The sequence below is a fragment of the Athene noctua genome, chromosome Z (genome assembly GCF_965140245.1).
Source record: "Athene noctua chromosome Z, bAthNoc1.hap1.1, whole genome shotgun sequence".
NCBI lineage: Eukaryota > Metazoa > Chordata > Aves > Strigiformes > Strigidae > Athene > Athene noctua.
Window position 1 is genome coordinate 26,021,923 of NC_134077.1, and position 54,425 is coordinate 26,076,347.

Sequence of the window (54,425 nt, forward strand, 5' to 3'; positions counted from 1 at the left end):
TATGATTTTTTTCCCTGTACTGAATCTTAACTCTTGTGTATTGTTTTGTTTTTTTTTTTTCTTAGTGTGGACTTTGTTCCATCTCTCTGAACAGGATATTCTTTAGGCGTTTCTTCACCTAGCATAGCTTAATGCAGACAGATTTAGATATTCAAATTAATACTGTTTAGGCTCTTTGAGTGACATTTTCCATTTAAAATAATCTCTCCAGCTTTCACATAAACAGTAAATACACTTTTTGATACTGCCCAATCTAAAAGCTGAACCTTATACAAAAATTAGCAAGAAAACAGAGTCAGGCAGTTTTTCAAAATGAACCAAATATTTCTAAGAATGAAGTGCCTCCAATAAAATCTTTTTGCCAAGCAAAATTTGCAGTAATACCTGGGTAATAATGCATGGCATTGGACAAGGCTTTTGCTTTTCCTGTTAAAACCACTATTTACTAATACGCAGTTGCCTTCGACAAGGCAATTGCTTCTTGCCTTCACTGAAAAAGCCACCCAAATAATTTCATGTCATTTTGCTCTCCTACTCACTGGCTGTCCCCTTGGCAGTACATCACATTGGTGTCCATGAAGCAATTCCACATTTGGGACAACAGTGACCAAGATGAGGAGAACACAGGTAAAATTGCCCCAGCGCTGGGATTTTTCAGATTTAGTTCAAAGCACCACATTAAGCTCTGGAGATAGAAAAACGTCCAGCAACCTTACTGGCTGCAGGAGCCTGAGGAATGCATCCTACTGACACCACTGATCTGCCTCTTAGTTTATCACCATCTGCTCTGTGTGAGATTCTAGCCTGCCCTCTGCCTCCTCATCCTCAGCTTTCATGATAATGGCACCCTTGATGCCCTTTCTGTCTTTCTTTCCCAGTTAATCTTGGGCCTTTTTCTCAACACCCTCCACACCTCTACAAAACGCTTGCTTGAGCCAACAGGGCACTACCTTTTCCATTCCCCTCTCTCCCTGGCAAGGACTCAGAACTGGCACTCTAACTGAAATGCCGAAAAGAACTCTGGTTTAAAATAAATGGTCACAGGATCTTGTTTTTCTTGCCTCAGCCACACTGCCTGAGCCTGCTATGGCAGTGTGGAGTGTGGCTCCTCTGTGACATCAAGCATACAGCAGGTTAAAGCAGCGAGCACGTGCCTTGGCGGTGTTAAACAAAACAGCAGCAGCAGGCATCTCCTCTGAGCAGAAGCCTCCCTGTAACTCATTTAAGTCCTCTCTGCAGAAGCAAACCCTCTCCATCAGACTCCTGAAATCTGCTTTACTTCAGGCAGTACAGTTCTTCAGCTGAGCTTAGAAAGGAGTCTGGCAGTATAGTCCCTTGTGGCAGAAATCTCCAGAGCAGGTGCAGCATGAAAAGCATTGCCCACCTTCTTTAGGATTAATTCCACCCCCCACCACCCCCCATGTCCCCTCAGCATTCACTGGAGCAGTCACTGGAGTTGGGCACCACTGGCACTCCTGCATTCAGCCCTTAGGGCAGGCAAGAAGACAGCTGTACCACTGATGTGCAGAGTGCTTGGAAAAAAATTGAAAAAGCCAAGGGGGAAAATCAGCATCCTATTCCTTTGCTGGTACCAGCCATTTTTATACTGCCTATTCTGATGGCCCTGAAACACTGTGCCTATGTGGTGTGATGCTGGTGCTAGAGTAGATAACAGGAGGGAGCAGGGGAGATGCAGGAAAATGTCCACAAGACTGCAATTAGGTGCATCAAATTGGTAAGTGCAAAGGTAAAAAGCACTGACAGAAAAGGGGTGATCTGCAAGGTTACTGGCAATCTGACTCTTCTCAAAGGTCCCAGATGGCAACATCCCCTTCACCACTTAAACCGTCTAGCCAACAAATTGAGGATGAAAAACATAGGGAAGACTTTTACCACTACTATCAAGTTTTCTCATACATGTGTTTCCTGAGTACCTATTTGCAGGCACAGTTATTTACTGACACAGTCAGGTAGCTGTCTGTTAGGATGCTGTGAGCAGGGTAGGCAAGTGTTGCATAATCAAACCTTACATGACTGTTGTGAAGACTAGTCTGGGACTCACTCATTTTGGAAATGTGATGATTTCTAAGTTCCCAAGTTTTCTTAATCTGTGCATTTCAATAAAAGAGTTGGGAAACAACACAAGATACATTAACCTGCAGAATGGTTCAGTTGTTGAAATGTTTCCACATTTTTCAAACATACCATCTTGGATTCACCTCCAACTGTCCTGGCAAATGATGAAATGATGGCTTTCATGTATTGCAGTGAGAGATGCATTTATTTTATACACAGGCTTATCATCAGCTTTAAAAAGACAGCTAGCACTGTCATTACTTTCACCGGGAAAGTACATTTCCCCCCTCTTAATGTTCATATCTAACAAAACTTTTTTTTCCCCTCAAAAGTACTTCTGTGTATATCACTAGGTGCATGCTCTATCTGAAGGAGTTGATTTTCTCTCCAGGCTCAAGGTGATTATGTGGCTGAGCACTAACTACAGTTACTGATGATGTGGGGGAGAGCTGTGTGCATGGCATTCATTGGTGAAAAGTAGACATCTCCCTCTGACATCCCCCTTCTCCTCCCTATCCCCTGACACTGTAATTGTAAGTCTTCCTGAGGATGTGAAGCAAGGGATTAGCTGTGCTTCACGAACTCTGGCAGCTCCATGCCGGTGTGCAGGGTGAGTGCTCCTGCCTTCTCCAGGGCAAAGGCTGGGTGAGCAGCATCCGTAAATTTGTGTCTGATGGTGAACAGCACAAGTCCTCTCTCTGCATTGAAGAATAACAGTCTGCCGCCACTGTAATCCAACAGGATGCCAATCCTGGCTGGGTGTTCTGTCACATGGACATCGCTCATCACACCGGTGTGAAGAAATCTGTAAAGAAAGCTGCAGGAAAATGGAAACCACAGTGTGTCTCCTCATGGTGATTTACCAGAAATAACCTATGGCTTAATTCCTACCTATGAACAGGTGGCTGCATACAGCAGAGTATCATGTGGCAATAGCATTTTGCTTAGTACGTAAGCAAAATGAATGTGACATCACTTCAAATCCCTGCTTAGCATGCTGATGAGCCCTTTTCTTTGGAGTCTCAGCATAAAAGCAGACTTGCTGTAATCATATTCACAGAATCATAGAATCGTTTAGACTGAAAAAACCCTTTATCATCATTGAGCCCAACTGTTTACCCAGCACTGCCAAGTCTACCACTAAACCATGTCCGTAAGCACCACATCTACACATCTTTTAAATACCTCCAGGGATGGTGACTCAACCACTTTCCTGGTCAGCCTGTTCCAATGCTTGACAACCCTTTTGGTGAAGAAATTTTTCTTAATATCCAATCTAAACTACCCCTAGCACAACTCGAGGCCATTTGCTCTCATCCTATCACTTGTTACTTGGGAGAAGAGACTCACATCCACCTCGCTACAACCCCAGGTTGTTGTAGCGAGTGATAAGGTCTCCCCTCAGCCTCCTTTTTGCAGGCTCTATATCTTTCTTAATACATGTCTTTGTGGGGATTTAGACATGAGCTCTGCTTTGGCAAAACCCTTTGCATCTCAGATGTTTCATTTAGCTAGTTGTGTTCATGCTCTGTATGACTTAATACAAAAAAAAGCACACTTGTTTAGATCAAGAACATTTCTTCAGATAGAGTGTGCACCATTAACAGAGTTATGCCTTACAAACCTCCAAGCAGCCTGGCACTGGCCTGCTGAAGACTACCGCAGCACCCTCCAGTTCTGCTGCAGGTGGGTGGCTATCATTGTGAAGGACAAGGCAAAAGGCATTCCCTATGGAGGCTTGACATCTGCAGATGGAAGTAGATTCTAAAAAGACTGCATTTATGGAAATAAATACACCTGCTGGGATTTTGTGAAGCAGTTTGGGATATGAGCCTGGAATGACAAAGCAGTAGCAAATTAGATTGTTCACTGGCTGGGTGAAGGGTGGTAAACTGGTCTGTTTGAGATTAATTTTATTTTTTAAGGTGCTTTACAATATTTTTTTTTATTAAGAGGAGGTCTACAGCCCCTTTATAGTTGTCCTTTTCTTATTATGCAAATTTGCAGAAAGAAAGCAGATGGATCCTTTCTGCTCTTGTGATTCTTGAAGCTGGCCAGCTTTATTTTCATGAAGTACAAGTAACTTGCCAAGCAATGAGACTGACTCATTGTTACCTGGTTTGTGTAAGACAGCACCACATGCACCAGGAGGTATCACTTAGCCCCAGGATGCTGCTCTGTGATATTGCCTCATAGCAAATCCCAATCCTGTAGCTTCTGCAAGCAGAGACAACGATTTCCCAGTAATGACATCCCCGAGCAGGCAGCAGTTCACCCAACACTGAAGGAAACCTGTTTGTGGAAGAAGCATACAGTAAAGTGAGTGTGGTGGCAGACCAAACATATTGTGATATTTCTTACAGTTATGTCATGCAGCAGCATTTAGAATTACTAATGGATTGCACTCTGTTCTTCTACCTGCAGGGTTTTATTAGACTTGAATGTTGTCACAGAGTCATTTCATCTTTGCACTGAGATAGACTCATCTTAAGGAGTGAAAACAATACAACTTTACACAAAATTATATGAAACTAGCAAAAGGTGGGAAGCTGACTTTGGAGACAAAAAATGGACCTCAAATTTAGAAGGCTTGTTCAAACTAGAAACTATGGCTCTTTTAAGTAGACACCGTGACAAACAGCTTGTGTGTGTTAAGCACAAAGTGCTTAAACCAGTAATATCTCATTACCTTTTAAGAAGTAATATCAGTATGGCACAAGTTATACAAGTGAATCTGTGCTTGTGATGGGACTGATACCAAGACGTCAAAAAAAAAAAAATCTTGTTTGCAATGGATGGATCTATCCTGGTACAACCAGGACCAATTCCTAATTCTCCAAAGCCACAGATGCTTTGGAAGATGTTACAAATAATACCCTCAGTAAAGAATCAAACCATGGAAGACGTATCACTGCTAGTCACAATATATTAAAAAACAAGCCCATAAATCTGGCCTTCTCGGGGCAGCAACAAATTGCTTTGAGACTGAAGTGCTCTGAAGGATTAAGCAGTGACCACAGACAGAGGCAAAACCAGCAGTTTCAGTAGGTACCACTGCCTTTGGCTTTCTGGCAATTCTTCAGTGTGTCACTGAACTCTTTCTAGCATCTACATCAATGCTGCTACTGGCTTTATTGAGACATTGCAGTGCTTGAAAGGGAGGTCAATCACACGAAGTACAGGGGATGCATGACTGAAATGATTCAGTTCTTCTACAAAATTAGTTAGTGTCATATGAAACCTACCTATAGGCAAAATAAGAGTGAGGGACCCATCCTGAACCCCTCAGAGTGGTCATGCTTGTCATGCTGCTACTCACCCAGTGAATTTGGTTTTCTCGGGAAGGCAGATCACCATTGCATTGGAGGAGATTTGCAAAGCAGGATGGGCTGTGTTGCTCAGCAAGTGAAATTGAGTTCCTGATACAATTCGTAAAGAAACACCAGTTCTGAGAGGCTGGCAACGTTAACATGAGATGAATCATAATATATTAAGCAACAATTATTGCCATGTTAGCTGGATAGGGTTGTATCTGCTGGCAGGTAGGAGGGACAGAAATTGGATGCAAATGCAAGGCATTTTCCAAGTTATGTCCATTTGGGATGGCAGTCCAATATTCAGAAATGTAGCCAGGTGATAAAAAAAGACTTCAGTATTTAAGAACATTGAATAATTTTCAATCAATAGATTTTTCAAAATAACAAATTTGAATTTTGAGACTGGTTTGGAAGAACCATACATTATTTAACACTATTTATCTGGAAAGCTTGAAGTTTAAATCATCCATTTTATTTTAAAACTGCTCTGCATGTTTCCTCATTCCTCAAACCCAAAGTCCATAAGACTTTAACTGTAAGGGTTTTTTTTAAAGTCATGGCATATTTTATCAGAATGTGCTCTCAAACTCAAGCAAATTGAGAACCTCGAAGAGTATTTAATCATTTAATCTCTCTGACAGAATTAAATGGCTTTGTTTCTGAGGTCACATTAGTTTTACATTGACATAACTATACAAACTTCAAGTGAAGTGGTCCCTGATTGTGCTAATTTTAAACAGATAAAATACTGTCCTTTTATCTCAATAACTTGCGCACTCCTGTATTGGAAAGTTCAAGTATGATTTCCTCAGGAAAATGACCTTTGGCTGCTTTGCCCCTCCACCCCATTGTTGACATTAGAAAATGGCTATCTACCTTTAGTTGAGATGAGAGCTGCTTCACTTTGTTCACTTGTCCCAAACGGGTTGACAGCCCTCAAGTAGAAGAAATAGTTCACATTGGGCTCCAGGGATACTTTCAGTTCAGGTCTCTTTATACCAGCAAAAGTTCTGCAAATTTTGAAGATTTTCATAGATGAAAATGCATGCAAATATCTAAACCAGGAAAGAGTAATTTATGCAAACAGCTAAGCCACCTAACAGTATTGTTGACTACTGAAACAACAGGCATCACAGAGAAACTTCAAGTTGGAAAGACAAACAGTTTTCACAAATAACTGGGTTATGAGGGAGCTTCAACATATTACTTGAAGGATCCTCCTTTACTTTGCCTGACAAATTTTCAGGTCTTTGTTCCTGTACCACCTTCTCACTCAGTGCAGCCATTTAGCATAATGCTCGCTTTATGTTCATTTTGCAGCACAAGTCATCACATAAAATTCAAGCAGCATAGAATCACAGAATCATCTAGGTTGGAAAAGACCTTGAAGACCATCTAGTCTAACCATTGACCTAACACTGACAGTTCCCAACTACACCATATCCCTCAGCACTATGTTGGCCCGACTCTTAAACCCCTCCAGGGATGGGGACTCCACCACCTCCCTGGGCAGCCCATTCCAACACCTAACAACCCCTTCTGGAAAGAAATGCTTCCTGATATCCAGTCTGAACCTTCCCTGGCGCAACTTGAGGCCATTCCCTCTTGTCCTATCGCTTGTTACCTGGTTAAAGAGACTCATCCCCAGCTCTCTGCACCCTCCTCTCAGGTAGCTGTAGAGGGCGATGAGGTCTCCCCTCAGCCTCCTCTTCTCCAGACTAAACACCCCCAGTTCCCTCAGCCGCTCCCCGTACGACCTGTGCTCCAGACCCTGCACCAGCTTCGTTTTGCCCTTCTCTGGACACGCTCGAGTCATTCAATGTCCTTTGTGTAGTGAGGGGCCCAAAACTGAACACAGGAATCGAGGTGCGGCCTCAGCAGTGCCGAGTACAGGGGTCAGATCCCTTCCCTGTCCCTGCTGGCCACGCTATTGCTGACACAAGCCAGGATGCCATTGGCCTTCTTGGCCCCCTGGGCACACTGCTGGCTCCTGTTCAGCCAGCTGTCAATCAACACCCCCAGGTCCCTCTCTGACTGGCAGCTCTCCAGCCACTCCTCCCCAAGCCTGTAGCGCTGCTGGGGGTTGTTGTGGCCCAAGGGATTTGGCCTTATTGAAACTCCTCCAGTTGGCCTCAGCCCATGGCTCCAGCCTGTCCAGGTCTCTCTGCAGAGCCTCCCTACCCTCAAGCAGATCAACACTCCCACCCAACTGGGTGTCATCTGCAAACTGACTGAGGGTGCACTCGATCCCCTCGCCTAGATCATCAATGAAGATGTTAAACAGGAGTGGCCCCAAAACCGAGCCCTGGGGGACACCACTCGTGACCGGCCGCCAACTGGATTTAACTCCGTTCACCACAACTCTCTGGGCCCGGCCATCCAGAGAGTTTTTTACCCAGCAAAGCGTGTGCCCATCCAAGGCACGAGCAGCCAGTTTCACCAGGAGAATTCTGTGGGAAATGGTGTCAAAAGCCTTACTAAAGTCAAGGTAGACAACATCCACAGCCTTTCCCTCATCCAATAAGCAGGTCACCCTGTCGTAGGAGATGAGGTTTGTCAAGCAGGACCTGCCTTTCATAAACCCATGCTGACTGGGCCTGATCATCTGGTTGTCCCCCATGTGTTGTATGATGGTACTTAGGATGAGCTGCTACATCAGCTTCCTGGGCACCGAACTCAAGCTGACAGGCAGAATCAAACTCTGATCTGCCTTCTGTGAGAAGTCTGCTTTACAAAATGAACAAGCTTCTGAAGAAAAGAACACCTTTTAGTTAATTCAGTTGCATGACAGTGAATACACTTGTGTTTGCACTGTCTGGGCACATGCTCCAAAGCCAAAAGAATGGATACCTTTACCTGAGATGCACAGAAACTATGCACTACTTATTACTCACAAATTGTTCATCAACAAAGTATTAGTATTGTCTCTGGCATGGCGCTGTGCACTCTAACAGACTGGTTTTGCAAGAGGCAGCAGCAGGGGAACTGCCTTTGCACAGGGCCCTGCTTTGACTCAATCTCCCCTCTGTGGTGCCTGAAAAGCTCCAGCCCTCACATCTTCAGCTTGTGATGTCTTGACACACTTCTGGAAAGCAAGAGTCAGCACCCACTGAATCTGCTTCACAGGCACTTTGAAGTGCCAGTGAAAATACTTTAGATGGCTAGAAAGATGTCAATTTTATTTTCTGTATTGTCAGGAGTATGAAAGTTTGGCTTAACAAATTCTCATACATGGGATCCTGATTTTCTTCATTTTTGACTTGTATGATAACAGCAAAGCCAGACAGTATATATCCCCTACATTGTATGCCTGCAGATAAGGACTGTTTATCTGTATAAAGTATAAAATGTCCTTCCAGAAATGCTTATAGGAATCTGCAAGGCAAGTATCTGAATTCACGAACAGGAGACATATGCCTTTGGAGAGTGTGCAAGGCACTTTCCCTTCTACCTCAGGTTTGAGAGTGAAGCCCAGGGTGGTCGCCCTCCTGCAAGATATGTCTCTATGGGAAGCCAGATTAAACAAATCACTTCTTTCAGCATTATTACTGTGACTCCAGAGGAGGTAAGGCAGGCAAGCCGGCAGTCAGGTCAGATCGTTATTCATTTCTATTGACTGTTTTTCCACATATGTCCCACCAGAGAGCAGTAGAATCTGAAGAATAATCAGTGCTCATCCATCAGGATTTTTCACATGCCTGCCTCTGCTGCATTTATCACATAAAGTTAAAATCCCACAGCCCTATACACACCAAATTCCTGCTAACACCACATAGAGCTCTGTGTCTAGGAGGATGGCGTCCTGGGGAAAGACTGGTGCATCTGGTTTTTTATTACTCTGTAACAGGTATTTTAAACTGACAGCCGTCATTAAAAGTGATTGAAAGCACTGAGAAAAAGCACTGGGTGTTCCTGTGATCCATTTTTTCAGTTTGAAAAAATTTCAGAGAGTTTGGGGCTCTTGTGTGATCATGCCACCGTTGGGGAATGTCTTACATTAATCCTGGAACTAATGCAGTAAACAGAAGTGAGCTGCCCAAACATGGTAGCAATGGCATGGTTTGCTTCACGCCCATGAGTAACCAAAGCCTCAATCACAAGAGCACTTCAGCAAGGCACTGGGAGTTTGGCAGGCTGGTTGGTTCTTACTGAAAGGTTCAGGGGAGAGGTGCAAGCTGATGAGTTGCCTGATGAGAACCTGAGATCTTTAGACTTGAAAGAGGAAAAAGGTCATCTGAGTACAGGGGATAAGAGAAAAGGGCAAGATGAGTCAAAATAAAATACAAGGTGGGAACTGGGCAAGGAGGCAATTAAGAAAGTAACAGAAAGGAAAACTAGGATGGAAGCAGAGGCAGAGGAAAAGAAGTGGGCACCTAAGCTCTGAAGAAATTGGTTCTTCCTAAACAAGTCTCATCCAACCCCTTCCTTAAAAGCACCATCCTGACATCTTTGATGTGAATCTGAAGCACAGATCACCAGAAAGTTTTGAGCAAATAGTTACAAGTGACATGAAGGGAGGATATGGCAAGCTATTTGTTGGAAGCTGTTTGTGGCAACATGTAGATCAACATATCTTAAGCATAGTGATGCCTTCTACACGGCTCCTCCTACTGTCTTCTGGAAAATGCCATGTAAGTCAGTAGCGTTCCAAAGAAATTAGGGGATCTTTTTCACTAAGTGCCATTTAAGCAATTAATAAAACACAAAATTATTTCTAAATCCAAGTACACAGATACATTCTGGTGCAATGAGTAGACCTGGAGTATTTGTATTCTGGGGTCTGGAATCCAATTGGGTTCCAGCCAATTGCAGAATAGGGTGAGCCATCAAAGTTCAGACTTGAGTCTCTTTCAGACTTGAAATTCTCCAGATCAGAATTTGGTTACATGCTTAAATCTGAAAGCAATAGTATGCCTCTTTTCAGTTGTTAATAGTGAGACAGAAAATTCTGGACTTTAAGAAGATCTGGTCACTAAAACAGTGATCAGATTTTTACATAGCATTTTTTGCTTGGTAATCTATTTTAGCTAGCTTTAAGCTTCCTAGGAATAAGAGCCCATCAATTTTAGCTATGATTAAGGCTTAAAAACCAGCCCTGCTGCTGTCAACTAATGAAACAGAATATGCCAACAAGAAGGAATTTCATTTGCAAGACTGAGCCAGGTCCAAGCTCACAAGAGGCTGAGTGCAAAGAAGAAATAGGTCTTGCTATTTGCTCTCCTTCTGTCTGGAGTGAAGGGGGAAAGTGAATACTGAGGGCTCCCCAGCAGTCACTGCAGTTTGTTGTACTTCAGGTTGACCCTGCAATCAGTGATAAAAAAGCAAGGATGAGGAGAAGGTCTGATTACTGTTTGGCTTACAGCATACAGGTCATGCACAGGAGAAGGGAAGGGAAAATGCGTCCTGACTGTTTTGAGGGAAGCCAGTTTAATTTCTGAGTTCCTATAACAATCATTGCAGCTAGAACTTCCTTAAGCTCACCCGAAGTATTGAACTGTATAATTTTGGTCATGAAAGAAAGAGAAATCCACCTACAACTTTTCTAATGTCAGCTGTTTTCTACTTTAAATACACATGCTCTCTTTATAGATGATTGGAAATGTAATAACGTTATTATCAAAGTATGAGGCATCCTGTCCTTCATGTTATCTATATTTGCACTGTCCCACAATGTCTTGGTATCATGATACAAAATTCAGTGCATAGAAATTCAAGAAACATTTGAAGTTAAATATTTTAAGTATCGCCTCTTAATCCCTTTCTTTATAAGAAGAATCTTTAAGTCTCAAAATCTAGTCTCCAGATTCCAGGTACATGCTATTCAAAGCAGTACAGAAAGGATTTACATGTTTCTTCACCTTTAAATTGCCAAGGAATATTATAGTAGCAGTTGTCTGTTAAATTTGTGATTCCCCTGGTTTTAGGGAAATCTGATGTTGTGTTTTGATGCATGTTTCTCTCATCAACATCCTCATTTATTCCAAGGAGACAACGTCTAGAAGGTATTTTTTAATATTGCATGAACCCAGCAAATGATATGCCTTGCAGTGATTCAGAACGCCCTCTGTGCTGTAACTGTCATTTCCACCCCCAAGATCTCACTGAAACAGCACCTCCAGACCTGTGCTGGTACCACTGATGTGGAGTTAGAGCTGAAAATACACAAGCTTCTCAAGATAAGTGTAGAAGCACACAGAAGGTGTGCACCATGAGCAGAAAAAAGCTAAAATAAAGAACAAATAGCTCTGGGTTTGCTCCCAGCTGTGCTGCATGCTTCCTTTCCTCCTTTCTGTCTGAGCTCTGGCTGTTTTGGGGTTTGACCACCAAAGCACCACCTACAATGGTCCTCACTTACCTCTGAGATGGCAAGTCCAGCACAGCTAGAGAGGAGGAAGGACAGTCATGCAGGCAATACAACAGGAGGGCCGCTTGCTCTCCTTTTTCTGGCATTAGACCTGCTCTATAAGTAGATGGAAAATTTCAGTTGCTAGCAGTGATGGTCTCACATTGGTGGAAAGGATGACAGTCATTTCCACTTTTACGAATGCACCACATACTGTACTAATTTCTGCCTCCCTAAGTCTTACAGATTTCTCATGATATGATACATGGTTTCCATCTGAACAGCCCACACACCTAATCCCTGGACTACATTTCTCACAGTTTTCAATCTTCCACCCACAGCTCCATTGACTTCTCAACACAAAGAGACTGAACAGCAAGAAAATAGCAGAGCTCTGGAAACTCAAAGAAACATTTCAAAGCTGCATAAAGGTTCTGGAAAAAGAATCAACCTGGGAAGGAGCTTTAAAACCACAGCATCAGGCTGGGGAGTCATTGTTGCAGAAGATTTAAGATGGTTTTATATGAAACCACATCCCACAGGTAGCAAGCTGGCAAGAAGAGAGAATCCAGATTCTTTTTACGATATTTAGAAGGAAAATTTTAATGAGGATTTTGTTCCAGGTGTACTTCAAATGCTCTCCCTGGGGAGCTGGGATTGCTCCAGGACTGCTCCAAGGACTTCTCTGGAGATATTAAAAAGCCACCCGGGCAACTGGCATGAGGTGGTCCTGCTGGAGCAGGGGTGTTGGACCAGGTGATCTCCAAAGGTTCCTTCCAACTTCAACCATCATGTGAAATTCTGTAACACTCCGAAAGCTACAGAGGGATGGCCTAGACCAGGAGCTCCATGCTCATCTCTAGCTGTTCAGTGGGGGTATTTCTCCCTGCCTGCTCCCTTGGTGGTGTCCTTTGCCTTGGGTGAACTCCCAGAATGACATCTGTGAAAGCAGCCTTGTGGGATGGGACCATGCCGCTTTCTCCTGGACTTCCCTTGGATGTTTTTCCCCAACCTCTGCTTTCATGCTGTGCCCCCAGCAGCAGCTGTACTAACTGCCCAGGGTTACTGAGCAATGTGTTTGAACTCCCACCCAGGCACTGGGAGATCACTCAGCTACAGGCCTGCTGCAAGCATGAGAGGCACAGGCTGTCTGTTAAAGGGCTCCATGTTTGGCCTATCCCCAAGATGAGTGATGCTCAGAAAACCTGCAGAGGACAAAATCCAAGCTTTTGAGGAAAGCAACCAGAAGAAACTACAGCATTTCTAGGCCCAAATGCCAGGTTTGCATAAAGACACAGTTTTATTCCACCTGATATAGGTGCTTGACATAGGAACTCTAAGCTCCCTACAGGTACTTCCAGAAGGCAGCTTCTCACAATAACAGCTACAAAAGAAATTGATTTCTAGTCCTAACTTGCATCTTGGGGTGCAAGCCCATCTATCAGAGGGCTCTGCTTTCCTTGGATTTATGCAAAAAAATGAAATAGAAATCTTAAAAAAAAAATATTCATCACTGAAATATATTGTGCCATTACAGAAGCTTTCCAGGTTAATCTCAGGGGCTTGCTATTGGAAAAAGAAAGAGAAGCATTGCTTTGAGGGAAAATAAGTGGTAAAAGATGGTGTTTGACACTGTAAAAAGAGGTCAGAATCCTTCTACAAATACAGAAATTTAAACTACAGCAATTCTGAGAACATTCATGGTTTTGTCCTGTTGGAATTTTTCACAGTCGTCGCAGTAAAAGGCCAGCTTTTACCCACATGGAGGCCAAAAAGTCAAATGTGACTCAGTATAATTATAAACCTTAGTTTTCTCTCCCACGAGAAAGGGAATGGGTCAGTTCTTGCAGCTCTTTGCCACAGCTACCACCACACAAGCAAACTGCTTGCTGTTATTGACACCTTGCTCACGGATTGCAGAAACAGGCATACTTTCTTGTTCGGTTTTCAGAAAAAGAGGCAATTCCAGTTAACAGCAAAGAAACTTGAGGTCAAACACACAACACAGGTTTTGGGAGTAGCAACATCATCCCTGACTAACAGCAACTTTGGCAGGTTGACAGGGACCTGATGGCTGCATGAAGTATGTGTGGAACAGAGCAGGTCATGGCTGTCCTCTGAGAGGCAGGAGAACTGGGCAAGACCTCTCCCTGATTGCATTAATGCAGCATGCTGTTACTGCATGAAGAAAAGGTCTCCCAACGCTGCCAAAGATTTTTATTGCAGTTTTTAGCCTACTTTTGTAAGGAGCAAGGCATGTCATACTTGTCTACTAGAAACCTGTGAACATTTTAGTCCACTTAACTAATATTGACTGCAGGGGGTGGAGCTCTTCCCTCTCTGCCACATCTCCATGAAGTCCATGTGAACTAGCCCCCCGGGCAAAGACCCTAATCAGGCTCCCCAGGAAGTGAAAAAGATAAACTCAGCTTCGTTGAAGATCTTCCACAGGTTCGTGTATGGCAAGTCACCCCCCCCATCTCCCAAAGTTTCTCAGACTTTTGCTTGAATATTGTTCTCATTGTTTTTGAAAAACAAACAAAAAAAATGTCCAAGCTCCAAGGACATACAGAGCACCACATAATTTTCTCCGCATTTCAACACAGTGCATTGTTCCACGGCTCAGTGGTGCCTATGTCCCTCCTTGCCCTCTCCTCTACACAACACAGAATTAGGGTAAGGGACACCAGAGAGGGTCTGGCATAAGCAGACACCACCCCCAATTTCAAAGCTTCTCTTTGTGTTGTTCTTTGATGCCTGTGGTATGCCTGCACAGCTGGGCAGTGCTGAGCTCAGCTGTGCTTTGGGAGGCATCTGCCCACACATCCAGACAGTGCAGATGGGTCACCAGTATTACTGCAACGCCCATGTCACCCTCACTATGCCTCAAGCTGACTCCTATCTTGTACACCATAAACTGGGTCAGGCTTCTCCATCCCACTCCTTCCCATGGAGCTCAGTTTCCCTCCCCTGCCCCAAATGAAAGGGAGTGCCTGGTTAAGCAGAATAAAAAGGATGTACTTTTATGCCTTAGCCTAATCTCATAGATTGGTTTCTATCCTGTAAATTCCTCAGCACGCAGAAGCAGATTTCTTCCTTGCATGGTTGAAAGCAGAATAATCTCCTGCATAATGACCCGCGGTCTGGAGGATGCTCATTAGCAGCTGCCCTAATCCAATCGAGCAGTGCTTGCAACTGTGGCACTGACCTGAGACCCTCTCCTTCTGGCGAGTGCTGTCGGCAGTACTCCAGGGTGAAGGACTCTGCTGACGCTGAGCCGGCGTGCCAGCGAACAATGGCCGTGTCCCAACACACTGTGCAGTCCTCAGCCTTGATGGTGGGTATAGCAGGTGCTGGGGACACAGGGACACGTTAGCCATACGAGGACGACACCAGAGGCTGGAGGGGAATGCTTGCGAGGGGAAGGAAAAGTCATTCCCCCTAAAACCCACAGGATAGATAGTTTCACCCATTCAGCAGTGATCTTTTGCTTCTTTGTGTTTCACTGGCGGAGGGCTACCTTACGGGGAAAAAAATCCACACTGGGAAAGTCACTGTGAATATTTATGCATTTCTGCACATCCTTAGAACACCCGTTACAAGATTTTTACACCCTTCCTCAAGCACATTTTCCTAATTTCTGCCAATCTTCAAGGAACAGAGCATGAAGGAAGTACTGTCTACAGCTCTCCCTGCATCACCTCAATCCTGTCCTCAGAAGTCCCTGCATGAACTGCGTTGGAAACAAATGTGCTGCTGCAAAACTGACAGAGAGATGCTGACTTTCTGATTAATTATGTCCTGTTTATTTTTGCAATGCTAGAATTTGGACCTGTAATTTCTCTTATTTAGAGCCTCAGTTCAAGAACTAGAGGCCCAACTGCAAGGCAGAAAATGGAATGTAAAATAGGGCACTGAATGCAAGTAATCAAAAGCTATTGTGTGAAATTGCATATCCACATTGTAGGCTGAAAATGGGTTAGTTGTATTCACTTGCACTTTTCCTTTTCAGGGAACAGCAACATAAATGAACTTTACAACCTCTTGTAAACAGTCTTAATACCAGTGCTCAAGAGAAAGGTTATTAATTACAAAAAGGTCATAGAAAGTTATTTTGCTTTTAAAGAGATCAGGTTCCAAACAGGAGGCCTAAGGCAAAAGTACAAATTAGACAATTTTATTACAAGATAATCTTATGGAACTACAACTACAGCATTCCAGATGCATTCTATTTTGTAAGAAAAATAATTTGTTATCAGTAGAAAAGGAAAAACACTCAGAAGCACATATTGATGTCCTGGTTTAGTGAAAATCAGGAGGTTAGCAGTTTAGGTTAAGATGTACTTGATGTTTTACTATAGGAACAGTTAATCTAGGAATTCAGCAGAACAATGAATCTGTGGGATAGATTCTCATGTGGTAATCTATCTGTGTAGCTTCTTTAGCAATAATCCCTTAATTATTTTCTCACATATTTGATTATTGTCTGGTTTAAGAATGAAAAATTAATAGCTAAATCCCCTAATATCTGCATTCAGCAACTGACACACATACCCACATTTACGTATGTGTAAACAATATGTCACAAGACATCAAGCCTTTTTTAACTATCTGTCTAAAGAGTAGATGAAGTGAGCATAGCAGAAAAAGTTGTTACTCTGCTTCTGATATTTTTTTAACAAATTAACTGCAGTTAGAATATAAATCTGATTTCCTTGCCATATTCCAGCACTCATATAAGTCATCTTATAAGAGGCAAAGAGCTAAAAAGGGTAAGCTCTTACTCTGTCCCTGAGATACACAGTGAGAATCACATAGGTTTTGAACAACAGAAGAAGGTGCATTCATTCCTATGTCCTTAGGATTGCAAAGAGCCTTCATCCAGAGAACAATCTGAGACAGACAAAGAGGAGGTGGGGTAGAGGGATATTTGCTGCCTTCAGCATCAGTCCCTCACAGAAAATATGCCTGGAAACAGCGTGTTCCCCAGGGAAAGGGGAGGACATGCTGTGAGTCTGGGAGGTGGAGGAGCTGGAGGGATGCTGCAGCAGCATCTGCCTGCATTCCCCAAAACTCCCCCGGACCTCCATCAGTGCAATCCCAACAGAGAAACCTTGTGGGGAATTCCAACACCCGGAAGAGGCACATCTTTGATCCACTATTAATGTGTATGTTCCCATAACCGCATATACCAACAAATTATTTTCTTGTATGTGCCAGTTTTTAATCTAAATTACCAAAAATAAACTCTGAATTATTGCTTCTGAGTTCATTGGGCTACTCAAAAAATCAAAGTAACTCTATATCAGGGTAGCCAGACTCACACTGAAGAACGGGTTTTCATTACTGGTACTCATCTTTCTGTCTTTGGTGTTAAGGAGATGCAGAGGTTTTGCATCGGTTGGTGCTCAGCAGTGCCCCCACAAGTCCTTGTGGGGCTCAATGCACTCCAGAGGGAGCTCACCTCAGCTTCAGGAGGGTGTTTAATGAGCTCTTATTTGATCTAGTTGATTTGTTTTCTTAAAGAAACGGGCCAAAGGAAGGCATCAAAGACTCAAGGAATTAACTTACTGAGAAGGCTTCAGTTTTGGGAAAAAGAATAGTGAGCCTGATGTGAAAAGGCAAAGACAGCTCTTAAAAATGACAGCTTCAGAGGGGTGAGAACCCCTTTTAAAAATTTTATTTATTATCTTTTAGACTTATTACCTAGTAATAATTCATTATTGTTATTTTATAATTTCACAGGAATTGTGCACCAAGTTCACAATTACATTGTTGAGGCCATAAAATTTGAATTTCTACTTTGAATTCTCTGGAAAATAATCTTTGATAAAAATATTAATAGCAAATTGAATATCAAGGAGAATTATTAACAAATTTGAAGTCTAGTGGATTAAACAAAAAGCTTGAAGCTGCGGTTGCTGCCAAGTAATTTCAACAATACGCTCAGTGCTGTACAAAGTTATTCCACTACAAAACTGTTAAATACCCTTATCTGTATTTTGTGACTGCAAGAACAAAATTATTGTTTTTATCCTGTAGTGCTGAAAAAATTGTCTGGCAAGAAGGCCTCAAACACGTGATGCTTCACCTTGCCTGTAAATCAAGAAGCAATAGTTTTGTCAATACAAATTATTAAAGAAATTAACACTCAGAAATATTAATCAGTCAAATGAAGCTCATAAACAATACTCATCTAATTTCTCATTTTAATTTATACCACTTAAACAGCAGCAGAGCCTCTCAGTCACACCTGAGATTTGTGTCCCACTGAGCTAGGTGCAGCATGCCACCTTGGTAAAGCGTGCCTTTCTTTGAAAAGTTAATAATTTAAATCAATGCAACATAGGTGTATTTGGGATGATGGCAGAGAGGCAAAAAATGCAGCAGTTGTCTCCATTTTCCACAGTAGAAGCAGCAGCAGCAGCAGAAAGCAACCAGGTGACTTTCCCAGAGCTTCCCTGGAACACTGCAGTACAATCAGAAGAGAAATTCTTAATGTGCTGTCCCAGTGTTATGAGGCCTGAGACTGGAAACAGCTTCAAATCTGAATGATTTCAGTTTCTTCACAGAAGCAATTATGCTGCTATCTCTTAGCAAAAAGGGACATGACCATGAGTTGCCTCCTATTTGCCAGGTGGGCTAAATGAAGCAGTTTCTTCTGTTTCAGTAATACTGTGGACTAAAATTGGTCTAAGGACCTGAAGCTTATAGTAGTCAAATGCCAAAATAATAATCAAAGGCCAAAATATGTACGTACCCGTTTTAAAAATGGCTTTTTCACTGGGTAAGCTACAGCCTGTGCCATTCACAGCCATGACCCATACACTGTAGCAGCGATCTGGCTCCAGGTCCTCCAAAATGCAGTGGCTCTCCTTCACCGTCACTCTGTACTCTTCCACCAAAGCTAGGAGGAACACACACACGCATGGGACATCACACTCAAGTGTTGCACTGGTAGGGCCTACTTTTGCATCTCTCAGTTAACACCTAAAAACCAGTCAATTAAAAAAAAAAATCCAGAAAGTGTTACGAGCCAAGATCTCCGTATTTTACTCCAACTCAGTTGACAGGTTTCCGATGTGCCCTTGAGTTGAGTACACTCAAATCCCATTGATGGCAAGGGAACATTATGGCCCTCAGTCCTACTGAGAACTAAACTGAAAGTTTGGGACATAGAAACAGCAGTTATCAACCCTGATTTATAACATAACAATTTCTCATAATGGACTTTATAGCCCTTAGCTATAAATTAGCTATTATAAAAAGCCCTTAGCATCCTTGAGCATCCACAAACGTAGACACACTCATGCACATACACACATGCACACATGGATTTGTGGAGAGTCCAGTCACTTAAGAGTGACTTTATGATCAGCCTGAGCTTTTTAATGAATGAGCATTTCAGTACCCTTTTCTCAATTTCACATTTAACATTTGAAATATCTTAATGTCATTCTGAAAAAAATCTTTGTCTACATGTGGAAATACTGATTATCTTTTCCTGTATTTTTTTTTTTTTATTAAGACACAATTCCAAAGTACACGCAGGTCCCTAATAGCCTATTAATGAAGCCTGTACCTTTGGGAGCTCCATCTGCACTCTCCATGAGTACCCATGGGGCAGCATGGACGCATCCTCTCTTGAAGGTCAGGCCATTTCATAAAAGGGCACCTCAGCAGGGATGTTGCTGCTTCTCAGCAAACAACTGCTCTGCACTTTACAGACCATGGTATTTATCTTGCATTTTGGGGGACTAAGGGGAGGAGAAGGAACGGCATCTACCTCATGCTCTCTTCCACCAATAACCATTCTTAGTCATACACATGATGTCTTCACAGCCCCTCTTCTCTCTGCATCCTGGGCCTTCCCCTGCAGCTTGGCCTCCCCTCCCCCCAGACCAAAGCAGAAAGGACTCCCGCTGTCATGAAGGCAAGACCTCACGCACCTCCTGCATCTTTGCTAGCTTGTGGGTCCTCCATACAGTAGACCTGGAAGCAGTCTATGGCATCCCCATCATTCACAGCCCAGTAGACAGCAATGGAGGTGCTGGTGGCTGAGTCTGGTTCCTGAGGTATGACAGTTGGTGTCTGTGGGACTGAAAGGAAAGTCTCCTGTTGTTATTCACACTCCTGTATTTTCAGCCAAAGTATCTACAGGTTCAGGATGCAACCTGGTTTCTTACTTTCACTCAGGTTGCTTATTTCCACAGAACAAGTACAGCAAGTGAAATATGGAGTACTGGTGTAGTTTTAGAGCAGTAAGTCCTCCTAAACTAGGAACAGAAAATAGTAATTGCTTGATGTTGGAATCTGTCCATTTCCCTCACAGTCTGGTCCTAGTACTGGGACAACTTGAACCCAGAGCAACACATGTGCCTACGCCCATGCTCTTGGGATACTTCCCCATGGGGCGGGAACATCATGCAGGTGAGTCATGGCACAGCTGTTTCTGAACTCCAGCAGGCAGGCTCCCAGGGCTAAGGCAACGTTGGACACGCAGAGCTGTCATACAGCTCCAGCAATCTCTCTCCTTTCCCCAAGAGACCTGCTACCTTCAGTCACAGGGAGAGGTCTCCATCTCTGTGCTCCACTTTGAGGCACATGTGCTGATGAAAACCCAGGAGACCCCTGATAACTTCAGCACACCTCCTTAGAAAGGACAGAAAATACTGGAGCCTGAAGTAGGCTCCTTTGTGTGACAGACCCTGACTTGCAGCACAGGCACCAGAGGAGAGGACACACTATGAAGAGGATGCCTACAAAAGTGGAGACTGAAAGCATTTGTTTGTAGCAAAGAGCATGGGATAGCTCACTGTTGGGGAGAATGAGCTTGCAGAAAAAGAAAGCCTTCTCCAAAGACAGATGTATCTAGCCAATCCCAAAAAGGTGGGCAGAGGAAAGGACCAGTCACACCAGGAAGGGATTAACGCAGTGTGTCAGATCCACTGACAATGACAGAAGCAGGGACGTGCTTTAGGCAAAGGAAGGCTCTAACAACACTGGGGAGCAGGAGGCTCCCCAGAGCCTTGGGTCGACCTCCATCCAGAGGTGGATTCCTTCTGCAGCTGCACAACTAGGTGCTCCTGCCTGGCATGGTCATTTCTTCACAGACCCAGGGGACAGAGAATCCTTGGTGCGCAGGTGAACCTGAGCTCTGCCAAAGCACATGAACCTCATGGGACAACCAGAAGCACCCCTCACACAGAATGTTTTAAAGACCTCCAAAGGTCCCCACATTTCATTTAAACTTTGTCTCCTGATGGGCACAGATCCATCCCTCATGAGACATTGTTCCATCCTATGATTAAGGCTTAAAAGAAAAGGAGGGGAAAAAAGAAGCAAAAAGCCCCAAAAGATGTTAATTGTTAAAGTGATTAGAGGGAATGAAAATACATGGTTTTATTTCTTCACCCAGTAAATTTCCATATTGCATGAATTCTCTTAGAATCTCAGCAGAAAGCTTTCGCTTTTTTTCAGTTATCTTCACAGTAATGATGATGATCCCCTGTGGCATGAACAAGGCAAATGCAGATGTGGGCTGTTTCCTCATGATTTGTACAGACAGCTACCAGTACAGTAGGATTACATCTGCTTCCCATTGAAAAAAAACCACATCCTTCTCACTGCTAAAAACAACTGCATTTTGTCTTTTGACTGTATATGGAGCTGGTCAGTTTAAAAATTGATTGTCTTTAGGAAAACACTTCCTCTCAGTGGACCTGGTGGGGAAACCAGCTTTTTTTTCCCTCTGATGTTGCCTAGAAACTGTTATTTATGATCACAGAAACCCCACAACTGCAAGATTTATTATTATGCCAAATCTGAACAGACGATAGCTTAAAGAATTAAACTTCTGGAAAAAAAAAGTTATAGATCAAAATTCAGTTTAGTAACATTGAGAAACATTGGATTTCTAACTTCCTTTTGCACAATCTGAATCAAACTTTTGAAAGGAAGTAATTTCAAAGCAAAAAGTTGAACTATTTTTTTCAAAACCACAACATTCATGTGTTATCAAAGTACTGGTCCCTTTAAAAAAGGATTTTAAAAATAAGTGAGATATTTGCACCATAGGTTTGACAAAATCATATTTTTTAACAGAAAATGTGACATTTTCTCATCAGTTCAGTTTTCATGGAAGTGCTGTGAAGAAAATTTTTCCTTCATAATACTTAATCTCTACAGCCCTCAGGAGAAAAAAATTGTTTTATAGATATTTATCCCTTTCCAATGTAATGAAAGATAACATTTCCTTGGCTTTGTGGACTTGAAGGAGAGCAGTTACATTCTTCTGTGACTCTAATGGAAGATTGTTACAATCAGCAAAGGTCCTCACCTTCTGGTATAAAAGTGCAGGACTCATGGTAGGCTTTGGAAAGAATATATTTTTTTAAATTTTTAAGTTATTCCACTCTTTTTGTGACAGAGCCTAGGTTCCAATATGTTCAATGGCATGCTGCAAGTGGTTTTTATGCTTATGGATTTGTTAATGGGTGTGGCTTACATGAAAGAAGGAAGAATTTGAGGGAAAAGGGTTTTTCATTAGTGGATATGAAAAATTTGGAAATGGAGGGAGTTTTGAAGGAAAGATGTTTCTGAAGTGGTGAGAATGAAGTTCTGTCAAACTGTTTAGGTGAGATGTTGGGGGATGTGGTGTAGGGGAGAACTTTGTAGAGTCGGGCTGATGGTTGGACTCAGTGATCCCAAGGGTCTTTTCCAACCTGAATGATTCTGTGATTCTATGTTCAGTAAAATACTATACTTTCTGAAGAAAAAAAAAATGTGAATAGGAAAAATATGGCAAATTCACATGGATTTCATCAAATGGCTTCAGTTTTAAAAAATCTGAGAGTGTCTGACATTTGCTTCCAGTATGTGATAACTGATGTACTCAAGGCATTCAATTCCAAATAAAGTTTCAGGTAGGCATTTACACCTATTTTTCTTCAGGAAGGGTGTAATCTTGAAAAAAAAAAAAAAAGTTTTGTCTACTGCTCACCAAAGAAAAAATCACAATAGCAACTGAAATACTTGGTAGTGGAAGTGAAGAGTGAAAACAAGATATTTTAGAAAGAGAAAGTGAAGAAGGTATAAAGGATGAGGAGCTCTGAAGGTTGCTTGCTAGTGAACAGTCATTCATTTCCAGTTTGTCAAAGCAAACTGGTCTGGAGCCATTTGGTGTTCAGCAAACACAGTAGCTAATGCAAATCAAATCAAAAAGCAGATTTCAGAAGTTCAGGGAAAAATGTGTTGGAGTGACTTGTGGGAAAAGGAAACACCACATGTCAAAATGGGTCTATTCTCCTGGATGACCTTGCCATTAGGTAGCAGCCCAGAAGGAAAGAATGGCTGCACTCATGGACCTGCAAGAGTAAGTTTAGGAACTAAACCAAGATACATAGCACACCTGCACCACTAAGTTAACTCTGACTGAGAGTGGGTTACAAAAATACCTTTTTATCTGACTTCCTAAAAAAATGACACAGAGATAACGCTACATGAACAAGTGCCTGTCCAACTTCACCTGAGAAGCTTTGAATGCCACAGGCAAATTCATACAAATCTGACAAGGATGTTAAGTCTCAGAGATATTCAGTTCCTCTAGGTCTAATAAAAGTAGTGGTGTGGAAGAGAGACAATCTCCCCATAGTGACACTGCTGAGTGTGCTGAGTTCTTACTAGACACCAGAAAGTCTGTGCAAGGCAGCATTTCTCCAATGTCCCATTAGGCACCTGAAAATCCAGCCAGGAAACAAAGCACCTTAGGGAAATTAATGCTCTGGCTCCAGGGCTTAGGGACCAAACATGTGAGGAAGAGGCTTTGCTTGAAAAGCCAGAGAGACTATGATGGTGGTGGTACGTGTGACGGTGAATGGGAGGTCACAAAGAATGACAGTGAGATAGATGCAAAATCCCTAAACAATCCTCTTGAGAAAGAAACACGAGTGAGACCACATAATCAGGAAAATGAATCCACAGATTGGTGCTGACAAACTCTTTACTGACAGCTGTCCAGATCCAGATAATTTCTATAGGTGTATGAACAGGCAGAGCAGAAAGCCCATGCAGACAGACTTTTTACAGGACATGAACTATCAGACAGAGATATATAAACCCCTTTATCACGTGCAATTTTCATTGCTGCCCTCTGAAGCAGAGGCTGTTTCCAGCAACAGTTAACTACTTTCCTTCCATGTCCCTTGTGGGTTTCAGGTGCCTCCATTCACTTGGCACAAGCCCAGGGACCTCAGCTATCAGTCAGGAGCTGCTCTCCTCCCCACACCAGCGATGCTGAGGCTGCCCCCTAGAGGAAGAGAGCTCAGGAGACCCTGTGATTACCTTTTCTGCAAGGGAACAGTAACTTCTTTAGCCCTGGGACATTTACAGACCTTCTGTTAGTCTGAGGCACAGATACCTGAAATGATGCAAGAATCCCCCACTTTAGTACCTTTCCCTCTGTTGCTCATCTTAGTGTCCTACTATAAGCCAAATGCCTGTGCACAATTAGACTTCATTTTACATTCAACTCTGATTACTAATTACATGGTTTGCAAATTTATACTTCTCAGATTCTGTTTTTAGCTTCCTAAAATTTCCAAAGCATTGCCAAAATGTTAGCTTTTGTAAAGAAAATATTCAGAGATTCTTACCAGCCACATGTTTTAAGGAGTGCTGGTTACTTTGTCCTGGACTGTCCGCATAGCGCTCAAATAGTGAAAAAGCACTGGGCACCTTTTCTAAAGAGAGGGTAGTATCCATTGCAGAAAGTAACCTATTTGTGGAAGAAAACACTTAGTTGTCTATATAAATCCCTTGTAGCATCACACAGTTTTCCAAAGGCCAGAAGCAAAGACCATGCAATGTACATTTCTCAACGTATTTCCCATGAACTTGAGGAAAACATGCAAGAAGAAGTCGTTCCCCTATTTAGAACATTTAGACCTACTGAGATTTTGGATCAGGAGCATGGTGAGAGTGCATATGGTCTGCATACACTTAACCATGAGAACGTGAGGATTTGAAGTTCACAGCAAGACTCCCAAAAGCACAAGGGTTTGGACTTACTAACACAGTGTCTTTAAAGATTACAAACCTTAGAGCTAAACTATAGCAGCTGACTTCAGAGACGTAATGTAAAGCAGCTGCTTGTGGTAAGCAAAAAAACCATGAGAAGGAAGATAGATTCCACTTAATTAGCCCATATTTGCTGAGTTTATTACAGGAAAAAAAACCCCAACATATTTTTAACTCTGATGCAGAAGCAGCTTCAAGGAAATTAAAGATTTTTTTTTCCCAAGGCAACTGAATTTTACCTTTCTCCCCTTCTTTTTTCTCAGTCACTGAAGGAGTTTATGCATAATCTTAACAAAGCACAACAAATATATAATATACTTTCTTTAGAAAAACATGTACTGTTATACAGACTTGTTCTTAACCTTTTTTAGTAAGTCAGGTATTATCAAATAAAGTAATAATAAAACCCATGCACAAAACTTTAAGTTTAGTGTGTAAGTAAACAAGTAAGACCAAGTATGCAGAAAGCCTTGGAAAACTATTTTGTTGCATTATACCTGCTCTATTCTTATGCAATAAACAACATGCAGATATGTGGCCAAACTCTCACAGTTTGACAAGTGAGTCCAAATTTACAGTCCTAATTCTGCAGATTAATAGGAACCATGAGGGGGTGTTTGGCACACTCTCTTCAGACCACTCTTCTGGGGTTGTAATTTGACCACAAACTGGAACCCTTGTATCATTGTTATACCCCAGTCTATGTCAACATGTATATTGCTGTGATGGCTGAAGCAGCACTGACAAGGGTATGTTTGATATACACACAGCTCAATGCCCAGGCCCTCTGGACAAAGTCAGCAGTGGTGGTGTGGGCAAAGCATGTTTGGGGCTTGCACAGGAGGAGGTGCAGCCAGCCTGCCAGAATATTTCTAGTTCACATTGAAAAATTTATTGGGGAAATATGGGCTTATAATCAAACACTTCTCTCATAAAGGATGGGTCTCATCAAAATTACTCCCTTGAGGAAATCACACATGGCAGATAACTGTTTGCAATTGTATGTATTGCCTGGTATGTACAGGTGGGCCAGGATGCAGCTGTGATGAGGTACCAGCCCTCTGATATATCCTGAATCAGGCAGTGCGGATGAAGAGGCATGGGAAAACATCAGTCTATAGTCTCCTGGTAAGCCTTTGGAAGCTACTTAATCTCTTTTTTTTCCAGAATGCATTCAGAAATATAGTCCAACAACCCCATCCATGCGAGTGACACTTTGCATTATAACCTTTCTGAGACCAGGTAATTCAGAACCAGACAAGTGAAAAAAAAAGGACATATCTGTGATGTCTAAGAGATGGAAGCATAGTCAAAATGCTTTTTAGTTTATGTGTGTATAATAATAACTGCAAGGAACATCTGTTTAAAAATGTCTATGTAGAGACATTTCAAAACCAGTCCATTACAGCAATAAGTATAAAACCGCTTCTCTTAATTTCATTATTTGAAAAGTTTATAAAAGTAGCTATGAATATTAGCAGTGTGTTTTCAAAACTTGCAAATACTAAATGAAGCATCCAGCATGCTAGGCCTAGTACTCACTACAGTGCACTTAACACATACTTCATATACCTTTTATTCAATTCTTTAGATGACTAGAGGAGGAAAAAAAGAAATGTATTAACAGTTTTCAAAACCCTGAAAATGTTGAAGAGACACTCATCTAACAGTCTTGCTACTCTCCAGAGACATAAAATACACATGGCTTGATTGACTTGATATTATCTGGGATGATGCTTATTCACAACAGCAGAGAATTTGGTTCCTTAAGAATATTCCACTTCAAAGTTCTGTCTCAGCAGGCTATTAGAGTCTAAATCTGGTTTTAAGATCCCAAGGGGTCAGTATTAAATGTCCAGGTTTAAAGACCAGAGCACAGTCAAATACTTTCTTAAACCAAAGCTTTTACAGAAAGAAATCACCTGCACATTAAGGACACTTAAATCCAAATTCTGTCTTTCATAACTCCTTATTACTAGAAGCTGGGTGAGATTTGTATTCATGGAGTGAGAGTTTCTCCCATGCTCCATGAATCTTCAGCTAACGTTTCCTGGCTCTTGGAAAGAGAAGTTCCTGTCCTATCACTAACAGAAATGAGGCATGGAATCTAATAATTTTCACACCCCATGAAAGAATTTCAGATTACCAAGTTATATTTTTGCCAAAGCACTGATCCAGTACCTCACAAAGTTCAGGAAACTTTTCATCCATCACAAAATGCCACAGCATTCACTTGGTTATAGGATACTAAGACATTGTGTAGCTTGGATCATGGGAGCAAGCCAAATATTGCTCCACCATTTCTATAATTGCTGGTATATGGGCTGTGGGCTTGTATTTGGAAAGCTGTTTTATTTTGCATAAATGATCAGTCTTTAGACAGTAATTTGATCTTTTCATTTCTTACATCCCAGGATAGTTTCTCTGCAGCTTCCAGACTACGTGCTACTTCAGTAACAGGAGAAGATTATTGTCCCAGAAAACCCATCCCCTTCAAGACTGCTGACACACTTCTATAGAGTAGAAAGTGCCACGGCTTACTTCCAGACAAGTCTTGCAGCACAAGAACAGTCTTGGAGGACCCGGGCATTAATTATTAAGCTGCAAGACTCTCTGAAACCAGTTTATGACTGATCAGTGTGCGAGCTAGGTAACTCCAGTCATGCAGATTGACAAGGGATGTTTTTTACCTCCAGGAAGGACATTACAAACATGCACACCACATGCACATTCCTAAACCTAGCCCTTGTCATGGTTTAACCCCGGCCAGCAACTAAGCACCACACAACCACGCACTGTTTTTCAGCAGTAAAGATTTATCACAGCCTCAATAATTTGAGTGCATAACAACTGTCTGTGTCAGCTCATTGAAAAAAAAAAATCAAATATGAAAACCCCGCAATCCAACAAGTCTGCTTTGAATAGTTTTCAATTACACTTTCTTGTTTCACTTTCATCATTCATAAAGTAAAGTACCTTTCACTCTAACATTTCTTACTCCTCAGTGGATAATTAATTCTAGATAAATTATCTAACTGCCTCTTAGCCTTCTCTTCACAAAACAAAACAGAACTATTTTTAATGGCATAAATCATGTTTTCATACTGTGCGTCATCTTTTCAATTCTCTCTGAGCATTCACATGAAAAAAGCAAGGGATCTAGCAGTTCCAGAGTGGAAGAGCTGATCTTGCAGAATTTAACTATCTTAAAAAAAAAAACAAACCCAAAAGGAAAGTAAATAACTCATTCTCAGACTAGGTATAGTATAAGTGCTTTCATAACTAGTATCACAAAAGCTACAGTATGAATGCCATTTTCACTTACATTTAGGAAAACAAACCCATCGAGTTCTTCCATTTCTTTTACTGTTGTTTCCAAAGTTTCCTTCGCTGAATCAACAGTTTGCTGGAAGTTAATCATCTGCTCATACAGGTACTCCATTTTCATGTTTTTCACTTCCTCAAAGTTCTCTGATTTCTCATCATATTGTGCTACCACTTTTGTAAGCATCTCTTCATTCTGCTTTTCCAATAACTCTGCATTTTTCTTACAGTTTTCCTGCAAAATATAAACAGATGTAAATTGATTTGCAGAATAAAATTACAACATTTAATGAATACACAGGACTTCTCAATTACCCATACATGAGACATCCACCAGACTCCTTCTGAAATCCTGACAAGAGAACTTTATTTCTGTAAGCAAGATCATCTGGGAGAAATAACACTAGAGAAATACATTAAAAACAATGGCAGTATTTCTTTTTTACTGTTTAAAATTAAACTTCTATATTTAAGCACTGAGACAGGAAGTCTGACTACAAAACAGGTAAAAATCCATACCTTCAACTGAAATTAATACAGCCCTCAAGGCTTAAGAGCTTGGACATTAAGAACTTAAGACAATGGTCAACTCATTTATATGCTTCACACAGGTTTCTAAATAAGGACACAAACAGTGCGAGGTTTTTATAAGCATAAAAAAAAATACGGGAACTTTTTTCCTCCAGTGCTTGACAGTCACACATATTGGCAATAATGTGCAAAAAAAAAAAAAAAAGCAGCATTTGGCAATAATGTGCAAAAAAAAAAGCAGCATTTTTCTTCCCCTAAAGTTAACACCTTCCAGTGGGGGAAGTAAATTTGAGGACTGGAGAAACAGCCCATTTTAGTGGAAGCAGTGACACTACAAAACAAGGCAAGCATATCTTAGAAGTAATTTTGTAGAAAGAAAGTAAACTAATGTGATAAAACACTGGACTTACCTCAACAGAGTTAAACAGTGATTCAATATCACTCACAAACTCTTCAATCTTCATTGACTTTTCTTCCAGTGCTATTAGCAATTCACTTAACTGATCCTGAAATTTAAAATATTTCAGTAACAAGCATCTTCTTCTATAAAGTTTTTACATGCAACTTACATTAGGTGAATTATTTTTTTGTTTTGCCATGATCCACCACTGGAACGATTGCTAAATTAAGTTCAAGTATCACCCTGGCTACAAAGACAACTGCAGAAATAGCAACTGCAACAGACACAAAACTGGTTTTGAACCAGAAAAAGTGAGCTCAGTTCAACAAGGTGCTGAGTGTCTCTACAAGTTGTTAAACGTTATGAATTCCAGTGCAGCTTTGCTAAAGACAGAGGGTACTCAAAACCTCATGAGGGTTCTCAAGAGATCACAGAAACAAACCCATAAAAAGGAATATAATGCAGCTAATTATGAGGCTAATACATTATGCAGTGTCATGATTTTTTAAAATAGAATTTTAAAGATATTTCCTATAAACAAGAATTCATCAAAACCACTGATTGAACTAGATGTAGAAACAAAAGCAGTCCAAGGGACAACAGGCATCAGAGATGACTCAGAACTTTTTCTTAGTCCTTCTTGACCTTTTGTGAAAGCAAGCTGGACATCTGCTCTGGTGCAATCTTAGTTCTAATTAGCTAGCATAAATCTAAAAGGAAGGTTAACTTTTTGGTAACAGCTTCCTATTATGGTAAACTTTTACAGCTAGATCTGTTGAAATCTTGCGTATGACTTTCCATTAATTATAAATGTCACATTGGACTGTACCATTGAAAGCTCACTTTATAAATATTCAGGGTAAATAATCAAGATTTGGAGGCAAATTGCCGTTTCTCAAGATAACCTATAAAATCTGATGGATGTCATCCATCGCTCATTTCATTTACTGTGAAGCTATGTTTCTGTAGTTAAAGTTCAGGCAATAAGCATTTTGCTGTCTTAATGTTTTCTCAGTGATTATACAGAAGTAACAAGGAACGTACAAATGCCATCTCAGGGTAACCTGAGCCCTGAGTGCTACAAATCATGTGACGCCAAACCTGTGTTGTGGCCAGATTTAATACTGGCTTCATGACCATGTTCCTCAGCCAGGGAGTGATATCACAGGATCTTTATTTGCTGCTTAACTCGGCTTGCTGCAATGTAGGTACATGCAAGGATGTCTGGGGTCTGTGACTTTATTACTGGCTAATTGTCACTTCTAAGCCAAGCAGGAATGGCCCTATGTAAAAAGCAACTCTGCTGTCATACACCTGCACATCATGGAAAGAGTTTGTGAATAGATATCAGAAATTGCCACATTGACTCCTACTTTTAATTTATCTCTTTTGCTTATGAGTTAACATAAAGATAACATAAATACCATCAAAACAAGGCCTTCTGGAATTTCAGTGAAATTACACAAAATCTGAATTACCATCAACCAAATACGTGCCAGGAAAGAGAGCTCACCTTTCAGATACTGGGGTGAGACTAAATAGCTGGTAACCCAGAAAAGAGCATCTGTATACTTGTACATGAACAAATCTGATACGGGAAAAGTGAGACATCACTAACAGAACTGTACATTTTAATGAAGAACAGCTTCCACAGAAATGAAAGCATTTTCACTAGTATCAATAGCAAAGGACTAGGCTACTGAAATGGAGGGCATTTTTATCTATCTTTTACAGTGGCACAGCTTAGAGATAGTGGGAAGTAGGACTTGCTAAACTCTTTCCAGTGCTAGAGCTAAAACACTGTTGGCACAGATGAACATGAACTGAACAGAAAATGAGGATGGTTTCAGAAAAACAGTGTAGTGTAAACTGTGTAACTCGTCTAACATCTCTGAGCAACCAACACATGCAACTGGGACAGGGAACACTCTATGATGATACTGGTCTCCACATATGGAGGATTCTGTACCTTGTCAAGTGAAATATGTTGCTGTTACTAAAATTTTATTTTCTAGAAACAACACTCTTCCCATTTCTCACTCTACACATACAAACCAGAATAAACTCACACACGTGAGAGGGCTAAAAGATGGAAAATCTGTTAACAGGTACATATAAACAAGGTCATTCAAACTTCTGAATAAATAAAATACAAGCTTAGAAAGCCTAGGACTCTAGAGAATATCTTAATAAGACAGTCTCCCTTCAAGATCTCTAACAGGTGCTTAGGAATAGTTTTTATTTTATAGATACCGTGACTTAGCCTCTGGAGTGCTCTCTGAAACCTCTCCCTTGACAAAACAGGTCTGGAGAAATTACCCTCAGTAGCTCCTTCCCTAACCCAAATTAATTCTTACCTTCATCTTGGTTGCAGCATCATCTAGTGTTGTGACTTCATGGTCTTTATGTTCTCCAAAAAGCTTGTCAATAGCAGATATTGGGCATTTGCAGTGGTAACAGTATGTGTCTGCTGGCACTTTCTTCAGTTCTCTCTGTGGGCTCTCAACTTGAGGAATGTTTGTTGCAGATTTTTCAGGATACATCAGCACAAAGCCTGAATCTTCAAGCTCAACAGGCATTCTTTGCTCTGGCTCATTAACAAATTCATAACTATCACCAGCATGCTCAGAAGAGTCCCTGTCTTCAAATAATAGCTCCTCATGTGTTAATTGAGATGATATTTCATCTTGCAAAAGTTCTTCTTGTGTAATCACATCGTAGTCCATTGACTCAGCAAGATCTTCATAAACATCAGGGTGCTTCTCCTCTTTTTGCCAGTTTGGCTTCTCTGTTTGCTGAATGCTAGGGATACAGGAAAGATTTTCCTGAGTATACAGAACATCTTCACTGTCTTCAACAGGAGTCCTGACATATGGGATGTACTTTTCCATTTGAGGAACTGCTGTTATGTCATGCTGTTCTTCCTGCTTATTACCAGCTTCTTGATATGCAGCTCCCTGATAATCCACTAGTTGACTTGATTGCTCTGGCAACTCCTCAGTTGTTTCTACAGGTACATTTTCTTCTTCTCCTTGTTCAGTGGCATCAGTTCTCATACCTGAAAGAATTACTCTGCTTCCAAAAGGAATAGCATGCGTTGGTTTACAAATTGTTGCTTGAATGTCACTGTCAACCTGGGCTTTCTCACTCTTCACAACACCCCTTCCTGGCAGAACCTCAGTCCTGACACACTGAACATCACCAGACCCCTGCTTGTGTTTGTCCTCTGAAGTCTGAACTGAAATTCCTCCACTAAAAGACTCATCCTCTGGTATCTGATCCTTTTGAGGCCTTATGGCCTTACTTGGAATTTCATCTTTAAGAATGTATTTTTCAAAATATATTCCCGTTCCATCATCTGTGTCTGAATTTCTACTAGGGAAAGATGCATTAGAATTACCACTTTCCTCATCAGAGGGTGTCTCATCCTTTGTCTTTTCTCCTACTGCTTCTGCGTAGAGGTCCTTGTACATAAATGACAGAGCAGGTGGCTCCTCTAGAAGCTCTGGGTTAACTGCAGCAACAGTGGTAGGGAACAACAGAGATCGTTCTAGCACGCCTTCTTCCGAATCAAAGAGCGGGGTCCCTGGTGACTTTTGTTCATCTTCTATATTTGTAACCTTTTTACTGCTAATATCGATTGATTTCTGCAGATGTAAAGGTTTTGGAGCATCTGCATAGGACTGCATTTTGTTTTCTCCTTTCGCAGTACCATAAAAGACTTCATCAAGATCCTCAAGTAATGAAAAATCCTCTTCCAAAGTATCTACCTCAGTGCTTTCTTTAAAAGACACGGCTTCTCCCACAGGTTCATTGGGATCTTCTGTCACATTAAACAATGAACTTGGTCTTTCAAAATGTGGCTTAATTGGGGTTTTGTCATCAATTAATGTATATTTTTCAAAATAATCCATATCGGCCATACCATTACTAGGATCCAATACTGCACTATTATTGTTTTCTGGTAACACAGGATTTTTTTCTTGTGTTCCTCCAGCTTCCTCAACATGATCATTTTTGACCAAATCTTTTAGTTCATGGCTTGCAGGCTTTCCCAACACCGAGCCTTCTGAAATTTCTGCGGCTGTCCCAGAAGCTAGGGGTCTATGGCCATCATCAGCTAATTTTCTGTTAAATGAAGGGTTTGTTTCCAAGTATTCCAGTTTATCTGGCATGTGTTCACTTTCTTCTTGATCAACAGAAGAAATATGTGCAGGAGCATGAATATTGAGTATCTCATAACCTTCTGATATTATATTAAAAAGATCTTTTTGTTCAGTAGTCCCTGGAACATGCTGACTGTCTTCTACAGTGCTCACATGTTCCATTTCTTCCTCTTCTCCATGTTCCATTTCTTCCTCTTCTCCTCTCAGGTAATGTTCAGGCACTTCAGACACTTTGTCCACCTCTGGATGTTGCATTACTTCAATTTTTGCACACTCTGAAGCTTTGTTTGGACCTGGGTTATTTCCTACCAGAGATGGTAAATCATACCTTTGCGTTCTGTGACTAGTGTCCGAGGACCTTCTGTGGGAAACTTTGCTTGACACTGAATCAGAAACTCTAAACGTATGCACTTTATTCTTTGTAGTGCCATGAACTGTAAGTTCTGTGCAACGTTCAGCTGGGAATTGTTTTGATTCAAAATGAGAAGCTTCATCTGGAGAAAGCTGAATTCCTTGCCTGTCTACTTCTGCAGCTCTTATTGGACTAATTGAATGAGTTTTCACCTCTTCTGCCAGCCAGCTAGCTAGCCCAAAAGATGGAATATCTGGATTGTGCTTTTCATCAGAACTAGAGCTAGCAGACTTCATCTCTCCTGAAGAAAGGCTGCCCCGTTCACCAGAATAATGCTGAGGTTTTTGTAGCACCATTTCATAAAGAAAATCCGATGAAGCAGCTCCCAGATGCTCTAAGGATGTATGCTTCTGGTCTGCAAAATATTGATGCATTTCACGTCTATCCTGTCCTTCAGTATAAATGCCTGAAACTATGTCAGGTTGCTTTCCAAGCATGCCTACTACATCAGATAAAGATGATGGCATATTTTGTTTCTCTTCATTGTTAGTGAAAGCCACTGATACTAATTTTTCAGGTAATGTATAAAAAGGAACAAATGAATCTGATGATACTGCTTGCTGGTCTGCTACAGCAGTCACTTTTGACTCTGTGGTCACCGACCTTGGCACTGCCTGAACATTAGGTTGCATTTCTTGCTTATCCTGCTCAGTAGTGAATTTGGGGGTACTTCTTAACTGCTCTGATGGCAAATAGTTTGTGTCCAACAAATGATCTGGAGATTCTTGCTCATCTTGGCCTTGTGTGTGTGTTAGAGACATACCTTCCGACCGCACTGTCTTCAAGCTTGCTGTTTTAGGTGAACAGAGTTGAACTTTTTGCAATTCTTTTTCATCATATGGTGGAATTACATGTTTGCACTCAGGTTGTGTAGACTTGGGAATAAGTGGCTGCATGTTTTGCTTTTCTTGTTCAGCAAGGGACTGTGTGGGAAACAAATACTCAGAGGCTGGTTTTGAATAAGGTGGAATTTCTTGCTGATACGTTTCATCCGCTGAATAAAATGGAACTGAAGGTTCAGAATCCAGTTGTGAAGGTAAAGTTAAATAATCTTGACTTTCTAGAGATTCTGCTTTATCTGTAGAATATGATAAATTTAATTGTTCAGATTCTAATTGCGTAGCTGTGTGGAAGTAATGTGGAGCCTGTTCTCTCTCTGTTTCAGGTAAAATTATGTGTTCAGCCTCTGACTGTGCAGCCACAGGCAAATGTAGATGATTTTTTTTATTCTCTGCTTCTTTTCTTGCAAAGAAGAAACCTGACTCAGGTTGGGCAGCTTCTGACTGCTCTGTTTTACAGTGCGTGTAAGATAAATCTAAGTGCTTGGGGGACAGACCTCCCTGAGGTGAGGACTTCGGACTTCCTTCTGGTTTTGCTTCAGAGACAGAATGTGAAACACCCAAAGCTACAGACACTGTTGGTTCAGGAAGAGTTGAATACAGTTGCCTTTTTTGTATCTCTGCTTCCTCAGTGGAAGAGGATAAATCTGGTTGTTCAGTTTCCAACTGAGCAGTTAGAGATGAAGTAGCCCCAGTGTCTTGCTCCTCTGAATGTCCTGCTCTCAGTGGGGCTGTTTCATGCTTTTCTCCTTTGTCAGTAGGATTTCTTAAATCTGATTGTTCAAAGTCCAGTTGTGCAGTTCCCAGCTCCTTGGTTCTGTCAAACATACGTGATACAGATGGTGTTTCTGGTTGCTCTGTTTCAACAACAGAGTACTGCAAATTACTGCATTGGGCTCCATCCTTCCACTCCATTTCACCTGTGAAATATGATGTCTCTGGATGCTCCAGCTGGGCAGTCTGTGATTGCTCTGCTTTGGTATGGGAGTACAATAAATCTGGTCGTTTAATTCCATGAATCTCTGCTTTGCCAAGAGAATATGACAAATCTGGACATTTTGATTTTAGTCCTTCTGATTGCAAATGTTCTATTCTTCCTGTGGAATATGAAAAATCAGAAGGCACAAACTCTGCTTGTGCAGTTTCCTGGTTTTCTGTTTTGGTAAGTGAATGTGATAAACCTGGTTTCACTGGGTCTAATTGTGAAGCTGGTTTCTGTTTTTCTTCACCAAGGGAGGGCAAAAAACCAGGGTAGGCCATTCCCTTTTCCTCTAGTTTGCTGAAGGACTCCAAAAGCTCTGGCTGTTGCAGTATTTCTTGGGCAGATTGTGAGTGGTCTGATTTGCCAGCTGGATACAATAAATTCATTTCTTCTGCCTTCAGTTGTTCAATTTCATGGTGCTCTTGTCGACCAATAGAAAATGACAAATCTGGATAGTCTGATTTTTGATGGGGAGCTTCCTCTTCTGTTTCTCTAACAGGGTAAGACAGCTGCAGATGTTGCAACTCTGGCAATACCATTTCTTGTTCTCTTTTGCCAGAAGAATACAACAAACCTGTATGTTCCAGTTCACATTGCACAGTTTGTATTTCATCCGTATTATCAAGGGCATATGTTAAATCTTGTTGCTCTAAGTCCATTTGTCTTCCTTCTTGTGACAGTGTTTTGCAAATGGAATATGATAAACTGGGAAGTTCCTGCTCTGGATGTGTCATTCGTTGCTCTGTTTTTCCAGTAGGATGAGGTGTTACAAGCTGCTCTGATTTCCATTGTGTAGCTGGTGGCTGCTCTAATTTGTCACTGGAATATGACATATCTGGACGCTCAACCTCTGTTTGCGCTGTTCCTCGTTGTTCTGTTTTGCCAGTGAAATGGAGCAAGTCTTGATTCTCTGCTTCCTCTTGAACAGTTTGTTGTTGCTCTCTCTTCCCAGGGTAAGATGATAAATCTGTTTGTCCTAATCCAAGTTGCAAGGTTTCTTGGTGCTGTGTTTTATTAGTAGAATATGATAAATCTGAATGCTCCAACTCTTGTTTCACCATTTCTTGCTGATCTTTTTTCCCAGAGGAATACAAGAAGTCCGGGAATTCCCCTTCCAGTGGGGCCCTATTTAGTTGCTCTGCTGTGCCATGAGAACTCGAAAACATTGGCTGTTGCAATTTCAGTTGTACTGTTTCCTCTGGGTATAATGTATAGCTTCCCCTCTCCTGTTTGACCTCCAGTCGTGCACTTCGCTTTTCTTCACTAACAGGAGATAACAAATCAGGGTGCCGTACTTTGCCCAGGGCATCCGAGATGTCTGGATGTTCAGGCTCCAGTGGGGCAGCCCATGATGGCTTTGTTTTGACAGAAGAATGGAACAAATCGTGTTCTTTCAGCTCTGGATGTCTTGTATGAGGCTCTGCTGTGCCAACAGAGAATGACAAATCTGCATGTTCTGATTTTGCTTGGGATTTTTGCAGTCCTGTTTTCCCCATAGAGCACTGGAGCTCAGGGTGTTCTGCCTGCATTTCTACACGTTCCCACTGCTCTTCTTTCCTGAGAGATGATGAAAAATTACCTCGCTGTTCTTGTTCTGGTTGAAACTTTTCTTGTTGCTGTACTGTGCTGGCAGAATGCAATAAATCTGGATACTCCAAATCCTGCTCAGCAATTTGAGATTGCTGTATTTCACCAATTGAACATGATAAATCCATTATTTCTGCCTCTGGTTGTATGATTTCATGGTGTTCTAATCTGCCAGCAGATAAATCTGAACAGTTTGATTTTGCGTGTGCAGTTCCTTGTTCTGCTTCACTAACAGAATAAGATAACTGCAAATGTCCCAATTCTGGCTGTGCTTTCTCACCTTGTGCAGGTTTTTTGAAAGAATGCAAGCAGTCTGGCTTCTCTTGCTCTGTTTTGCCAGGCCAAGATGATAGATCTGGTTTTCCTAACACCGGTTGTGTAGCTTCTTGTGTTTGTGTTTTATCAATAGAATATGATAAATCAAGATGCTTTGGCTCTGGTTTTGCCATTTCTCTTTGCTCTGTTTTGCCACTATTAGATGGAGCTACTAGTTTCTCTTTTGCAGCTTGTGGATGCTCTTCTCTGCTGACAGACTGTCCCTCATCAGGGCATCCCAAGGCTGTGTGCTCCATCCTTCGCTGCCCCACTTTGTTGGCAGGGGATGCCAAGTCTGCATGGCCCAGCTCCAGCTGGGAAGGTGGGAGTTCCTCTGTTTTGTCATGAACGTACAATGCATCTGGCTGTTCCAACCCCAGCTGGGTCATTTTCTGCACTTTGTTTAGGGAACATGCTAGACCAGAGTGTTCAGGTTTCAGCTGTGCAGTTTGCAATCCTCCTGCTTTTAAAACAGAATAAGGCAAGTCAGGATGTCCCTGCCCTGCTTCTGCCATTTCTTCTGCTACTTCTTCTGTATCCACAGAATGGGCCAAATGGGGTATTTCCACTTCTGGACAAACTATCTTCTGTTCTGCTTTTCCTAAGAAATAAGTTTGCTCTGTTTCTTGTTGTACTCTTTGTTGCACCTCTGCGTTGTCCAGATGATATGTCACATCAGGGTTCTCTGCCTCTTGTGGGGCCATTTCATCATCTGGCCTGTCAATGGAAAATGATAAATCTGGTTTTTCCAAGTCCTCCTGGGCATGTTTTAATTGCTCTGTTTTACCAGGAAAATGTGATAACTTTTCTTGCTCTACCTGCAGTTTCGTGGTTTCCTGCTGCTTTTCTCTGCCAGCAGTAATTTTTCTTTGTTTCTGATCCAACAGTACTACTTCTTGTTGTTTTGTCTCATCAGTGGAATGTGACCAATCAGGATGCTTCATTTCCCATGTTGCAATTTCTGACTCATTTGCTTTTCCAGGGGAATATGTCAAATCTGGATGTTCTGACTCTGTTTGTGCAGTTGCTGGAGAAGCTCTTTTTCTGGCCACTTTAGGCATTTCTTGTTGTTTAGGTTCAAACTCTTGAGCAGCTTGCTCTTTGGCTTTACCAAAGGAAAGTGATAAATCTGGATATTTTGAATCCAGTTGTGAAGTTTCTTGCTGGTTTCTATTGCCATAAAAACACGACAGATTTGGGTATTTAGATTCCACTTCCGTACTTTCATCTTGTGCTGCTTCACCAAGGCTTCCTGGTGAATCCAAATGTTCTGATTGTTGTTGTGTTTCTCCCATGGAGTATGGGAGCTCTGGATGTCCTGAATCCTGCTCTGTGATGTTGCCTTGTTTTGCTTCACCACTGTTGCCTGAAAAATCTGGACATTCCATCACCAGCGGTGCAGTTTCTTGTTGCTTCAAACAAAATGGTAAGGTTGGATGTTTCAACTTCTTCTGTTGTTCAGCTTCATGAAAGAAATATGACAGATCTGGATATTCTGAACTTATTTCCATTTCCAGTGGATCTTCTTTTCCACTGGAAGATGGCAAAGATGTTTGTTCTAGTTCTGGATGTACTATTTCTGGTTTCTCTGTTTTGCCAGTAAAACATGAAAAAAATGGTTGCTCTGATTCGTGTTGTGTAATTTCCTCCTGCATTTCTGTACTTACATAAAATGTCTGTTCTGGGTATGTCGGCTCTGCTTGTGTTTCTTCTTCCATTTGTTCATGTAAAGAATATGGCACAGACGGATGCACTATTTCTGGCTGAGCTATTTCTTGCTGTGCCAAATTAATTTGGTCTATGACCTGCAGCTCTTCTTTCCCCCAGGTTTCTGACAAATCTGAATATTCCTTTTCCATAACTTTTTGTTGGACTGTTTTCTGCTGTTCTAGCTCTCTTCGTACTATATCTTGTTCTTCCATTCTGCCAGAGGAATATGATATATCTGGCAGGGCCACATCCAGTGGTGGTGTTTCCTGTTGCTGACTACCAGCAGTGGAACAGAAGGAAAGCAACTCCTCCTGCTCCATTTGTACCATTTTCCAGGGCTTTGTTCTGTCAGTCGACTGTGAAGACCCCAAAGATTCTGACTCCACTCCTTTTTGCATTACTTCTCTAGTGGCAAATGAGAAGTCCCTATTTTCTGAAACTAGTTGTACATTTGCATATTGCTCTGCTTCACTAATAAAATATGATGGCTCTGAAACTTCCAAGTCTCTTTGTACAATTTCTTGTGCTGTTTCCCCCTGAGAATATGGTGAATCTCCTTGTTCCAGCTTTGGTTGCAATGTTTCCTGTTCTGTTTTGCTAGTGGAGTATGAAGTCTCCGGCTGTTCTTCCCTCAGCTGTGAGGTTTTATGCTGCTGTTCTTTTTCAGTAGAATATGACAAAACTGGATGGTCTGACTGCGGTTGAGAAGTTTCTCCTTGCATTCCCTTGGCATAGGAACACGGCTTACCTCCAGGCTGGGAATCCTGCTGTACAGGCTGCACCTGTTCTCCTTTGTCACCAAAATATGGTGTAAGAGAACTGTCTAAATCTGCCTGTGTCAGTTCTTGTTGGTTTGTTTTATTCATGGGAGATGGTAAACCTGAACTTGCTGTTTCTAAGTTCCCTGCTTGCTGTGTCTCAGCTCCTCTGGTGGAATGAAATATATCTGGATGTACCAACTGGAGTTTTGTAGTGCTTTCTTTTTCTGCTTCTTCCATCAAACATGGTAAATCTGAAGGCACCAGCACAAGCTGTGCTGTTTCTTCTTGCTCTGCTTCTTCAGGGGAATAAGACTCTGGTTGTTCCAGTTCAAAAGGAACAGATTTTTGGTTTTCTGTTTTTTCCCTGGAAGATGAAAACTCCTGATGTTCTATTTTCAGCCGTGCGCTTTCCAATTCCTCCCCTTCTTCCCTGGATAAAGAAAAGTCTGGATGACCTATCTCCTGCTGTGCACTTTCAGATTCCTCCATTTCTTCTCTGGAATATGAGAAATCTGGATGTTCTGCCTCCAGCTGTGCACTTTCAGATTCCTCCATTTCTTCCCTGGAAAAAGAAAAGTCTGGATGCTCCATCTCCATCTGTGTACTCTCTGATTCTTCTGTTTCTTTCTTGGAAAAAAATTCTGGATGCTCTGTCTCTAGTTGTGAACTCTCCATTTCCTCCATGGAATACAAATGCCTTGTATCCAGTTGGGCATGTCCTAATTCTTCTGTTTCTCCCTTGGAATATGAGAAATAGAGATGCTCCATCTCCAGCTGTGCTTTCTCTGATTCCTCTGTTTCTTTAACAGCAAAAAGTAGTTCTGGATTTTCTGTCCCCACTTTTGCGCTCTCCAATTCCTCTCTTTCTTCCCTGGAATATGAGAAATCTGGATGCTCTCTCTCTAGCTGTGCACTTTCAGATTCCTCCATTTCTTCCCTGGAAAAAGAAAAGTCTGGATGCTCCATCTCCACCTGTGTTCTCTCCAATTCCCCAATTTCTTTGCTGGAATATGAGAAATCTGATTGCTCCATCTCCATTTGTGCACTCTCTGCTTGTTTGTTTTTTTCAATGGAAGAATCAGGGTGATCCAAATCTACTGCTTTATTTATAGCTGAAGTTTTCTGAGTTTCTTCTGTTTCTGTATGAACAGGATATGAAATGCTGAAATATTTAGAATCTATCTTTTCAGGAATAGGTGAATTTAGTTTAACTCCTTGCTCCTCTGTTTCCTGAAGGGAGGAGGAAAAGTCTTGTTCAGACTTTGTTTGCTTCTCTAAGTGAACAGTTTGGGTTTCCAGTGGTGGTGTCTTTTGACCCTCCCTTTTTTCAGCAGAATACAATAGACATGAAGGCTCAGTTTCTGACAGTGCAGTTATTGGCGAGTGACACTCAGTTTCTTGCTTCTCTGTTTCATCTACAGAATGTGGTAAAAGCACGTGCTCAGACTCAGATTGTGCACTTTCTGATGACCGAGGAATAATATCTTCCTGTCTTATTTCAGATAGAGTGGAATATTTGGATTTAGCTGATGGAGCACTAGGTAAGGAAGACTGAACTGTTGACTTCTGTGCTTTCCCCTCAGGATGTTCTGACATGGATATTGTAGGTAAAATAGGCTGAGTACTTTGTCTGTCTAATTCATTAACAAAATCTGCTGAAACAGACTGTGGTGCAGAATTAGGCTGAATTTCCTGCTCCTTTGCTTCCTCCAGATGATCTGATGCTGTCATCAGGGAGTTGTCTGGTTTCTTGTTTGCATTTTCAGCTGAGGGAAGTGGCACTTGTTTCTCTGATTTATCATCAGACTCTAATGAAATGGACACTCTTCGCTCTGCTATTGATGCTTTGGATGCAGGTGAATGACTTTGTTCCTTCGTGGCTTCTTCAGGAGGCCAGGATTTCAGTGAATGTCCCAATACCTCATCTGGAGTCTCTGAAAGAGATGGTCTGTCTTTTCCTTCTTCATGTTGAAGAGTTGTTTCTGCACCAAAGCTTGAAAATCTGCTAGGTTTATCTTTCATTTTAATGGGTTTAGTATTTTCAGATGAAACATCATCTTTATTAGCAAGCCATTTTTCAAAGGGTGTTGTTGGTGAAGAATAACTTTGATCTGCATGTGCTGTGGGTTGTTGTCTTTGCTCCCTTCTTCTCTCCGATGGTGTTTCAAGATTTCTACTTCTTGCTCTCTGGTAAGGTTTTGGATGTGTTGCTTCTGAAAGTGAACTGAACTTCTGCAGTCTTTCTTTTACTGATGTATCAAGGAACTGTTCAGAATCCCCTGAAACTGAGCTACTTCTCTGGATACTGGTTTTCTCCAGTGTTTCAGGGGCTGGCCCCATCCTGCCAAAAATTGAGTTGAACAGCTGGATTCTGGCTTGTACTGGTCCTCCAAGGATCGGCCCTACTTTCCTCAGTCTGCTCTCTCTAAATATTGATCTTATCGGAGCACGTTTTACTGGCTCTTCTGCGACGTTCTCTAGATCTTCTTTGTCATCCAACATGTCCTCATCTGTGTCTTGTGCTTCCACCTGCTCAACATTCAACACGGAGGCTTGCACATCTCCTAGAACAGTTCTTGTTTCTTGCCTCTGCATTCCAGAAGAGTCACGTTTTTTATTGCTCTGGCGTCCCTTCAGGCTTGTAGCTATTGGCACCCTATTTGAAGCTTTGCACTTCCTTTTCCGAACAATCTTACCCTCGTCCATAATAAAGATTACTTTTCCTGGAGGAGAACCTACTGGTGAACTTTCCATACTGTAAAGATCAGAAGTTGTACTAGTTTCTGAGGCCCAGGGAGTAGAACATCTGCTCGAGCTGGTTTCCCAGGTTATCCCACTGTCTTCACTTTGAACAGTTACCATAGAAAAGGAAGGGTTAGTCATGATGTACTGCAGCTTGGGTTTCACATCTTCACTTTGGATAAGATCTTTTAAACTAAAACCAAAAAGAACAAAAGAAAATAAAAGCTGTAAAAACACACAACATTAAATTATTGCACTAAAACCTAAATTTTTGCATTAAAGCAAAAATACTTTTCAAAGTCATAAAACTACTGCATGTGCATAGATTTTGAAACACAAGCATAAATAAAGTCATATTTCATTTGACAAATGTATTGTAGACAAATTCTTGTAAAGCTTCATGTTGCAAGGTTAGTTCAATGAAGGGGAGGTGTTTAAATGCTCTTGACAATGCAGGAAAACCAGTCTTTGATCTGACCTTCTTTTGCCGGTGTGAGATTGAGCTGATTCTGGAACTATTCGCCAGTGCGTGGTTATCTCACAGCATAATTTAAACCTTACATTAAACACTTAGAAGATACTGTCAGTGTTTTAATAGCACCCACACTTGCTTTGCTCAAGTGTAAATGATTATACAATGCTCAAAGGAGCAGAGAATCTATCTCTAGTTTGTAACTGTCTTCTCATATGTTTCTTCCTCTAAGCACTTCACATATTTAAGAAAGTAATTTAGAATACATTCAACAATAAAAATATACCAAGTACTCCCCTAATAAAAAACCCCAATGTTCTATAAAGCTAACTTTAAACCTTATGATATGTAATTGGTGTACTGTCATATGATGCAATCAAATATCTCAGTTAAAAGAAAAAGGCTGGAGAAATATTTTCTGGGAAGCTTCAGGGATAAAAAACAGTCTTAGGAATAAGAGTGTAAAGAACAGCAAAAGCAATTGAAAGATATAATTTTTAAAAATAAAGTATTTTTAAGGTTGCAGTATTTGTTAAAAAAAATACATAAAAGGTAATGAGAACCTAAACATTTCTTGAGCAGACAGTAGTTCATTTAGGGAAATTGTATTAGTAGCTGAGGGAAAGAAAGTCAGAGTATCTGCTGGCAAAGGCAGAGGCTTCAGTAGAGCAGAAGTGGTGAAATCTCTGTCACACCCAAGGAAGGATGCAAACCTACGGCCACTCAGCATCCCACTTCCACTGAGCAGAGGGGAGGGTCACTTTCCAGGTGATTAGGATAAAGCATGTCTTCATCAAGTGTGAAGAAATGTGGCTCCTGACCATGGGATCAAGGACCCATCTGACCAACTGCCACAGACTGCAACCCAGCACCACCCAGGTATCAGAGATAACTGCAGCTGCAGAGGCAGGAGGATACCCCTGAGAAGCAAACAACATTATTTCCAGAGAGCACCAAGCACTTGGCAGAAGGCAGAGGTCTTTGAAGGAGAAGAGGAAGTCATGAGGAGAGCCATAATTGTTCCATCAAACAAACTTTCTGAACTGTAATGTTTTTCTAAAGGGCACTCAGCAAAACTGCTCAGTACTTATCAGAAACAAAAAGGTAATCCTGGTACTAGCCATGCTGGCCTTATCTTTCCATGAATTTGCTCTCCAGAGCACAGAACAAGAAGGGCTGCCCTGTGCTGGCCCATGCTGAGGTCTGTGCAGACTGATGCACAGACCATCTCATCCCTGATGTCCTCAGTGCTAATTAAAGACTGAAGTTGCCCTGTGGGACAACAGCCTGACCAGGCAGTGGTGGCACAATGTGGGCACCAAGTGGGCAAGTGGGTATCAAAGTCCAGTGATGGGGCTTAAAGCCAGTTGTGATGACTGGGCTGGTCTGGAGACTGTGACTAACATGACAGCTTGGAACTAAAGCCCACAATTCAAAGAGAGTCTGACAGCGTAATACTAAATAATGACAAAAAATACCCCCAAATCATCCCTCAAACAGATATAAGACCCAGGATGTACAGCAGATTTTCCGCCTTGGTGTAGTACTCTCTAGCAAGACTAGCTCCATAAGGCAAAATTTACAGGTTGGAGGAAGAGGCAAAGCAAACAAATCTGTACCAACTTTGCTGCTAGCTTTTCCTTTGCCAGTTTCATGGCTTGGCATTAGGTTGACTTGGGCATAGCAAAATAAAATAAAATAAATCAATAGCAGTAGTACTAAGGAAGCTTTCAGGACTTATTTGAACCCACAATAGCAGATGACTAATCTTTTTTTATTTTTCAACTTCTAAATCACCCTCGTATATTTTTAAACATATTTTTCTGCACTACCTGGTGTTATTAAATAAAACTCCATGCAGAACAGAGCATCACTCCCACTTCAGCTGGTATTAATGAATAAGAATGGGCTGCCCTGGCCCTGTCTATGCAAAAAACTTGAATTATTCCCATCATTGTCCATTTCAAGGTTGCAGTGACATATTCCTCTACAATGCGATGAGATGGTGCTTTATATTTTGAAAAACAGAATGAAAGACACGTAAGTCAAGCATTTCCTTCCAATAGACTTCCAAACGATGTCCTAGTTTTGTATACAACTTGTATGCTGCATAGCAGTAGCTGAAAGACCTCTCTCTAGTTATGTAAGTTCTCTAGTCTGCCATTACAAAAACACATTTCAATGTTTCAGCTCCATAAATACAGATATGAAGCCATGGACATCCAGGGACAAAAAACAGTGCTGGCTTTGTTCCACATAGACATTTCACACCCAATCCTGTCCGCATGTGTGCTGTCAGTTTGTTATTTTCTGCTAGGACATTGACTCAAATGTTTTATAATTCTTGAAGACACTGACAACTGGTTTTGTTCTTCCTGTCATAATAGCTCAAAACTAGATTTTTCTTACCGCCTCCTTCTGCTTCTCACTATGAGTTCCATGCTGTGTCCACTTGGATTTCAGGTTTCTAGTCTGGCCCAGTAAGCTGGACACATATTCCCTTGCGTCATAACAGGGAAGAGTTTTCATCTCCCCAGCTGCTGGAGCAGTTGTGTTCAGACATGGTGAGTGAGGTCTGTCCATCTGTGCTACACCACCACCATTGTAGAGAAGCACAGCTTTCTAAAATCCTCCTGAGCCTTCCTTCATTCTCTTCACACCAGACCCTGTCACTCCTGGTATCATCAAAATTTGTTGCTGTTTGCTGCATAACACCTCTCAAGCTGAAAACAACCCAGATAAAATGACGGAGTCGTCAAGCTGTGGCAGTGGCCTGCACTGACAAGATCTTATTCCCTCAAGACTCCTACTTCACCCCTGCAGGCACAGTGCAAGGGAAGGTGGAAATTGGTATTGGCCAGCTTGCTTTCCTAGTTGAAGCAAACACTTTATTTTTCTGTGTTTGTGTTTTTATTCTGCACATTCCTGTAGTTTCTTCCTTTACCACACTCCCCCTTTCCCCCTACAGTAATTGGTATGCTTAGCAAGGTCTCTGTCTCTTGCTCTGCATTTCCTAGGGCTATAGCTCATCCATCTCCTTCTTTAGGGTAAGAGAATTAAGAGTTACAGAAAGTCACTACTTTAAACCCAGTCTTTCACTTGTCAACCTACTGCCAACTTCCTTCAGTGTTAATGGTGTCCCTTCTGGCAACACAGTGGCTCATGCATCTGTCCAAACTCAACTGAATAATTACCTAAAAGCAGTAAGACAGCTGCTTACTCTGCTACAGAGCTGATTTTTATTAAGAGTAGCTGAGAGGCAGGAGCTGGGCCCATCTCACACATTTTGTTCCACCTTGGATGTCTGCAAATGTCTGGGAAGGGACACAACCTGCTGCAGCGTTCATCTGTTTTCCAGACATAAGGTCATGGCATGACCCAGTGGCATTGCTGGTCACAGCTTCAGATGCTATTTGAGAAACTGCAGCACCTCTGTGCCCAGAGGTCTGCCTTGCTCCCGCATTCTGGATTCTCCACTGTACAGGTCACAGAGAGAGAACAGGTATTGAACAAACACTTCGGTCTGACTGGGAGACTTCCTTTACACACTGATTTAGTCACTTTGCTGAGACCTAATGGAGGACTTTTTGAAGTGGGAGTGTTATTTTGGATGCAAACTGCACTGTAGTCCTTTATCAAGGACCCAGGTAATATTATCTAAAAGGCCGAAGAGAAACAAAATATGGAGTGCTGAGTTGCAGCTGCTGGCAGGGGCTGGGATGTGCAGTGGGGGTCACTAGCTGCACCGCTCCCCACTGCAGTGCCCCCACCTTGATGTTTTGCCCTGTTCAGCTGCTCCTAGGGTCCTTTAGCTCCAGCCTCTGCCCCACTGTGCTCAGAATGGATCATGTGGGGCAATGCCAAGCCTCTGATTCCCACCGCTCTTGCCTTCCCTGTGCATGCACCCGCAGCCGTGGTGGGCAAACAGCCACAGGGGCCCTTTACTGACCCAGCCCAAGGCAGGCCCTGGCTCATCTAGGGAGCTAAAATCATACACCCTTTGCCCATATCTCTCTCTGCTTTGAGGAGGGTATGGCAAACTTTTCCTTGGGAAGACAAATCCCCAGCACTCCCATTTGCACCCCTTCTTTCCCACCATCCCATTCGCTATCGTTTCACAACTTCACTTCCCTGGATGCTGCAGGAAGCACCCCCACATGGCAGGCAGTCCCCTTCTCAGTTATGCTTCCACTTTCATCTGTTTAACCAACCATTCTAAGCTAGACTTCGCTCTAAAGCTTCCACACCTCTCATCTTGTGGACGCACTGCTTCATATAAGAAAATTATTAAAAAATAATTCTGTAAGTTCAGGACTTCTTTCCCATTTATCGGTCTTAGGCCACCACTAAATGACTAGATGAAATGAGCCCCATACCCAATCCAGGCACACTAGCTACATGGAAACATGTATAAATTGACTGCAGAGTCCTTTTTATGTAAGCCCTAAACACAGACACGTCCAGAGACCTTCCCACTGCAAAAGGAAATCAGCTGGGAACAGTTTGAGAGACAGAAGCATGTCAGCACAGCTCACCTATCACGTAGTTGTTAGAGACACAGATATTTCAGTGGGTAAAGCAGTTAACTGGTAAACTATTTTCCTATAGCTAGACTTAATTCTCACTGTTACTAACACAGAAATTAAAACCTATTATCTTCATATTTATGTTTGCCTTAAAACACACAATATATGCTTTTAAAATATTTCCCCTGTTTAGATGTTTAATCTAAAAAAAGAAAGGAGAGAAAGATGAGGAGGCACTCCATCAAAGAACGTAGTGATAGGATGAAGGGTAACGGTTTTAAACTGAAAGAGGGTACATTTAGGTTAGATATAAGAAAGGAATTCTTTACTGTGAAGGTGGTGAGGCACCGAAACAGGTTGCTCAGGGAAGTGAATGCTCCCTTCCTGGAAGTGTTCGTCAGATTGGAGAGGGATTTGAGCAACCTGATTTAGTGGAAGGTGTCCCTGCCCACGGCAGGGGGGGTTGGTACTAGATGATCTTTAAGGTCCCTTCCAACTCAAACCATTCTATTGTAGCCTGAACAAATGTTTCTCATCAAGTACAAGGACTTATAAAACATACGATAGTCCATACAAATGTTTCTCATCAAATACAAGGCCATACAGGATGTATCAGTTAGGTCAGTGTGTTCTTTAAACCATCAGCAATGATTTAGTAAGGAATTTCTAATCAGGAGCTCCTGTCCTTGAAGAAGAAGAACCTGAAATATGAAAGCTCATTAAAATTGTATACCGGAAATCAGCTTAATTAGAGATTAGAGTGTCCTTTAGAGGAACTATCCTTATTATAACAGTAAAAATTATGCCCCTTGCTCTGAAGACCTCTGCCCAAATAAAGACCCTTATCTGATCTTGCGTAGAAAAATTAAAACACGCTATAACTTTAAATAGCAATGAGGAATGCTACTAACCAATGAGGGATACAGCGATAAGAAACTAACCAATGGACATTATAATAAATGCGTATTCATGTACCCCGAAGTGTATAAATACCTTAAAGTTCTTTTACGTGGTGTGCTAGCTTTGTGAAATTACCACCTAGCACGCATGTCTGTGCAAATAGGGAAAAAACTGCTATCAGCTCTGTCTGTAAGACTGGCTTCTGCACACTGGAAAATGAACCCTGTTTGAGGGACACTATGATTCTATGATTAATTCTACATGGAGCCAGAAACAAAAGACATTTGCCACAATCTGTCTATCTCATAGTAAAACACCCAAAGGAAAGACAACATTGCATGAATCCTCTGAAGATCAGTGGGTTATTTATGCTGACAAGGATACAATGCCTTATCCCATCTTTATGCTAGGTACTGATGCTGCATGTTGGTCTCATTACTTGCATAAAAACCTGTGCTAGGAAACCAAATTATTTAAAGATTACCTTAAAAAGGGTAATAAAGATGTGAAACCCACACTTTTCTGCTTTTTATGTGTATTCATCATAATTTGGGGGCAAGTCATAAACTCTGCTGCAGCTTTTGGGATTTCAATCCCCACAGCTGCTGCAGAGGGACTGGTGTGTAAGCGCAATGGGCCAGGCAGGGCTCAGGGGTTGGTGTCCCAGAGGAACACAAGGGCTCTTCTGCTTCTTTCACACTTTCACACACAGCAATCTCGCTGCATAACTCTCTCATAAAACAGGTACAAGGATATTTAGCCTGCTTGAAAGGTGGAAATAGAGGCCAATGTGGAATTTCCTGCTGACTGCAATGTGGCACAACCAGGTGCATGCATGCAGAGGAGGAAGACAAAAGCAGCAGAGAGCTTGGGGTTGTTAAAAATAAATCAGTGACGGCAGGGTCCAGGACAGGCTGTCTTCGGCCAAGTTTGCATATTGGTTACACCTCCTCTAAGTTGCGTTTTCAAAGCACACACACACACACACAGAAAAATCTGTTCTGCAACAGGGGCTTGAAAACCTGTTTGTCAACAAATAATTAGCTCACAGCCTGAGTAAGTACGGCTCAGAGGCTTGGCCCGGCTGTTCTTGCTTATCTAGCACCTCCCACGAGCTCTGCCCAGGCACTCAGCACCGGAGGCCTTAAGCTCAACAGCCCTACTGATACTTGCAACAACAAAATTTAAGCAGTTAAAGAGTCAGTTTTACTTAACTATACTAAGCTATTGCTGAGTGTTCGGTGCAGTTACTGTATCTGTGCCAAACTCAAAATTATACATCTCCTTTAATATAATTAAACTAATCAAATAGATTTAAATATACTCAGTTACCACTGAGCACAGCTGTTAAACCTCTCCGGTGGACTTTGACCTCTCTTATTAGATAGACGGTTAAGGATAGGGATAGACTCTACAATGCTTAATATAACTGAGAGCTAAAGGTAATGGTTGCTGTGATTCAATTAAATGGTGAGATGCTATGGCCAGGTTTGCATTGCAGAGGCTGCCAGCCAGAAGCAAGACTCCGCTGCTAGGAGCTGCTAACAGACACCCGTGGAGAAGCCATGCTCCTAGCACAAGCAGTAAATACCTGCAAAGATGCATAGATTTCCCTCCCTTTAAGGGAAAAGTTAGCCATTACCACTTGTTTTACAATCTGAATTTTATCATTAGACATTTAATTGCAGATTCTACTAAAAAATACCCAGCCAGTTGTGTTTTAGCTATCTGCAGTGAGTAGCTCCACCTCACCAGCTTCAGCTGGTTTTCTTGTAGGGTTGCATCCATGTGCAAGCAGTGTTTATCGGCATATAAATCCCCTCTCTGTCAGTATGGGACCGAAGAGTCAACATCTCCCTCTGTTACACACTGGGGGTGTCCCCCTACTTTAGGAAACTAGCTCGCTGTTCCCTCAGCAAGAAAGTTTTCCTGCAGTCCTGGACTACATTTCCCTGTTTGGCTTTCATTCCCACAGCACTCGGGATGGGTTAGGCTGCAGAGAGCCCCTCCTGCCTCTCTTCTGCCATCTTTTTTCTCCCAGTGACCATCAGCAATGTCAGAAAGCTCTATGAACTATGATAGACCCAGAGTGGTTTGTAAATGCAGGATGGCTCCACAGCACTGAGGTTTTAGGAACTGTATGACCAAAATTTCTTAAAAAAAATGGTTTCTAGAAATATCTTAAGCTGTCAACATTAATGGCGTTGGTTCTTCCTACAGTATCCACCCAAAACTGATAGGCTTTATTCAAGACAGGGAAGAAATCCTGCAACCTGAAATGCACTGTGGGACTCTCAGGCCTCACAGTCTCTTTTTGAACCCAGCTGGCACAGCTGAAGGAATTTGTCCGTGTGGATCGGATTGCAGATGCCTCAGCATCCTGCACAGAGAACCAGGGCCATGCGCTGGGTGCTGGGCCACTATCTTGCTCGTTATTTTCCTGATGGCAGGAGCACATTAGGACAACAAACTGTTTGTGTGCAAGAGTTAAGAAAAAATGTAATTAAAAAATCAACTTGGTAAAATATTCCTCCTTTCATCCCAAAAATCTGGTGGCAAGCATGTACAAGTTTTTCCTTTTTTGAGGAAGAGACTGAAGAGGGAGGGACAAGCAGGAAGGAAGACAGGCCATAAAAAGGAACTATTTCAATGTGCCATTATTATCTTTGACCATTTTCTCCCTGACAGGCAAATCTGCAGAACATTTAAGATCGATATGTGACAAAGAGTCAGCCAGAGAGGGAGGAGCAGAGGGAGATGCCACTTGAGCTGTCACGCCAGAGGATCTTTAAATAGAAAAGCTTTTAGGGAATTCAGGCCAGACACCGCACAAAACTTAATTACAGCCATACCCATCCAAAAAAACCCCCATTAACAGCCCCCCCCTTAGGCCCCCTTCCCACCCCCCTTCTTTTTTATCTGCAGCAACTGTGGAAGGGGGAAAGGCACTAAAACCATCACCGGGCTCCCATTCTGGCATGCCCTGGGCTGGTGCTTTGGCATGGAGCTGCCAGCTGCCCCTGAGGCTGCAAATCCCTGGGGAGGCAGTACCTGTTAGTCAGCTCCTCTGCTTCCTCTGGGTCCACAGCCTCTTCCTCCTCTTCTTCCTCCTCCTCTTCCTCCTCCTCTTCTTCTTCATCCTCTACAAAGGATGAGGTCTCAGATGCCCTGTCGCACTCGGCACCACGGTACCCCTCCATGCCCTTCCCAGCTCAGGCCCTTGCCGGTGATTTTTACCTCCGACCCTGTCCAACCCAGGGTTGCCTGAAGCAACTGTCATCCCCAGCAGCTCTCGCTTCTCCTGACTCAGGGCAGTCTTTAAATAGAAAGCTGCGAAGTTACAGCGTCGAGTCGCTGCTGGACCTACCCTGGGTCCTAGCACCAACCGGGTGTCAGGACACGTGGCAAAACCAGAGGGCCATCTCTCTGGCTGCTCACCCCTTCACCTGCCCGCCGCTGCCAATGAGGTGTTTCTACAGCTGAGATGGAGCAGCTGGGCAGCAGCAGGGAGAAAGGGGCTGGAGCCCCAGCACACCTTCCTAAGCCACCTCTTGTGAATTTGGGGTGGATGGCACAGATGAAGTGGAGGAAGAGTTTTCTTGTGGCTCCAAGTAAAGGTGCATTTAGTACATTCAAAAGCAAGTGCCACTCCTGAGCACACCCAGAGTGCCTCAGATTTGAGCTAGAGAGGTCAAATAGAATTCTTAGTGGATGAGCCCAGGACATATGACTTTAATAATGAATACTGCACTGTAAGAGGTATCAGATGCAGTGTAGTTCCTAACAACACAGGGAATATATTTGAACTCTCAAATTTGTTGCTGTGATAAGTTACAGGACATTTAAAATCTCCTCTTTGACTAGACTTGAACCAATTTTAATTTAAAGCAAAGACAAACTATATTACCATGTAGGGTTCAGGTTAAGCCACATTTACCCTTTATTATTCTGCATTTCACACAAAATGCAGTGCTTTTCACAGACAAAATGAAAATATTTCCAACCTGTATTAGCCAAACTAGTGACTTTTTTAAAAAATTATTTTTTTTGTAGAGAGGGAGAAGCACTGAAACTCTGATTCTAACTAAAGAACTTCAAAGCTATTTCAGGTATAAAACACTGAATACATAGTATAACTCTAATCCCCTTTTTTTTTCCTTTTTGGTGTGGGGGTAGGGGTGGTGGTGGTGATGTTTTTATTTTTTATTCATCAAATAAATAGCTGGCTATAAATTGGTCAGCGAACTCTTCCTTGTGTTGTAAGTACAAAAACACCCAAGCAAGTATTTCTGAGAACAAGCTCTCTCTGCAATGCTAAATTAAATTTCTACTGACAGATTCACTTGAAGTAAAATATTTCCTGAACAATACATACAGATAAAACCTGTCTGCTCGCTTGACCTACCCACTGAAGTACACAATTTACAAGGTCAGAACATAATTTCCTGAAGCAGCATACTTGAAAAAGATACTAACTTAAACTCCACATTTTCTCATGAGCACAGAGACAGTGTACACAGTACAATGATATTTAAGGTAGAGGACTTCACATTCTTTACACATGGAAAATAAGAGCATTACAACCTTCTAGAAATGCTTATATACAAAGCATAAATATATTGCACAAGTTTTGAATCAGTCTTCAGCACAGCAAGAGGAAGGTGAGTACCTTTTTACTAGAACTTCAAATTATTTCCAGACTTAGCACTCTCCTTCCTGTACTTCTCACAACTTAATCTGATCTTGTAAATTGACCAAAATAGCTTAATCTTCCATGCTCTTCCTACAAGCACTATAGTCTATAAAATCAGTGAGGGAAAGATTTATATCAACACATACAAGGACTGGAGAAAACAAGATAACATAAGAAACACTACAAAATACACGTGAGATAATCCAGAGCAAGTAGAGTCCATTTAAATCAAGAGTGACATTCTCATATGGAGTTAAATTTAACACCCAATATACTGTGAATCGAGTCCAGTAACAAAAGTTCAAGTAAGGCATTGGTTCCAAATAAGCATTTGGGACAGTATTCACAAATGCAGACTTCGGGTTATCTACAGTTTGTCTTGCATCCTTATCATGGTTGCCCATTTCTCCCAAATAACCATGCCACCTTTCAGTTTGAATCTTAAAACTGGTTTATATTGAATTCTTTGTAAAGGATTTCTTAAAAATAAGCTCTCATACTGTCAGAACACCTTAAAATACAGAGAATACACTTACACAATCATATTTTAGGAGAAGTGGGGCAAGAGAGCTAGAAAAGAAGCTTCAAGTTTCACAGTATACAGCCTATGCCAGTTCTGAATGGGAAGTTCTGCCAAATGTTTAGTCCTCCCATACACCTCTGAGCCTGTTAATTAAAAGGGTCTAATGGGTTAATTAAAAGCCTGCTAGAGGACTAAAGAGAGTTCCTGAAATCCTAGATGAGACACTGGTAGTTTCTGACATGAGGTGAGAAACATGGAGCAAACCCAATGCCAAACTGCATAGTCAAAACTAGTCCTAAAAGAACAAACAGCTGAACTAAAGCATTTTTGTTTCAAGGCAGTAAGAAGCCTCAAAGAAGTTAGCATCTTGCACAAATGCTGAAACCTTGAACATTCCATAGAAACACCACCTTTTACCAAAGGTCTTCCAGAAAAACTATTCCTGCTTGGGTGTATGCCAAGGTGTGTAAAGGTTTTTATTCTGAAGTTGAGGAGAAAGAAAAACTTCATACTAAGACTAAGATTTATGATAGCCATTAGTGGATTTCTTGCTCTGGACACTTGCTCAGAGTCGGTGAAAATACAGGTCATTAAACCTCTGAACAACTTCAGACTATGCAGAACTGAATCCAAAGTTAGTCAAAGTTCACCTCCTACTCACTCCAAACCATTTATTTTGTGGCATTTTATCTGAAGTTTTCTGACAAAAGTTGCAGCCCACCATTTAAC

General features: G+C 41.8%; 1 protein-coding gene across 1 annotated transcript; it reads right to left on the bottom strand.

The window, feature by feature from the left end:
• Positions 1–2,260: 2,260 nt before the first annotated feature.
• Positions 2,261–51,697, bottom strand: CMYA5 (cardiomyopathy associated 5). Its single transcript, XM_074931722.1, has 13 exons — positions 51,532–51,697; positions 31,426–42,775; positions 29,079–29,174; positions 28,139–28,372; positions 26,386–26,408; positions 24,390–24,511; positions 19,686–19,835; positions 18,497–18,643; positions 14,945–15,089; positions 6,270–6,403; positions 5,396–5,495; positions 4,192–4,368; positions 2,261–2,893 (listed from the first exon to the last, which is right to left on the bottom strand). The coding sequence occupies exons 1-13, from the start codon at positions 51,678–51,680 to the stop codon at positions 2,641–2,643; spliced, it is 13,080 nt and encodes a 4,359-aa protein (XP_074787823.1). The 5' UTR covers positions 51,681–51,697; the 3' UTR covers positions 2,261–2,640.
• Positions 51,698–54,425: the final 2,728 nt, after the last annotated feature.

Bases quoted from the DNA above. Each gene is read 5' to 3' on its own strand.
- CMYA5 (XM_074931722.1), bottom strand. From the start codon at position 51,680: ATGGAGGGGTACCGTGGTGCCGAGTGCGACAGGGCATCTGAGACCTCA. The intron at 19,836-24,389 runs GTAAGAATCTCT...CTTTCCTTTCAG, and splicing joins CTCCTTAAAACATGTGGCTG to TCCCACAGACACCAACTGTC. The intron at 18,644-19,685 runs GTGCGTGAGGTC...TGTTCCTCCTAG, and splicing joins AGCTAGCAAAGATGCAGGAG to CTTTGGTGGAAGAGTACAGA.